At 45.2% G+C, this 72,089-nt stretch overlaps 1 protein-coding gene across 1 annotated transcript; it reads left to right on the forward strand.

Annotated features, from left to right (window-relative positions):
• The first annotated feature begins 22,026 nt into the window (after positions 1-22,026).
• Positions 22,027-34,726, forward strand: LOC309560269 (peptidoglycan recognition protein 1-like). Its single transcript, XM_082263854.1, has 4 exons — positions 22,027-22,141; positions 23,434-23,635; positions 27,807-27,925; positions 34,457-34,726. The coding sequence occupies exons 1-4, from the start codon at positions 22,087-22,089 to the stop codon at positions 34,633-34,635; spliced, it is 555 nt and encodes a 184-aa protein (XP_082119980.1). The 5' UTR covers positions 22,027-22,086; the 3' UTR covers positions 34,636-34,726.
• Positions 34,727-72,089: the final 37,363 nt, after the last annotated feature.

Consider the following 72,089-nt stretch of genomic DNA (forward strand, 5'->3'; position numbering starts at 1 on the left):
CAAAATTTATTGGATATTTCAAACTTTTTTAACAAATAAAAAACTGAAAATATGGGTGTGCAAAATTATTCAGCCCCTTTACTTTCAGTGCCGCAAACTCTCTCCAGAAGTTCAGTGAGGATCTCTGAATGATCCAATGTTGACCTAAATACAGCACTTTGAGATTCTACTGCACATTTCCCTCCAGATAAACCAAGGCTTCCAATATTTCAAATCAGGTAAACCAAGGCCTCCGATATTGTTTGGCAGATAAACCAAGGTTTATAATATTTCACACCAGATATGCCAAGGTTTCCGATATTTAACACCAGCTAAACCAATACCTCCAATATAGTTTAATGTGAATCAGCCCTTATGATCTGAGTGATAAGCTGCTAGCAAAAAGGTGTAAAATATACATACACTGAAATAATAGATAAACAAAAAGGATTGCAGCGCTCAAATGAAATGAAGTGCAAACACAGTGCATTGATTGTATACATTGTCCCAGTGATGGATTGTGCCAAATCTAAAGATTGTTCATTCAAAATTTCAAAAGTTCATAAATTAATCCCAGTGCAAATGATGAATCGTAAAAGTTCACACGTGTTGCTGTGTCCACCACCATATAAGTGAATTTCAAACTCACCAGAGCCAGATGCTGTCTACGTTATAGGACAGCACTAGGGTATTTGACAATAAGCCTCGTGATCTGTGGACGTCTGGGTTCTCAGCGACATCCCGCCACGGGGACACCCTCCAGTCAATTTGTCAGCTCAACACATCACATGAGAGTTCAAATAAAAAAGGAAGAGGCTCAGAGCCCATTCACACTAGCACGACTTGTGAGGCGACTTGTGTAGCCCCAGGTCGCTTGACATAACAAAAGCAATGTTAATCAATCAGTGCCGTCTTAATTGGCACTACTGAAGTCGCTCCGACTTCAGAAAAGGGTCCTGTACTACTTTGAGGCGACCTTGTGATCCGACTTGTCCCATATACTTCAATGGGAGTCGCCTCTTTATCTTAATTGACACGACTTGTTATCAGACTTTCCAGGAAGAAGAAAGAGATTAGCCAGGCATTCCCCACAGACAAAGTCGCCTGTCTCTTCAAAGTAGTGCACAAGTCTCTTCCAAGTCTCTTCCAAGTCTCTAAACAAGTCTCTTCAAGTCACGGGGCGACTTTCTGGTCGTGGTAGTGTGAACCGGCTCTTATGGTGTAGTACGAGGTAAAAGTAGAAATTTAATAAAATATTGTAACACTGACAACCAATACAGTGTACATAGGATAAAAAGCAAGCAATAAAAAGACTCACATCAAGAGCCACCACTTCATAAATGGAGTGGTGGCTGGACCTTAGGCATTGAGGTAATAGCTGCCGATATTTCACATCAGATAAACCAAAGTTTCCTGTATTTTACACCAAATAAACCAAAGCTTCTCAAGGTAATTCAAGGTTACTGATATTTTATACCAGATAAATAAAGGTTTCCAATATATCACATCAGATAAACAAAGGCAACCAATATTTTTTGGCAATAAAGTTCAAAAAATTTCCGCGCTAGTGTGATAAATGAAAAAATGATAAATGTCAGCAGCCAACACAGAATCAACCAACAATGACTCAAAATAATTATAATCCCTTCACGTATCTTGAGAGGTGGTCCATTTGTACTGAATAAGTATCCATGCAACATCAGATCTTCAGTGGTCTTGATTAAGAGCTGGGAGAGGCTGACTCATTAAGTTGAGCAGCCATGGAAATCTGGTAAGCTGCTTTTCTTACCCCATCACAGAGGTGTTCCTTTCCTCCACATACCCTTGGTGTCACGGGAAGAATCCCCCCTTGGATTATTGTGCATGCGGATTTATGAATTGACTTCACATCAGTTTTTCTTTGGAACTTATTGATTTGGACACAATTATTTTTCCTTTCTTCCTATATACACATTATTGTGATTATTAGTTGTTTATTCATTTGGACACTATTCATCATTGTTGTGATTTATACTTCTAGCGCTACACTTTTATGGTTTAATATTATTTGGCAGATAAACCAAGATTTCCAATTGTTCACATCAGATAAACCAAAGCTTCCAATATTTCACACCAGATAAACCAAGCTTCCAGTATTTTACACCAGATAAACTAAGGGTTCTGATATTCAGATAAAGAAAGGTTTCCAATATTACCGCCCAGATAAACCAAGACTTCCAATGTTTCATGCCAGATAAACCAAAGCTTCCAATATTTCACACCAGATAAACCAAGGTTTACAATAAATAATTGTTAACTGTCACCCATCTATGTTCTTGCATTCTCATAAATCACGTATAGCTCAAATTAAACAAAACTCTCCATAACGTAATTATGTTTATTATAAAACTTTCGATCAGTATACTATAAAACACTCACATTCTTAGGGCTCTTTCACACGGTCCGCCTCCGTAGGCGGATCCGTGTTGCTCAGCGGGGATCGATCCGCGATCCCCGCTGAGCCGACGGATGACGCGGATGACAGCTCCGTCTCCGCTTGCAGATCGGAGAGGGAGGTGTCTCAGCCCCCGCTGCCCTCTATGGGGGATCGGATGAGAGCGGACCGCCTGTCCGCTCTCATCAGATCCGATCCGATTACTGAACGGATGGAAAAATAGGGTTTCCATCGTCCAGATTTCACAGACAGGATCGGATACGGATGGCAGCGGGTGTCAGCGGAGGTGTCTCCGCTGACATCTGCTGCCCCATAGAGCTGCATGGAGGATCCGATCAGATCCGCCTAAAAAACTGACAGGCGGATCTGATCGGATCGCCCGTGTGAAAGAGCCTGCTGCAATAAAATCAAGCATATAAACATAACTGGTATACTGCACTCCAATAATTGTAACGGTCCCCTCCATATCTGATCAGCAAAGTGCTAGAGATGTAGCAAAAGCTCTAGAGATGACCTAGATTATCCCCACAATAACATGATAAGATGAATTTCTACCTAGTGGGGACACAGAAAACAATACAATCTTGACGGGGTTCTAGTCTTTCTCTATCCAAAAACTGAAATAAAAAGTGTTGGCTTTATTTACAGTGCAATTAAAAAAAAAAGTTGCAGAGAATGTAATAACTGTCTGTTGTCAAATCATCTCTTGTGGTTTTCTTGTCTTATCCCACGACACTTCTTGTGAAATTACTGGTGTTAATGACTTTTGTTGCGTAAATAACTTCCACTAGTCCCGTGCAAAACTGTAGAAATCAGAGTTCTGTTGTGTAACTGACTAATTTCTTGTGGCTGTCTTAAATGCTGGTGGGAAAGTTCAAAACAATGAGGGAGCCTCTGTATGGAGCATGGAATTTACCATCGTTAAACTCAAATGTTGTGAAAGCTTTTACTCAGCTGTCATGCTCATCTAATGGATAGAACCACTTACCTGAAACAAGCATGCTGATCAAGAGAAAAAAACTGACAGATCGCTGTACTAACACAATCTATGTCAGTGAGGCGACCTATAAAGAAACATATAAAAATGCAGCGGACCTCTCCATTATCAAAAAGTTAGATAAGATGTAATTAAAGAAAAATGCTGTGAGCACTGACTCATTAAAGATTATTGGTATGACCCATGTTACCCATGCAAACATATACAAAAGAAACAGGCTAGAAGAAACCAGGATGGTTACTCAAGGTCCGATCAGGCAGTATAAACAAACACGACTTTATTAAACAATTATTCAAATATAAACGTTGCATGAAAAACACCTCCATCTCAGAATTATAATGGAAACCTTGTCTAATGCAATGATAGCAGCTGTTCACACCGGATTCCCCAACGTACATACCCCCAGGCTAGAAGTAACCTCAATTAGCTTGTACCGCCTCCTAATAGGCTGAGGTCAGTGGGTAGGGATCACAGTGAATTTATCCAGTAAGTAATAGGTAGTAGCACCAGTTAGTAATCCTAGCTCTCTGGCGCTCACAAGTCATACTTAGGGACGAGCTTCGAGTTCTAGTCAAACATTGGTTGTTTGCTCGTTTGTTGGACGACGAACAAATGGGCTTCTTCGTGGGAACTTTGAGTTCCTGCATTATCATGGGCTCTGACCTCTGAATTCCAATAAATAAATCACTGTCTGGATGGGGGAAGTGAACTCACAGCTCTCTCATTGTAAGCCTAGTATTCTACCACCTATGCCACCATTAAGCCTGCTTAAGCTGAACACACTTTCCCTAACTTTTATCTCATCCACTGTGTGTAGGGTAAGATAGGAGTTAGTTAGTTAGTTAGTTAGTTAGGCAACCTAAGTATACTTGATGGTGGCGTAGCTGGTAGAATACCAGGCCTACAATTGCCATGGTTGTGGTTTCGAATCCCTTGGCCAGCGGTTGATTTATAAGTGGAATTTTATAATTAATAATACATTGCTAGCAGAGAGAAAGATTTGTGCTTTTTACAGTTTGTTGAGATCAGAAAGTGCAGTGTATACCACAAGTTATATCAGTTTATGTCAGTATTGCTGAAAAAAATGGTGTGGTTCCCCCCCCCAGTCCATACCAGGCCCATCGGGGACAGGGGTCTCTTCCCCACAACCCTGTTCTGTGGTTGTGGGGGTCTGCGGGGAGGCTTATCGGAATCTGGAAGCCCCCTTTAACAAGGGGACCCCCAGATCCCACCCCTCCATGTGAATGGATGTTGGGTACATCATACCCCTACCCATTCACCAAAAAAGTGTACAAAAAAATAATGGCAAAAGTCAGTTTTGGAAAAGTCTTTTATTAAAAAATAAAAAAATACTGTCCCCCGATGAGCAGTCGCCCGTCTGCCCGAAAAATAGAAGAAAAAAAAAGAAGCTCCTGCTTCTACGGACGCTTTGCACCGAATGAGCTGGCTTGAATTTGACAGCTCTTTTATAGTGACCTGACATCACAAGCCGCCCCACAATGCACTGCTCAGGTGCAGTGAATAAATTACTGATGTTGTGTAATTTATTCACTGCACCTGAGCAGTGCATTGTGGGGTGGCTTGTGATGTCAGGTCACTATAAAAAAGCTGTCAAAATCAAAACAAGTCATTCGGCGCGAAGTGTCCGTAAAAGCAGGAGCTTCTTCTTTTTTTCTTCTATTTTTCGGGCAGACGGGCGACTGATCATCTGGGGACAGTATTTTTTTTTATTTTTTAATAAAAGACTTTTCCAAAACTGTTTTTTGTCATTTTTTTTTGTACACTTTTTTGGTGAATGAGTAGGGGCATGATGTACCCGATTTCAATTCACATAGGGGGGCTGGGATTTGGGGGTCCCCTTGTTAAAGGGGTCTTCCAGATTTCGATAGGCCTCCCCCCGCAGACCCCCACAACCACAGCCCAGGGTTGTGGGGAAGGGACCCCTGTCCCCATCAACATGAGCACCCACCCCCCTATTTTAAAGGGGAATGTGGCCTGGTATGGTTCAGGAGGGGGGGGCGCTCACTCACCCCCACCCCCATCCTAGGGTAGTATAGGGGCAGGCTAGTGTAGTATGGGGCGGACTAGGGAAGTATAGGGGCAGGCTAGGGTAGTATAGGGGCGGACTAGGGTAGTATAGGGGCAGACAAGGGTAGTATAGGGGCGGACTAGGGTAGTATAGGGGCAGGCTAGTGTAGTATAGGGGCAGACTAGGGAAGTATAGGGGCAGGCTAGGCTAGTATAGGGGTGGACTAGGGTACTATATGGGCAGACTAGGGTAGTATAGGGGCGGACTAGGGTAGTATAGGGGCAGGCTAGTGTAGTATAGAACAGACTAGGGTAGTATAGGGGCGGACTAGGGTAGTATAGGGGCAGTCTAGGGTATTATAGGGGCAGGCTAGGTTAGTATAGGAGCAGACTAGGGTAGTATAGGGGCAGGCTAGGGTAGTACAGGGGCAGGCTAAGGTAGTACAGGGGCAGGCTAGGGTAGTATAATGGCAAGTTAGGGCTGTATAGTGATTTATGAGCATGACAGGCTATGCAACATTTGGCCATCCAGCAGATCAGCAGTCACTACTAGAAAAAATGATGTACAACCCTTGTGTCCTGTCACACAGAACTATTACCTCTTGGTAACCTCCCTTGGACAATGTGTCTAATTACAGCTGATCACATGTAAACATATGTCGGTTATCATCATTTCCTTTCCTCAGTGCTCCCACTGTCTGAGGAAAGGGAAGCCAATAAGCTGCTTTTCTGTGACAGGGGGCATTTTCACTGATAATCAGTGCAGCCCCATCAGTGCAGCATATCATTGTCCATCAGCGCAGCATATCTGGGCCCATTAGTGCCAACTATTACTACTGCATATCAGTGCCCATCAATGCCATCTTATCAGTGCAGCCTCATTAGTACCAGCCATCAGTGTGGTTCAATCAGTGCAGCCTCATCAGTGCCCATTAGTGCAGCCTATCAGTGCCCACCAGTGCAGTCTAATCAGTGCAGCCTGATCAGTGCAGTTTAATCAGTGCCCATCATTGCAGTCTAATCAGTGCAGCCTCATCAGTGCCCATAAGTGCAGTCTCATCAGTGGAGCCTCATCAGTGCAGCCTATCTGTGCCCACCAGTGCAGCCTCCTTAGTGCCCATCAGTGCAGCCAATCAGTGTCCATCAATGCCACCTATCAGTGCCTTCTCCCGACTAAACACACTGCATCAGGGTGAGGTCTGAGAGTCAGTGGCGCTCCCGGCCCTGTCCCCTCCCCTGCTTTCTGTGGACTACCGCTGCCTCAATGACAGTGGCATCATGAGGTGCAGGGCAACTCTAAAACAGTGACAGGGACCAAGGCATTTTCCCCGCGTTAAAGACGGCCCTGGTGCCGCCCCTCTCTAGTTGCCGCGTGGGTCCAATGGACCCACTAGGACCTATTGTAGGGTCGGCCCTGGGCTTCAGTATAAACAGTTTAATAAGGGTTTAGCTGTCATTAAAACCCAGCTAGCTTGTATCACATTTAATTCTTAGATCCTAGGCAGTCCTGCCAGTACACCAAATAAATCAGCTCACAAGTCCACATCGGTCTGGGCTGTAGTATAATCCGGTGTACCCAGGATACTCCTCTGGCCAATAGGTGGTGCTAATATTCTGTGCACAGGATCACAACAATCCACTATAATAATGTCATTCCACAAAGACCATCGTTGGAGCCTAGACCTCAATGCGGTAGGCGCACATGCTCGGGGTGGCTAGCGTGCGTGGTGACATCACGCACATGATGACTTCACATGACACATTTCGCCAGCCAATAGGATTAGGGGCTTTGTCTCTGTGCCCTCCAGCTAAATGTTTGATGCATTTCCAGTATCTGGTATAGATTTGGAGGGGAACCCCATGCCAAAATTTAAAAAAGAAACGGCGTGGGGTCCCCATCAATATCTGTACCAGACCCTTATCCAGGCATGCAGAGGAGGATACTCTGCCTAGATTTTCGTACAAACATTTTTGTAGGGGCCGCTGCCAAGGCTAATGAGGACATGGCTTACTTTTGGCGGGGGGGGGGGGGTGGATGTGGCGCCCCCCCCCTAGGCAGGTGCTAGAGTGAGTGTATATAGTTTTTGGTTTCTCTGCTTAACAGGGAGACAGATAGGCAAATGTATGTGCTGTCTGCTTAACAGGGGCTGTGGTTGTTTAGCAAGGTCTGCTCAGTGTGCTCTGGTGCTGCTTATGCTGTCTTGCGAAGTTTCACACTGGTCTAGTAGCTATGGAATGTCCTGGACAGTGGGTGGAAACCTGGCAGATGACAGCATGAATGTCCATACAGCCCTGGCCAATTAGAGGGAGATGTGCCCCAAGGCATGCTGGGTAATTGCATTTATATTTGATGAGCATGTGAATTCTGGGTCCCCCTCTACAGAGAGATGTCCAGGAGGGGAAGGGGCTGCTGCCCCTTCTCAGTGCAGGCTGCCACGCGGCCTTGGGTGGGTGACCTGAGGGCCTGAAACATTGAAACTGCAACCCATGGTTCTTGTGCGTGCTGACAGAAGGAGCATGTCCACGAATCGTGTTTGGTACTACTGAGGAAGCCTGCCGCTGGTGCTTCAAAAGCCTTTTGAGTACAGACAACCCCCGGGGATCCTGGGGACTGGGTATCCCCCTTGGTGCTAGAAGTCAGTTGCTAGATGCAGGCTGAAGTGGACACTGGCTTATGTCTTGAAAGTTCACTGAGTTTCTTCTGCTACAAAGGGACTTGTTTATTCCGTACTGCTGCTGTATGGTCCTACTGATAATCTGCTACACAGTTCTAGTAAGAAGTTGTCCTCACTTGTGAATAAGTAATTTGGAGTATCCTACTAAATCCCCTCTCTTATCCAAGTCCCCCAAACTAAACGCAAAAACAAATCTCCTAAACTGGTTATTGGAGACAACAAACGGAAGAGTGTGTGCACCTGGCTGTGTGAAAATACCCTGTGACTGGCTGTGGATTAATCATTGGGAGACCTGGGTACAAATATTCAAGCGGTTCCTCCAGGGGTAGGTCTACATGTTTTTTTTCGGAAGGGAGATCTACACCCAGTGTCTGAGATGTTTGATGCACACTACAAGATCTTCACCTGATGCAGGGGATGTTCGATCTATATGACCAGATCCTAACCTCATGCAGGAGATGCTCCTTCCATATGACCAGATCCTCACCTGATGCAGGAGATCTTCAATCTATATGACCAGACCCTCACCCAATGCAGGAGATCTGCAATCTATATGACCAAATTCTCATCCGATGCAGGAGATCTTCAATCTATATGACCAGACCCTCACCCAATGCAGGAGATCTTCAATCTATTTGTCACGTCTACTCAAATATTTCTATTTTTGGTAAAAAATAATCACATTTTTATTATTATTATTTAAGTCATTTTCATTGTTTTTATTTTTATTGTTTTTTTTTTTACTAGTAATGGAGGCAATCTGCGATTTTTTGCGGGACTGCGACATTGCAGCAGACAGATCTGACCCCCGACTGACATTTTTGACACTTTTGGGGGGACCAGTGACATTACTACAGTAATCAGTGCTAAAAATATGCACTGTTACTGTAATAATGACCCTGGCAGGGAAGGGGTTACCATTATGGGTGATCAAGGGGTTAAATGTGAGCCTAGGGAAGTTATTCTAACTGTGGGGGGGGGGGGGGGGGGGTTGTGGCTTCTGAAATGATCATAGAGACCTGTGATCCTATATAGAAGGATCACAGGTGCTCTGTGATCATTCCAGAGAGAAGAACGGTCAGCTGTGTTTACAACAGCCGACCGTCCTTCTCTCTCAGCGGGGAACGATCGCGGGTGTCAGGCGGCAATCGGAGCGGCCTGCCCGCTGCATCGGCTTCCCCGCTGACGGGTGGGGGCGGGAGCGCGCCGGTGGCGACGCGCGCTCGCCCCCTAGCCTCCCAAGAGCAAGCAACGTACAGCTACCGCAATTTGCCCAGGAGCGGCTGCCTGCCGCCGTATAAGTGCGGCGGGCGGTCGTTAAGTGGTTAAAAGGGCCCATGACCTTCTCACTTTGAGGTAGCGCATGCATCACCATGCTCATTACCACAATGCATGTACATTGCTGCATTGGGGTGCTAATTATTTTCAATGGCATCCCAAGGCAGTAAGGCAACACATCTGTAGTGCGTGCGTTGTGATGCACTGCTTTTGCGCAAAAAGGGTCGTTTGCACTCTTAGGCATGTTAGGGTGCGTTATGAATCCCATTCATTTTGAATGGACTACCTTAATGCAATGCACATTAACGCAAAACATGACGCTCATTACCAGACAAGTAAATGTGACCTTTCAGAAATGACTCTTTATAACAGATCAGCCAAGAAAAATTCTACGGTTATTCCCACATGTAGAAATGAGTTGCTGTTACATCATTTCTTCCAGTAATCATATAATAGCCAGCCCCTGCCAGCCAACCATAAAAAGGGAAGGAGAAGAGGAAGCAGAGCTGTCTGACAATTCCAGGAGAGGTAAGTGACACCGGCCAAGACTGGCAGATTATCTTTACATTTATAAACCCCTGCAGAGTATCGCAGCCTCCATAGACACCTTTTATATAAAGGGCGGCTTTGTTTTATACATTTATACTTTTTTGTCTAACTTAACCACTTCAGCCCGGAAGGATTTACCCCCTTAATGACCAGGCCATTTTTTGCGATTCGGCACTGCGTTACTTTAACTGACAATTGCACGGTCGTGCGAGGCTGTACCCAAATAAAATGGATAAAATAGAGCTTTCTTTTGGTGGTATTTGATCATCTGTGCGATTTTTATTTTTTACGCTATAAAAAAAAAAGAGCGACAATTTTGAAAAAAAAAAAAAAAAACAATATTTTTCACATTCCGCTATAGGACATCATTTTTTAACATTTTAGGCCAAATTGTTTTCTGCTACATATTTTTAGTAAAAAAAATCGCAATAAGCGTATTTTGATTGGTTTGCGCAAAAGTTATCGCGTCTACTAACTACGGGAAAGATTTATGCCCTTTTTATTGTTTTTTTTTTTTTTTACTAGTAATGGCGGCGATCTTTTGCGGGACTGCGACATTGCGGCGGACAGATCGGACCCCTAACTGACATTTTTGACACTTTTGGGGGGACCAGTGACATTACTACAGTAATCAGTGCTAAAAATATGCACTGTTACTGTACTAATAACACTGGCAGGGAAGGGGTTAACATTGTGGGTGATCAAGGGGTTAAATGTGAGCCTAGGGGAGTGATTCTAACTGTGGGGGGGCGTGGCTTCTGTAATGATCATAGAGACATGTGATCCTATATAGAAGGATCACAGGGGCTCTGTGATCATTGCAGGGAGAAGGACGGTTGGCTGTGTTTACAACAGCCGACCATCCTTCTCTCTCAGCGGGGAGCGACCACGGGTGTCAGGTGGCAATCGGAGCTGCCTCCCCCCTGCATTGGCTTTCCCGCTGACGAGCGGGGGCGGGAGCGCGCCGCTGGCGGTGCGCGCGTGCCCCCTACTAGCCTCCCGAGAGTGAGCGCCGTACATGTATGGCGATTTGCCTGGGAGTGGCTGCCTGCCGCAGTAAATCTGTGGCAGGCAGTCGTAAAGTGGTTAAAGAGGTTGTAAACCTCAGAAAAAAAAAGAAAACCTGTAAGACAAAGGCATAATGTGCTAGTATTCATTGCACACTAGCTCATTATGAAATGCTTACCTTAGAACAAAGCCCCCGCAGTGCGGCCCGCTCACTGGTGACACGGCCGACATATTCAGCCGTCTTTCTTTCCGGGTTTGCATCCTCCGACCATCTGATTGGCCGGAGCCGCAATGACGTCACTCCTGCGCATGCGCACAGGACCACCGATTACGGCACAGGTGGCCATTCCTTCAGAGCGCATGTGCCAGTGATGGCTTCATGCAAAGTAAATATCTCCTGGTGCATGTTTAAGAGATATTTACAGTACCTATGGGTAAGGTTTATCTATAGGTACAAGTTACAGAGGAAGCTTTACTTCCTGTTTAACCACTTAAGCCCCGGAAGATTTTACCCCCTTTCTGACCAGGGCCTATTTTGCGATTCGGCACTGCGTGACTTTAACGGACAATTGTGCAGTCGTGCAACGCTGTACCTAAACGAATTTGGCGTCCTTTTTTTCCCACAAACAGAGCTTTCTTTTGGTGGTATTTGATCACCTGTGCGATTTTTTGATCATGCGCTATAAACAAAAAAAGAGCGACAATTTTGCAAAAATAACAATATTTTTCACATTTTTTTTATATGAAATTCCCCCCAAAAAAATGTAAAAATCAAAATGTTTAAACATTTTAGGCCAATTTGTTTTATGCTACATATGTTTAGTAAAAAAAAAAATCGCAAAAAGCGTATTTTGATTGGTTTGCGCAAAAGTTATTGCGTTTACTAACCAAGGTAAAGATTTTTGTCATTTTTGTTGTTTTTTTTTCAACGAGTAATGGCAGCGATCTGCGTTTTTTTTTTTTTTTTGCGGGACAGCGACATTGCGGCGGACAGATCGGACCCTTGACTGACATTTTTGACACTTTTGGGGTTACCAGTGACATTACTGCAGTAATCAGTGCTATATATATATGCACTGTTACTGTAAAATGACACTGGCAGTGAAGGGGTTAACTTTATTTGAGAGGGAGGGGCTGTGTGTGTCCCTAGGGGCGTGATTCTAACTGTGATTGGCTGTGGCTTGAGCTGTAGGAACAGTGATCAACGGTCCTACATAGTAGAACCGTATGATCACTGTTTCTACACAGGGAAGAATGACAGGCGGCTTGTTTACACTAGCCGCCTGCCTTTCTCCCTCTCCACCGACGATTGCCGAGTGACCGGCGGACATCGGGTCCGCCGGTCCCAAGTGCGGGGGGGTCCGTGGCCGCGTGGGAGCGGGAGCGTGCCTCCGGCGGCGCACGCTCGCTCCCCAGAGCCTCACAGGCTAGTGACGTACCCATACGTCACTTTGCCTGTGAGGGGCTGACCGCCGCAGTATATGTACTTGCGGCGGTCGGCAAGTGGTTAAAAAAAAAAAGAAAAAAGGAAAACAGTTTAAATAATGTTTTTTTATATCTATACAAAATGTTTTGCCTTTCATTTCTATGTTAAAGTGAATGGCTTGTTTTACAAGGTGATCGTTAACAATCACTTTAATATCCATCAAAATCAATTAGTATTATGATGGCATTTTAAGGGTTTTAAACTTTAATAATAATATTTAGTACAAATGTGTCTTGAGGATTTCCAAGTAGCGATGGTAAAGCTCCAATGTAAAATATAGTTTCGTTCTACTGACTGTAGGGTTCAGCTGATGAGATTCAAATTTTTTATTCCTCCATATTCTGACCTCACATGTTACAATCTTAAGCTAGCTATACACTAGTAGATGTTCTAACGAGCAATCGTACGAAAATTCTCATTACAACAGCCTACGTTGCCGATCGAGTGGGGAAAATCTGACAGGGTGGTTATAGAGAAGTCAACCGGTAGATCAACTTCTGTCCAACCACAGTGGTCATTCACGGATCGAAATTCAACTGAACTGGCTGTATATAGCTGGCGTTTCATTTTCAGGTGTTTTTATGGGTGTTTTTCAACCGTTTTTTTTTGCAGGTGTTTGGAGGAAGGCATTGACATCTGACCAAAAACGCTTGTAATCTGCCCAAAAAGAAGCTTGTGTACTTCTATTGAGCTTCAGGCATTTTGCTTCAGGTGACTAAACGCTCAGATGTGGGGCCATTGAAATAAATTTTGCTTGTTGGGTGTTTTGGAACTTCAGAGCTGAGCGTTTTACGAGCTGAAAAATGTGAACAGGGCCTTAGACAGGTTCTCATACAAATTTTTTTTTTATATATATATACAGTGGTGGCTGGTGCTCAAAATTTTTGGGGGGGCGCAAACAGAAAAATGTAATAGGCATTGCTTTGCGGCAAAAAAGCTGTAAAAAATTGTGTGACTTTGAGGTCACAAAAGTGTGAAAGGGGCCTTCAGTAATTAAGGCATAGCGTGCCCCCTTTCAATGCACAGAGACCAGTGTCCCCCCTTTCAATGCACAGGGACCAGCGTGACCCCTTTCAATGCACAGGGAGCAGCGTGCCCCCTTTCAATGCACAGGGACCTGCATGCCCCCTTTCAATGCACAGGGACCAGCGTGCCCCCTTTCAATGCACAGAGACCAGTGTCCCCCCTTTCAATGCACAGGGACCAGCGTGACCCCTTTCAATGCACAGGGAGCAGCGTGCCCCCTTTCAATGCACAGGGACCTGCATGCCCCCTTTCAATGCACAGGGACCAGCGTGCCCCCTTTCAATGCACAGAGACCAGCGTGCCCCATTTCAATGCACAGAGATCAGCGTGCCCCCTTTGAATGCAGTGACCAGTGTGCCCCCTTTCAATGCAGAGATCACCATGCCCCCTTTCAATGCAGAGATGCCAGCGTGCCCCCTTTCAATGCAGAGATGCCAGTGTGCCCCCTTTCAATGCACAGAGACCAGCGTGCCCCCTTTCAATGCAGAGATGCCAGCGGGCCCCCTTTCAATGCAGAGATGCCAGCTTGCCCCCTTTCAATGCAGAGATGCCAGCGTGCCCCCATTCAATGCAGAGATGCCAGCGTGCCCCCTTTCAATGCAGAGATACCAGCATGCCCCCTTTCAATGCAGAGATGCCAGCGTGCCCCCCTTTCAATGCAGAGATGCCAGCGTGCCCCCCTTTCAATGCAGAGATGCCAGCGCGCCCCCTTTCAATGCAGAGATGCCAGCGTGCCCCCTTTCAATGAAGAGTGAACAGCATGCCAAGCCCCTCCCCCCCGAGACCAGTGCACTTACCTGTAGCGGCGGCTTCTCTTCAGTCCCCCGGCGTCTCCTCGAGTCCTCAGTCCTCCCGCCTCCTCCTCGGCCAATGGCATGGGGTTTGCCTTTCGGCCAATCAGGAAGCGCGTATCGGACCCGCTTCTTGATTGGCCAGGAGGAGGATCCATGTGACAATAGCAAATTTTAATTCGCTATTGTCACACACTGGGTGGGCACAATGGGTGGACTTCATTCTGCTTCAAGTGGTTGTAGTGGGATGATATGCAGCTGCAGGCTTCACCCCGGTACCGTTTTTTAGAGTTGACGGTCGGTTTTCTAGTAATAACATCCGATGCGGCTAAGCAGCAGGGGGGAGACCCGGAATCAGCTTTGATCGGGTCTCTGAAGTAGTAGCCCGGAAGCGACGTCAAAACCTAATTTACGGTTTACTTAAAGCGGAGTTCCACCCAAAAGTGGAACTTCCGCTTTAGGGAGTCCTGACCCCCCGACATGCCACATTTGGCATGTCATTTTTTGGGGGGGGGGGAGCGGGTACCTAATTTTGACAGGTACCCGCTCCCACTTCCGCTCGGAGCGCCGCGGCGCCCTGAGCGGAAGTTCTCCTCTCCCCCTCCCTCCCTGCAATCTTCTGGGACACGTCAGAGGTCCCAGAAGATTGCCGGCCAATCACGGCGCGCAGCACAACTCGCGCATGCGCAGTGGGTACCCGGCTGTGAAGCCGCAAACTGTAACAGCTGGGTGCCCACAGCAGTGATGCCGGCGCCGAGGGAGAGGATCGAGGCTTCGGGCGGCCGCATCGCTGGACCGTTGGACAGGTGAGTAAATGGCTGGAACTCCGCTTTAAGTATTAAGGCACCAGTTTTAAAAAGTTGAAACTATTGAAAAACGCCGATCTGGGCCTTTTAAATCCTTTCAAGTGCAGAGGAGGGGTTTGGGGTCTTATAGACCTCAAATCCTTCCATAAAGAGTACTTGTCACTGCCTATTACTGTCCCAAGGGATTATAGTTACATAGTTAGTCAGGTTGAAAAAAGACACAAGTTCATCTGGCTCAACCAATAAAAAAAACAAAAAAAAACAAACAGTATAGAAAACCCAACCATACAATCCCATATACACAATCCTATACCCGCAGTTGATCCAGAGGAAGGCGAAAAACCCCAACCAAGCCTGATCCAAGCAGGGGAAAAAAATGACTTCCTGATTCCCCGAGAGGCAATCGGATATTCCCTGGATCAACTTTACCTATAAATATTAGTACCCCGTTATTTTATGTACACCTAGGAAGAATCCAGGTCTTTTTTAAAGCAATCTAGTGAGCTAGCCAGAACCACCTCTGGAGGGAGTCTATTCCACATTTTCACAGCTCATACTGTGAAGAAACCTTTCCGTATTTGGAGACAAAATCTATTTTCCTCTAGACATAAAGAGTGCCCCCTTGTCCTCTGTGTTGACCTTAAAGTGAATAACTCAACGCCAAGTTCACTATATGGACCCCTTATGTATTTATACATGTTCATCATATCCCCCTTAATCTCCTCTTAAGAGAGAATAAATTCAGTTCCTCTAATCTTTCCTCATAGCTGAGCTCCTCCAAGCCTCTTATCAGTTTGGTTGCCCTTCTCTGCACTTTCTCCACTTCTCTGATATCCTTTTTAAAAACTGGAACCCAAAACTGAACCGCATATTCCAGATGAAGTCTTACTAATGATTTGTACAGGGGCAAAATTACATCTCTCTCTCTGGAGTCCATACCCCTCCTAATACAAGAAAGGTCTTTGCTTGCTTTGGAAACCGAAGCTTGGCATTGCACGCTATTATTAAGCTTATGATCTACCAGAACACCCAGATCCTTCTCCGCTATGGATTCCCCCAGTTCTACTCCCCCCTAGTATGTATGATGCATGCATATTCTTAGCCCCCAAGTGCAAAACTTTACATTTATCAACATTAAACCTCATTTGCCACATAGTTGCCCAATGAAACAGTGCATTGAGGTTAGCTTGTAAGTTGCTGACATTCCATGTGATCAAAAAAAAAAAAAAAAAAAAAACATTTATGGGAAAGTGTAAAAATAAAAAGTAAAATAAAATAAATAATTAAAAAAAATGTAAAGCGCCCCATCCCTCCGTGCTCGTGCGCAGAAGCGAACACATACGTAAGTCTCGCCCGCAAACGTAAACAGTGTTCTTCTAACCACACATGTGAGGTATCGCTACATTAGTTAGAGTGAGAGCAATAATTCTAGCACAATATCTCCTCTGTAGCTCTAAACTAAAAAATTTTAAAGCGTCCCCTATGGAGATTTTAAAATACATTCATTTATTGCCATTCCGCGAGCCTGCACAATTTTAAAGCATGACATGTTAGGAATCTATTTAATTGGTGTAACATCATCTTTCACATTATACAAAAAAAAAAAAATGGGCTAACTTCACTGTTTTGTTTCTTTCTTAATTCATGAAAGAGTATTTTTTCCCAAAAAAAATAAATAAATTGCGCAACTAAAGTGTGACATAAAATATAGCAGAAACCGCCATTTTATTCTCTAGGGTCTCTGCTAAATATATATATATAATGTTTGGGGGTTATAAGTAAATTTCTAGCAAAAAATACTGATTTTAACTTGTGAGCAACAAATGTCAGAAAAAGGCCTGGTCTTCAAGTGGTTAAGCAGGCTCCCTCCAGGGTTAATACTGGTCCCCCTCAGCCTCCTCTCTAAGCTTTGACTGCTCCACCATATTCAATGCAGGGTCATTAGCCATGCATTGTATGTGATGATGCAGAGGGACCACCCACAGACCAAAACTTCGGGGAGAAGAGGGCAGCACCAGAGCTGCCGACTGTGGGAGATTGGGTAAGAATTATTCCCTGTTCCTGCACACCTAGACATAATGAGCATTTAACCCTTGGGTTGGGCAGGGGTATGAGGGTAGATTTTTTTCTAATTCTTGGAATTGCTGAAATGCTCATTAAGTCTAGGGGTAGAAAAAAAAGCTGCAATACTTACCTTATTCTTCACTCGGGCTCCTCCTTGCTGTGCGCATTACGACAGACACACTGGTCTGAGCCATAGCGGCTCGTAGTTCATGCTGACAGGACACCGGGCAGCCACCTGGATCGTGATCCTATCTCCATCTGGATCTTACGGAGGCAAGACAGGAGAGTGGCCAAAAGACCTTTCATGTGCGATTTCCATTTTGCACCAAATGTGAGCGTACTGGATGGAGTGTGTGACGGTACTCACCGTCACTGGGAGTGATAATGATTTGAATTGCTTCAAGTAGGACAGTAATATTTGTCAACCATGTATCTCGAGAAATATGTGAGGAATTTTCCTGTTTGATTCTGAACATGTTCATTGAAAGAGCTAATGGCTTCTGTTCCATGTCCTTTAATGTCAGAGACAGGCTTTCCCTATTGTTTCTGTATTGAGATAATGTGTATTGTGTTAAGTCTGCCTGTCCCATTGTTAAATGTTAATGACCTCACATTGTTCTGTCCAGATGGCCAGATAATTAGTTCAGGTTAAATATGTTTCTGTATACAATTTACTCTGCATATGATAATGTAATCAGGCAGAGGGGAGGGATTGTGTACACTGTATGGGAGTGACTGAGTGTAAAACTCTGTTTTTATTGGATTGTGAATTTCATGTCCTGTTCCCCACAAGGTCCACCTGAGCGGTAACCTTGTGGGGGAAAACTGTATAAAAGAGCAGCTGTACCATTAAACCTAGAGTTATACTTCACCCTCAATCTAGAGTCCTGTCTCTTATTGGGGGAATCTGGTACAAGGGATTGCTATGCTCTTCATACTCCCTTGAATAATCAGTAAGCTCCTGTAAGAACTTGTTCCTGTTCCACTCTCTGGGGAAAGAGAGGTTCACCCACTGGAACTTGGAGCCTTGTCGTAGGTCCAGGGTGGGTAGGAGACAGCAAGACCCCAACCAAGCTGCGGCGGTTCCTGGGGTCTGCGGTGGCTATGGTCTCTGGTGGAGTGCTTGGAGCCCTCGGGAAGCACTAGGAGCATCCGCCAACAGAGGTACCCAGTCGGGATGCCAGTTGATCCGTTACAGAGTGTTTTATTTTTCTAATAAAGCTGTATCACACTAGGGCGGATGTGCCCTTTCTCTTTTGTCTTTGACTGATCCCCTCAAGCCTATTTGGTAGGAGGCTCCGGCTGGTGGTCACACTCTAACATCATCACATGCAATGTAGGTGAGAACGCCAATGGCCCACTCAGCCACATTGGAGAGAAGAGGAGAGCACTGGAACCTGAATCACATCCTGTTCTTCTACACCTAAACTTAAACATTTAACCTTTACAATGTACAGTGAACCTACTACAAAGGTTTTTTTTTTTTTTTTCTCGATTACAGTGTTTGGCTTTACCCACCCCAATACCATGTAAAAAATCTACTTTTTTTTTGCTAGAAAATTACTTAGAACCCCTAAACATGATATATTTTTTTTAAGCAAAAACCCTAGAGAATAAAATGGTGGGTGTTGCAATGTTTATGTCACATGGTATTTGTGCAGCATTTTATTAACGCAATTTATTTGGAAAAAATACACATGGATCAATTTTAGTGCACACAAACACAATATGATACCACTTTGTTTAGTAAAATATAAAAGATGATGTTACACTGAGTACAGGATATAAACAAGTCACGCTTTAAAATTGCGAACGCTCATGGAATGGTAACAAACTATAGTACTCTAAATTGTCCATAGGTGACGCTTTAAAAGCCTTTTCAGGTTACCAATTTACATTTACACGTGAGGTCTGGTGCTAGAATTATTGCTCTGACGTTCGCAGTGATACCTCACATGTGTGGTGTGATCACTGTTTACATATGCATGCGGGACCGACGTGTGCGTTCCCCACTGTGTGTGAGCAAGTGTGATGGGGTTCTTTTTTAAACTATTTTATTATTATTTTTATTTTTACAGTGTTTCTTTAAAAAAAAAAAAAAAAAAACTTTTTTTGATCACTTTTACTGCTTTCAAATGGAATGTAAACATCCCTTTTAACAGCATTGAGAGATACTCTTTATGGAGAGATCTGGGGTCCGTTAGACCCCCCCCTCCTATCTCTCATTTGGGCTCCAATTCCAGTCTGTTTGGCTGCTTCACTTTCCGCTTGGTGGCCAGTAAACAAAGAGCCGGCACTGGAACCGACAAAATAGTCATGAGGTTCTGAGGTCACACAGTGGAAGGAAGAGCTTGAGTTCCACTCACTGTGGGGTCAGAGCTGGATGCCGCAGGCCGCATCGTTACTGGGATTTCCAATCACTTGGGAGAACTCGGTAAAGGTGGCGTAACCTGTAAAAGCATTCCATTGGCTGCCCAGCCGCTTGGAGTACTTTTACCTAAGAGAGAACCGGCGGCACTAAAAATTGATCTCGGGATCATGGTTGTAGCCTCAACCATGATCCCGGTATAACCGCTTCCCTACCGTGACGTATATATATTAAGGCTGGTAGGTTAATGGGTAATGTAAAGAGCTTGAATAATCTCAGCTACACACAATACTCAGTGTCACGATCAGGGGTCGGGTCAGGCTCGAAGACCAGTAGCTATAGCAGCTCACACAGGAACCAGCAGGATAGGAACACAGGCAGGTCACTAGGGCTGCTGAATATAATCGCCGAATCGATGCATCGCGATGCGACCCTTCGCGATTCTGCATCGATTCGGGGTGGTTGAATAATCGATTCCCTAATGACATCACTTCCGGGGGCGGGGACAGAAGTGACATGGCGGCGCTGGCCGGGCTTGTGGGATACGGAGCTCCTCCTCCTGGCGTGGGAGAGGAGAGGAGGAGAGCGAAGTTATCAGTGCTCTCTCTGGCCCCGGGATACACACGGCACGCCCACTTAGCACGCTGCTGCCCGACCGCCCGCTCTGACAGCCCGGCCGCCCGAAGGCGCGGCCTTCCCAGCTCGGTACACTTCTGGTAGCGGTGCGGTTCTCGGCAGACAGCCTGAGTTGACCTCAGGGGAGCGAGGAGGCCCTGCTTTCCTCCTGTACTGTGCACTGCGCTAGTCCGAGCTCCAAATTCCCGACATGAGGCTCATCACCCAGGACCTGTCCGAGCCCTACTCCATACACCTACCACTACGTCATCCACAACTGGCTGCAGCTCTGCTTCCTGGTAAGTCGTGGCACTACAGGGACCAGCATTCCTCCTTACCAGGGCCTGCTATAATACAACTAGGGGCACTACAGAGCCCAGCATTCCTGCTTACCAGGGCCTGTTATACTACAACTAGGGGGACTACTACAGACTCTGTAGTCCCCCTAGTTGTTGTATAACAGGCCCTGGTAAGGAGGAATTCTGGGCTCTGTAGTGCCCCTAGTTGTAGTACAGTAGGCCCTGGTAAGGAGGAATGCTGGGCTCTGTAGTCCCCCTAGTTGTAGTACAGTAGGCCCTGGTAAGGAGGAATGCTGGGCTCTGTACAGAGCCCAGCATTCCTCCTTACCAGAGCCTGTTATACTACAACTAGGGGGACTACAGAGCCCAGCATTCCTCCTTACCAGAGCCTGCTATACTACAACTAGGGGGACTACAGAGCCCAGAATTCCTCCTTACCAGGGCCTACGGTACTACAACTAGCATCAGGTAACTCTTCTAACCTGATGTGGCCTGCTCTAAAGGGGGATCTATGAGGGGACCTGCTCTACTAAAGGGGGATCTATGGGGGGACCTGCTCTACTAAAGGGGGATCTCTGGGGATGCTGGCCTGCTTTAAAGGGGATCTATGGTGACCCTGCACTAAAGGGGATCTATTCCATTGATCCCCTTTAGAGCAGGGTCCCCATAGATCCCCCCTTAGAGCTCAGTTCCCCTGGATCCCCTTTAGGACAGGCCCAGGCTCCCCATAGATCTCCTTTAGAGCAGGGTCCCCATAGATCCCCCTTTAGAGAAGGGTCCCCATAGATCCGCCTTTAGAGCAGGGTCACCATAGATCCCCCTTTAGAAAAGGGTCCCCATAGTAATCGTGATGCATCGTGATGCATCGCGGAATCGAATCCTAATAACCGTAATCGCATCGAATCGTGAGGTAAGTGAAGATGCGCAGCCCTACAGGTCACCCTGGCAGATGAGGCAGGCTCACCCGAGGTGCGGAATCTAAGTACTAATCGGTGTTCACCAGAGCTCCTGATGATGGAGATTGATTTTGCTGCGTGTTAGTACTAGGTCGCGGTCCTCAGGATTGCCCCACCAGGAGGTGAGCAAGACAGGGTCCAATAGCAAATATAGCAGATAGGGGTCAAGCAGAAGAGTAGTCTAGGAGTAGCCAAAGGTCAGTAACGAGTAGTTGCAGGTTGGGATTAAGCAGAAGCGTAGTCGAGGAACAAGCCAAATGTCGATAACGAATGGTAGCGAAGATATGGACGCAGCAGGAGAGACAAGCGAGAATTGGCTGGTGAAGGCACAATATTCTGGCAAACAGGAAGTGCAGAGACATGGCTTAAATCAGGAAGTTCATGGGAGCAAAGGGTTCAAGGTTCAAGGCAATTAAGATTCAAGGCAGGATCATTCAAGGATTTGTCCAGGGATCTGTCTAGCATTCCAGGTGGCTCAGTAAGTAGAGTCATTGCCAGTCATGGTGGTGGTCCCAGGTTTAAATCTGGGTCCTGATGCTCAGACTGCTTTTCAGATGGGAAATAGAGCCTGCTGCCCAAGTGAATAAGCCCTTAGAGACCAGAACCATTGTTTCACTGTAAATACTAAAGTTTTGTATTTGTTCGTCTTGTTGTGTAGGGGTTTGAATGTATTGTTAATGGCCCTTTCCTCTTACAGGGTATTGCATCTCTGTGTCTTGGTGTCACCATGACCCGTTGGCTCATCCTTCTGACGGTGCTCTTCACAACTATACATGCTCAACGTAAGTGATCAGTAGTTTCCCTTATTTTAGACCCTGCACAAATGGCCAACTTGTCTCCTGGCTCTCATTCTCACCTTCTTCAACAATAACATTTGAGGTATCAGAGAGAGAGATGCAATACCAGACCTGAGTTCCATTGAGAAAGACGTAGTGCAAGACTTTGTACCGTGAAAGTAAGATACCGGTTGCTGTGATATTTGGATAGTATCACTGCAACCAGTATATTTTGTAGATAGCTTTGGCAAACAAAATAAAATGTGACGGATAAACCTTTTCTGTCATGGAGAGCGAACAGAATAAAAATCTAAATCAAATCAATATGTGGTGTGACAACCCTTTGGCTTCCAACCAGCATTAATTCTTCTAGGTAGACTTGCACACTGTTTTTGAAGGAATTCGGCAGGTAGGTTGTTCCAAACATCTTGGAGTATTAACCACAGATCTTGGATGTAGGCTGCCTCAAACCCTTCTATCCCTTCATATAATCCCAGACTTGGCTATGTTTGATAAGGGCACTGTGGGGGGCCAAACCATCACTTCCAGGACTCTTTGTTCTTCTTCAGTGCTCTATTGGAAAACCACATTCGACCTCATGTGACGTTTTTGACCTAGCATGCCCCGGTCGGTGGCAGCTGATGTCATTAGGTGACTCCGCACCTTAGCTATTTGACAAATGTCAGACGGAGGAGCAGGCAGTTGGTGGGAGCTTTCTACGAAGTGGGAGGTTTTTTTTTTTTTTTTCCAGGTCCTGGGGGACATTTTTTTTTTAAATAAAGGAATTGTCAAAAACTTGTGTTGTGTCTTTATTCACTTTTTACACTTTTTTTTGGGGCTCAGGGGGGATTTCAATAAGCCCCCTGCCCGGAGACCCCCACAACCACCACCCGGGGCTGTGGGGAAGAGGCCCTTGTCCCCATCAACAGTTACTTGTGGTAACTAGTTGTGTTTTGCTTCAACTTTCCAAAATGACCTAAACCAGTGTTTCTCAACTCCGGTCTTCAGGGCACACTAACAGGCCAGATTTTAAGTATTACCTTGGGGAGATGCAGACTAGAATACTGCAATCACTGAGCAGCAAATTATATCACCTGTGATGTATTTCAATTTTGTTGCAAACCTGGCCTGTTAGTGTGCCCTGAGGACCGGAGTTGAGAAACACTGACCTAAACTACTGCCAGCTGTAAGGTAATTGGTTGACTGGGATGATGAAGATCTTTTTCTGTGTGCATGTTGTGTAATCTAGGACCTGATTTTGATTATTTAATTTTTAATATCCATTCTATTATTTGCAGGCTGCCCAACTATTATAAGCCGATCACAATGGGGAGGCAGGAACCCCACGTGCAGGTCCAGACTATCCACTCCAGTACCGAACGTCATCATCCACCATACTGAAGGCGCTTTCTGTAACTCACAAGCTACATGCAGCGCTCAAGCCCGGAACATACAGAATTATCACATGAACACCCAAAAATGGTGTGACATTGGTTACAAGTAAGAAACATTGAAAATCTAGATTAATTAAATGACTTAGTTAGTGATAGCAAGGCATTGTACTGAGGTAATTTGACATAGGCAGTGAAATGTATAGTCGGTATTATGTTTTTATGTACAGTATCTCACAAAACACCCCTCACATTTTTGCAAATATTTTATTATATTTTTTATTTTATTATATTTTTTATGTGACAACACTGAAGAAATGACACTTTGCTACAATGTAAAGTAGTGAGTGTACAGCTTGTATAACAGTGTAAATTTGCTGTCCCCTCAAAATAACTCAACACACAGCCATTAATGTCTAAACCGCTGGCCACAAAAGTGAGTACCCAAAACGTCCAAATTGGGCCCAAAGTGACAATGTTTTGTGTGGCCACCAATTATTTTCCAGCATTGCCTTAACCCTCTTGGGCATGAAGTTCACCACAGCTTAACAGGTTTCCACTGGATTCCTCTTCCCCTCATCTATGAAGACATCACGGAGCTGGTGAATGTTAGAGACCTTGCGCTCCTCCACATTCCATTTCAATTTCAGGATGCCACACAGATGCTTAATAGGGTTTAAGTCTGGAGACATGCTTGGCCAGTCCATCACCTTTACCCTCAGCTTCTTTTGTAAGGCAGTGGTCGTCTTGGAGGTATGTTTGGGGTTGTTATCATGTTGGAATACTGCCCTGCGGCCCTGTCTCCGAAGGGAGGGGGCATGATGTTTCAGTATGTCATAGTACATGTTTCCACTTATGGTTCCCTCAATGAACTGTAGCTCCCCAGTGCCAGCAGCACTGATGCAGCGCCAGACCATGACACTCCCACCACCATTCTTGACTGTAGGCAAGACACACTTGTCTTTGTACTCCTCACCTGGTTGCTGCTAAACACGCTTGACACCATCTGTACCAAATAAGTTTATATTGGTCTCATCTGACCACAGGACATGGTTTCAGTAACCAATGTCCCTAGTCTACTTGTCTTCAGCAAACTGAGAGCTTTCTAGTGCATCATCTTTAGAAGAGGCTTCTTCTGGGATGACAGCCATGCAGACCAATTTGATGCAGTGTGCGACGTATGGTCTGAGCACTGACAGACTGACCCCCCACCCCTTCAATCTCTGAAAGATGCTGGCAGCACTCATACATTTATTTCCCAAAGACAACCTCTGGATATGACGCTGAGCATGTGCACTCATTTTCTTTGGTCGACCATGGCGAGGCCTGTTCTGAGTGGAACCTGTCCTGTTAAACCACTGTATGGTCTTGGCCACCGTGCTGCAGCTCAGTTTCAGGGTCTTGGCAATGTTCTTATAGCCTAGGCCATCTTTATGTAGAGCAACAATTCTTTTTTTCAGATTCTTAGAGAGTTCTTTACCATGAGGTGCCATGTTGAACTTTCAGTGAACAGTATGAGAGAGTGAAGGCGATAACACCCAAATTTAACACACCCGCTCCCCATTCACACCTGAGACCTTGTAACACTAACGAATCACATGACCCCGGGGAGGGAAAATGGCTAATTGGGCCCAATTTGGACATTTTTACTTTGGGATGTACTCACTTTTGATGCCAGCAGTTTAGACATTAATGGCTGTGTGTTGAGTTATTTTGAGGGGACAGCAAATTTACACTGTTATACAAGCTGTACACTCACTACTTTACATTGTAGCAAAGTGTCATTTCTTCAGTATTGTCATATGAAAACATATGATAAATTATTTACAAAAATGTGAGGGGTGTACTCACTTTTGTGAGATACTGTAATGTGTGGACTAAAAACTCCCTAAAGCAATTTAAAGGAAAAATTTAATTTAGACTTGAGTAAAGTGGGGAAGTGTGAGAACTACTGTTGGGGTTCTTTTGCTGTTGTGTCCTCAACAGTGTTGCCAACTGTCAGTATTTTTACTGGCAGCCAGTAAAAAATGGGCGCTTTTCTTCTGACAGTAAATGCCAGTCACAGGAAAAGGTCGCCAGTAAAAAATATGACTGCGACAGCTGGCCAGGACCATCCGAGTGCTTGCTACAGTCTGTTTGGACGGTGCCAGTGGGGGGCAGGTCTGGCGCAGACTGGTGCGCAGTCATGTTGGAACAGGAAGGGGCTGTCCCCAAACTGTTCCCACAAAGTAGGAAGCATGAAATTGTCCAAAATGTCTTGGTATGCTGACACCTTAAGAGTTCCCTTCACTGGAACCAAGGGCGCCAAGCCCAACCCCTGAAAAACAACCCCACACCATAATCCCCCCTCCACCAAATGATTTGGACCAGTGCACAAAGCAAGGTCCATAAAGACATGGATGAGCGAGTTTGGGGTGGAGGAACTTGACTGGCCTGCACAGAGTTCTGACCTCACCCCGACAGAACACCTTTGGGATGAATTAGAGCGGAGACTGTGAGCCAGACCTTCTCGTCCAAATGCGCTTCTGGAAGAATGGTCAAACATTCCCATAGACACTCCTAAACCTTGTGGAAAGCCTTCCCAGAAGAGTTGAAGCTGTTATAGCTGCAAAGGCCCTACGGACTAAGACTGGGATGCCATTACAGTTCATGTGTGTGTAACGGCAAGCGTCCCAATACTTTTGGTAACATAGTGTATGTTTTTTGCCTTTAAAATCGACCTTAAATCACATTGCTAATTGCATATTGTATTGCTTGTAGCCTAAATACTAAAAATTGCTCTTAAAACTGTAATTTTGTAACTTTTGGAAATGCCAGTAAAAACATGGCTGTGCCAGTAAATTTTGGTTGTCATGTCAGTAAATTTCAATCTGGTAGGATGGCAACACTACCCCATAAGGACATCTTGTTTCTATGTCACTAACTAATGTCACTAGGACAGGATACACGAGGAAATCAAAAATGTTACAGTTGTCAAAGAACAGGGGGCTAAGGCTTTGTTCACATATTGGCATCCTGGATCACGGGCAGAATCCCCACAGTTCTGACTGTGAATTCAAATCACGGCAAATCGCGGGATGCCCGGGCGATTCCCGTCACTTCCAATGGCACCCCAAACACGGTCCAATTTTGCCGCGACTATCACCCAACGAATCGTGGTAAAATCATGCAAACAGAATCGCGGGGTGCCTGTACAAGAACTTCTTTTGGACAACAGGCATCCCGCGATTGCATGATTTTACAGTGATTCGTCGGGCGACAATCGCGACAAAATCGCGCCGCATTTGGGGTGCCACTGGAAGTGACAGGAAACACGAAGGCGTCCCGCGATTTGCTGTGATTTGGAATTGCGGGCAAAATTGTGGTGATTCTACCTGCAATCCGGGACGCCAATATGTGAACGGAGCCTAAACGAAATCTTCTGATGGGGAACCATATACCTGTGTCAAGCATAAAAGACACAGGCATATGGGAGACACAAGGATATGGGAGATTTCCTCCCGCATTCTAATGTGTCTCTGGAACAGGAAGTGGGAGATCTTCCCACTGTGGACCCAGACAGCAAAAAAAAAAAAAAAACCTTAAACACGAAGAACAAACGGGGTGCTGAATTCAGATTTTGGTAAAGTGGTAATAAAGGTTCAGGTTTTTTTAAAGAAAAAATACCAAACATGTCATACTTACCTGCTCCAGTCAGTGGTTTTGCACAGACAAGCCCCAATCCTCCTCTTCTCGGGTCCCCGGCTGGTGCTCCTGGCTCCTCCCCCTTGACCAGTGCCCCTAATAGCAAGCCGCTTGCTATGGGGGCACTGGTGCATGCTTGCTCTCCAGCTCTGCTCTATGCATCTAAGAGACACATTGAGCCAGTGCTCTGCCCCTCCCCCTTGCTCTCTCCTCATTGTTGCACTGGCTGTGATTGGCAGCAGTGGGAACCAATGGCTCCCAAGGCTGTCTCAGCCAATGAGTAGAGGAAGTCCCGGACAGGCTCTTGTGCACATCACTGAATCAAGAGGGGGGCTCAGGTAAGTATTAGAGGGGGGGGGGGGCTGTGGGGAAGGGCAACAAGGAATTAAAAACATATTATTTCTGATAGAAAGATTGGAGTGTTTCAGATTAATACTGTAAAGGGGCTGAGAAGCTCTGCCATTACCTATTACATGGGTTCATTTTAAGCAGTTGGTTTTTTCACAGTGGTAGATGGGTGAGAAAAAGCTGCTGGAGACGATTATTTGTGGAGTAATCATTTGATAACAGGAAATCTTTCAATATTTCTTACACAGCTTCCTTGTTGGGGAAGATGGAAGAATTTACGAAGGTCGTGGTTGGACAACTCTTGGAGCTCATGCCAGATCCTATAACCACTTATCCATTGGTATCAGTTTCATTGGATCCTTCACCAGTAAGTTATTGTGGGGGTATTGTAAGAAGACCAAAGTAAGAAGGGGAAAGATATAATAGCTCAAATGATTTGTATAGGCATGACCCATATTTATTCCCCAAACCACCCTCTCCCCCACTAGATCAGCGGTCGCCAACCACTGATGGTTCATGAGAAAAATTTGGGGGTCCCCAGGGGTCCTGCCACAAATCAACAATGTGGTGTATGTATACTAGGGATCGACCGATTATCGGCAAAGCAAATATATCAGAGGCCGATATGCACTTTCCCCGATATGTCGGAATCAGCCCCTGAGGTTACCAATATTGCCGATATTTCGGGAAAGTGCTTGTACTGGAGTGATGCCTGCAGCTAGAGGCATCACCCCGGTACCGACGTCCATAGCCGACGGTCGGCTGTCTTGTAATGACAACCGATGCAGCTGAGAAGCCGCTCGGCTGTTATTACAAAGAGTGGGAGGGGACATCCCCCCCCCCCGGCGCCTTCCGCGACTCGCCCGGTGGGACGGGAGACCCGGGCAACCAGCCTGCACGGCCGCTGAAGACCCAATCAAAGCCACATTCAGCTCTGATCGGGTCTCCATGTAAAACCCGGAAGTGATGTCATGACATCACTTCTGGGTACTCGGCGCCAGATTAAAGAAAATTACAGCATTCAAAACAGCCAAACTTGGCGTTTTGAATGCTTTTAAGTACCTGTCAAGTGCTAAAAATAAAAACATTTTTTTTTTAAAATGTATGAAAATATCGGCCGATACCGATATGCATTGGCCAAAATATCGGTATCGGCAACGAAAAACCGATATCGGTCAATCACTAATGTATACGACCAAATGTTGTTTCCAGTGTTGTTCTCAATGCGCGCTGACAGTCAATACTGTCAATGCGCATTGATACCCAATGCCTCCTCTGTAGTTCTGGCTCAGAGGGAGGCGTCAGGAGTAGTGCAGAGAGTGGGAGGTGAAGAAGGAGGGGGCTTTTAATGGCAGTGCTGATCACAGAATGTGGGAGGGAGAACAGAGCCTAAGAAAATGGCTGGATAAGGAGGCGAGATCCAATGATGAGTCTGTGCAAGGCAGCAGTGTGATGCAGAGTGCAGGGGGGGGGGGGGGGTTAGTGAGCCAGGGCATTGTGTGTAAAGGGAAGCAGTGTGATCCTGAGGAAGGGTGGCAGAGAGCCAGAGCATTGTGTGTATAAGGCATGAAAAATTCCTGTTAGTGGTCCACGAGATTTAAAATTGTTAGTTTAGTGGTCCGTGAGGTCCGATGAAAGGTTGGCGACCACTGCTCTAGATCAAGTCTCAGCAGTAATGTTTTCTTTTACCTTGTTTCTGAAGCAAGAAACAGCTCCCTGTGACATCTTCTACTGGCTTGCCCATGCAATCGGGTACCATAGAGCTGACTGAGGACCAGATGGTCCCCGGTCATCTCTATGACACTCGGAGGAGGGGCGCAACCTTATGACGTCATGCCCAGCCCTGGCAGTTGTAAACACTGCTGTGTGTTCAGCTGGGAAGCCGAGATTGTTTTTTTTTTTTTTCTTATCACAGGCTTTTTAGCCTAGAGAGATGTGGGGTCCTATAGACCCCAGATCTCTCCATAAAGAGGACATGTCATGCCCTATTCCTATTACAAGTATGTGAAAAGTGTAGCGTGTATTTGTATTCAGCCCCCCTGAGTCAATACTTTGTAGAACTGCCTTTTCCCGCAATTACAGCTGCAAGTCTTTTTGGGGATGTCTCTACCAGCTGTGCACATCTCTGTCAGATTGGATAGAGGGTGTCTGTGAACAGCAATTTTTAAGTCTTGCCACAGATTCTCAATTGGATTTAGGTCTGAACTTTGAATGGGCCATTCTAACACATGAATATGCTTTGATCTAAACCATTCCATTGTAGCTCTGGCTGTATGTTTAGGGTCGTTGTCCTGCTGGAAGGTGAACTTCCACCCCAGTCTCAAGTCTTTTGCAGGCTCTAACAGGTTTTCTTCTAAGATTGTCCTGTATTTGGCTCCATCCATCTTCCCATCAACTTTGACCAGTTTCCCTGTCACTGCTGAAGAAAAGCATCCCCACAACATGATGCTGCCACCACCATGTTTCATGAAGGAGATGGTGTGTTTCAGCATTTTGCTTTTAGGCCAAAATGTTCAATTTTGCTCTCATCTGACCAGAGCACCTTCTTCCACATGTTTGCTATTTCCCCCCACATGGCTTCTTGCAAACTGCAAATGGGACTTCTTATGGCTTTCTTCTTACCACTCTTCCATAAAGGGCAGATTTGTAGAGTGCACAACTAATAGTCATCCTGTGGACAGATTCTCCCACCTGAGTTGTGGATCTCTGCAGCTCCTCCAGAGTTACCATGGGCCTCTTGGCTGCTTCTCTGATGAATGCTCTCCTTGCCCGGCCGGTCAGTTTAGGTGGACGGCCATGTGTTGGTAGGTTTGCAGTTGTGCCATATTCTTTCCATGTTCGGATGATGGATTGAACAGCGCTCCGTGAGATGTTCAAAGCTTGGGATATTTTTTTATAATCTAACCCTGCTTTAAACTTCTCCACAACTTGATCCCTGACCTGTATGCTGTGTTCATTGGCCTTCATGATGCTGTTTGCTCACTAAGGTTCTTTAACAAACCTCTGAGGGCTTCAAAGAACAGCTGTATTTATACTGAGATTAAATTACACACAGGTGGGCTCTATTTACTAATTAGGTGACTTCTGAAGGCAATCGGTTCAATTAGATTTTAGTTTGGAGTATTAGAATAAAGGGGGCTGAATACAAATGCACATCACACTTTTCAGATGTTTATTTATAAAAAAACTTTGAAAACCATTTATCATTTTCCTTCCAATTCACAATTATGTGCCACTTTGTGTTGGTCTATCACATAAAATCCCAATAAAATACTTTAGCACCCTCCTAGGTGCTAGATAGAGTATAGTTTTAAACCCTGTCTGCTTACCAGAGGGATTTCCAGGTAAATCTATATTGTTCTCTGCTTACCAGAGAGCAGGATCCATTAGTGAGGTCTGCTCATTGTGCTCAAGTTCAACTCGTTCTGTCTGCAGAGTGTTTCACACTGGTCCAATAGGGAGGCATATTGGACAGTGGGAGGAAACCTGACAAATGAGTGCTCTGGTGTTTGATACAGCCCTGGTGATTTGGCAGAGGAAAGTGCCTTGGTGCATGCTGGGATACTGTATAAATGCCAGGAGAACATGTACTCGGGGGCTTTCGGCTGGAGAGCGGAGTCCTGGAGGGAGGGGACGGCTGCCTTCTCCTCTGTAGAGGTGCCATGCGGCCTCAGGTAGTCAACCTGAGGGCCTAGAGAGTGCCAGTGAGGAGCTGAACCCAGAGGTCCTGTGAAGCTGACTGAGAGGGGAGACACTGGAGGATCTGATTTGAATACAGAGAGTACAGATCTGCGTCAAGGGGCCTGACCTGAGGGGGGCCACCCCTGCAGTTAGAAGAGTCAGTGGACAGGTGTCAGTAAAGGGGATTCTAGTGAGTGTCCTGAAGATAATGTAGATTTAACAAGTCTATTGCTTTGAAAGAAAAGAGCAAGGAGACTTAACTGTTTCCATACATGTGGCTGTATGGATTAAACAGTGCAGCTGCTCCCACAAGCAACCTGGTGAAGCCAAGTGAGAGTTGTCCTTATCCATTGTGAATAATTACAGTTGGAGTATCCCATTATTCTCTATTCCCATCCAAGTTCCAAAATAAGCACTAAAAACCAAAACCCCTGGACTGTTTATTGAGTGACGAGCCATTGGGAGTAAGAATGAATGTGTGAACTGTTCCCTAAGTGACTGTGTGCTGGTAATCAGAGGAGGCCCAACAAGTCATCACACAGCAAGCCCTACGGGGACAGTGCTACCATACATTTACGTTTTTGGTTGTGAGGTGACAAAATGTGGAAAATTTCAAGGGGTAAGAATACTTTTTCAAGGCACTGTAAGTGGTTTGTCTCCTCCATGTAAACTGATACATTGTGCTGGAGAGACTGAACTTGTGAAATATAACAGACTTCCTGGCTGAATCACGAGCTAAAAATAGAAGAAATCCATCACATCTAAGATTTGGTAAGGTGCAATATAAAAAATGTTTACTTTTGGGTTTAACACAGTTTTAAAGATGCAGAAGATGCTGCCTAATAAAGTCTACACAGATATGAGTACTTGTAGGAGACAGCATTAATTTCACAAACTAAAATATTTTCATCATAGTTTTCTTCAGCTGCATGTTTTCAGTGGCGAAAAGGAAAGGAAAATAAAATCTGAATTAAGCCAAGTGACGAAAAATTTAATTTTTTGTCAACGAAAGGAAACCGAGTGAAAATGTGAGGGAGGGAAGTTTACCCACCTAAACTTCTACTTTCCTCATAGCTCCGCCTGTCTGGTAAAGCCCCAGCCCCCTGGCTCTATCGGCAAGCTGTACTGGCTGAGAGACATGGGCTCCAATCAATCCTTTCCCTTTCCTATGCAGTTCCACACATTACACTTATTCACAATATCTCTTTGGCGCCCTCTGCTGGCCTGTTCTAAATTGGCAGCACAATATTATACCCAGCCTATAATAATAGCACATTAAAATTTAAACATGTATTGCGCTACTGCACTACCACATAAGAATACGTATGGGGCATCTACTAAGCTGCTGAAAGAAAGAAAAAATAGGTTTTTCTTTTTTTTTTTCTTAATATTTAATGTTGGTAATATATTCAGGTAATATGTGCAATGGCGTTACAGCCAATAGAGTTCACAGTTTTTTTTTTGTTTTTTTTTAGTTTCACTTCTGTTTGTCAAAAAGCAATATTTTTGTATGAAACTTGGTTTTATTTATAAAGATGTAATGTGTCTGTAATGCATGTTCAAACCTTAATGCCATAAATAACATTTTATTCGATTTTTCACACCAGGAGTATATCCACTTCTGGACCGGAAGATTTTCCCCCTAATGACCAGGCCATATTTTGTGATTCAGCACTGTGTTATTTTAACGGACAATTGCGTGGTTGTACCCCAATAAAATTGATGTCCTTTTTTTCCCACAAATAGAGCTTTTTTTAGTGGTATTTGATCACTTCTGCGATTTTATTTTTTATAAACAAAAAAATAAAGGCCAATTCTGAAAAAAAAAAAATAATATTTTTCACATTCTGCTTTAAAACATTCCCCCAAAAAAAATTAAAAATCAAAATTTTTTAACATGTTAGGCCAATTCGTTTTCTGCTACATATTTTTGGTTAAAAAAAATCGCAATAAGAGTATTTTAATTGGTTTGCGCAAAAGTTATCGCGTCTACTAACTACCGGAAATATTTATGTCATTTTTATTGTTTTTTTTTATACTAGTAATGAGGGCGATCTGCAATTTTTAGCGGGGCTGCCACATTGCGCTGGACAGATCGGACCCCTAACTGACATTTTTGACACTTTTGGGGGGACCAGTGACATTACTACAGTAATCAATGCTAAAAGATATGCACTGTTACTGTAGTAATGACACTGGCAGGGAAGGGGTTAACACTGTGGGTAATCAAGGGGTTAAATGTGTACCTAGGGGCGTGGTTCTAACTGTATGGGGGTTGGGCTTGTGAAATGATCATAGAGACATGTGATCCTATATAGAAGGATCACAGGAGCTCTGTGATCATTCCAGAGAGAAGAACGGTCGGCTGTGTTTACAACAGCTGCCGGTCCTTCTCTCTCAGCGGGGAGGAATCGCGGTTGTCAGGCGACAATCGGAGCCACCTGCCCCATGCATTGGAGTGCCCGCTGCTGAGTGGGGGCGGGAGCGTGCTACCGGCGGCAGCGTGCTCGCCCCCTAGCTGCAGGTGATCGGGTACCATAGAGCTGACTGAGGACCAGATGATCCCCAGTCATCTCTATGACACTCGGAGGAGGGGTGCAACGTTATGATGTTACGCCCAGCCCTGGCAGTTGTAAACACTGCTGTGTGTTCAGCTGGGAAGCCGACGTAGACCGACGTAGTTTCACGCGGGAGGGCCGCCCTGCCGCAGTAAATCGACAGCGGGCGGTCCGGAAGCTGATATAATGACTTTGGAAATGTATTTATTTATTTGTTTCAGGTACTTATATAGAGCTGTCAATTTATGCAGTGCTTTACATATACATTACACATTCACATCAGTCCCTGCCCTCAAGGAGCTTACAGTCTAAGGTCCCTACTCACATTCATACATACATAGTAGGGGCAATTTTATACAGGATCCAATTAACCTACCAGAAATGCTTAAATAATGCATTACAATTTCCCTAAACCCATTCGATTTTAGTAGACTAAAATAGAACTAAAACTAAAACAATTAAAATGACTAAAACTAAACTGGCATTTGAGTCAAAAGGCTATAACTAAAGCTAAATCGAAATTTGATGTAAAATTTAACACTGGTAGGAGATGACCTACATAGCAAAAGAGTTCTCTAAAGTTGTTTATTTTCTATTTCCTCCACCAATTCATCATTTATTTGTAACTACTCCTCACTATCTTTGTCTCCAAACTGCAGATCGCGCCCCCAACAGTGCAGCCCTGAATGCCGCTAGACAACTTATCGCTTGTGGAGTGCCAAGAAATTTTATCCAAAGCAACTATGTCCTTAAAGGGCACCGAAACGTAAATCCAACGAGCTGCCCAGGAAACGGCCTCTACAGAGTCATTCAAGGATGGCCTCACTTTAGGGCTTGAGACAAATCAAATCAATGCGTCCAATTTACCCAAATTGATTTGCAAGGTTTTGGTAGAGAAGACGTGGCTAAGAAGATAAATCTGCATATGTTTGTGTAAGCTTATTGATTTTCAGCTTTTCTCGCTTGGTTTCTCCTCTTCTGCTCTCCTCTGAAGAAGGTGTAGAGCGGACATCTGGTCTCCTCTTGCCAATTTCACCTCTGTGTTTATGGCAATGGGGCTTTGACCATGTGTGCTCAATTAGAAAAACATTAAAGGAAAGTATCTAGAACTATATTTGATAAAGAACTGCAGAAGGTGGGTGCAATGTGGTAATTACCAGAGATGTATAGTAACTAAGTAGAACTACTTCACTACTGTACTTAAGTACTGAAAGGCGGTATCTGTACTTTCCTAGAGTAGAATTTTTTTCTCCTACTTCCACTTTTACTTCACTACATTTTTTCGATGATTTCAATACTTCTACTCCGATATTTTTTTTTTTGTGCTGCAAAGTTACTCGTTACAATTATAAAAATGACCACTGCCAGTAGATGGCAGGTTTCATGAAGCTCAAAACTTGTGTATTATCAGCGCATAGGAAAACAAATGCTACTGTATGTATAAATAAAAGCTGCATTTGAAATAATAAAAAACAATAGGATGTTCAAACTTTTGACTTCTTTCTTTAATAACTACATAACACAGTACTTGTACTTTTACTTTCAGTACTTGAGTAGCAATTTTTTTTAAAAAAACTACTTGCAATACTTAAGCACAAAAAATGTTGAATACTTTAGTACTTCTACTCAAGTCACTTTTTGATGGAGCACTTCCACTTCTACTCAAGTCACTTTTTGATCGAGCACTTGTACTTTTAGGGCTCTTTCACACGGGCGTTCCTTTTTTTTTGCCCGATCAGGTCCTTTTTTTTTTTTTTTTTGTAACGGACACGGATGACACTTGTGTCATCCGGTCCGTATGTCCGTTTTTCATCCCATCCGTTTGCGGATGAAAAACTGACATAATGCATGTCTATGTAAATACGGATGTCTGCGGATGACACCACTGACATCCGTTTTTGCTTCCGTTCCGTTTTTTGAAAGGAAGAAAAAATAGGGTTCTCCTCCGTTCAAAAAAACTGAACTGACAAAAAACGGATGTCAGAGGATGATCATCCGATGACATCCGTATTTACATAGAGATACATTATGTCCGTTTTTCATCCGCAAACGGATGGGATGAAAAACGGACATACGGAACGCCCGTGTGAAAGAGCCCTAACTCAAGTATGGGTTTCGAGTACTTTATACAACTCTGGTGTTTATGGCAATGGGGCTTTGACCATGCGTGCTCAATTAGGAAAGCATTAAAGGAAATTATCTAGAACTATATTTGAGAGGGAACTGCAGAAGGTGGGTGAAATGTGGTAATTACACTTACCTCTGGTCTGGTTTTGAGATACCGCTCTCTGAAAACTCTAATGGTAGCGCAGCTCTGTCGTGAGCTCATTGTCCAATGAAATTATTTCTATGAAAATGGTCACCTCTATAGATTTCTACTGCAGTGATTCATAACAAGGAACATCAGGAGTGAGCTAATGATATCACTAGAAAACGAAAAGCCTGAACCAACCCAAAAACGTAACCAAGCTGACAATAAAAATACAGTTAGGTTTACAACTGGTTACAACGATCAATATAGGGTCATTTCACATATTGTCAAGAGACATTTCAATATCCTTCATCTTGACAATAGATTGGGTCCTATTTTACCTTCAGTGCCACAGGTTACTTTACAAAAAAAGGCACGCCTGTACTTCCATTAACCACTTGCCGACTGCCTAACGCCGATCTACGTCGGCAGTCAGCCCCTCACAGGCAAAGTGACGTAGGGCTACGTCACTAGCTTGTGAGGGTCTAGGGAGCGAGCACGCGCCCCCGGAGGTGCGCTCCCACTCCCGCGTGGTCACGGACCCCCCCGCGCGTGTGACCGGCGGACCCGATGTCCGCCGGCCACTCTGCGATCGGCGGGGGAGAGGGAGAAAGTCAGGCAGCTTGTGTAAACAAGCTGCCTGTCATTCTCCCCTGTGTATGAAGGATGATCATACGGTTCTACTATGTAGAACCGTTGATCACTCTTCATACATCTGAAGCCACAGCCAATCACAGTAGAAAGCACGCCCCTAGGGACACACATAGCCCCTCCCTTTCAAAAAAAGTTAACCCCTTCACTGCCAGTGTATTTTTACAGTAACAGTGCATATGTATAGCACTGATTACTGTAGAAATGTCACTGGTAACCCCAAAAGTGTCAAAAATGTCAGTCAAGGGTCCGATCTGTCCGCCGCAATGTCGCAGTACCGCAAAAAAAAATCGCAGATCGCCGCCATTACGCGTTAAAAAAAAAACAACAAAAATGACAAAAATCTTTCCCTTTGTTAGTAAACGCGATAACTTTTGCGCAAACCAATCAAAATACGCTTTTTGTGATTTTTTTTACCAAACATAGGTAGCATAAAACAAATTGGCCGAAAATGTTAAAAAAGTTTGATTTTTACATTTTTTTTGGGGGGAATTTCATTTCATAAAAAAAATGTGAAAAATATTGCTATTTTTGCAAAATTTACGCTGTTTTTTTGTTTATAGCGCGTGATCAAAAAATCGCACAGGTGATCAAATACCACCAAAAGAAAGCTCTGTTTGTGGGAAAAAAAGGACGCCAAATTAGTTTAGATACAGCGTCGCACGACCGCGCAATTGTCCGTTAACCACTTGCCGACCGCCGCACGACTATCTACGTCGGCGGTCAGCCCCTCACAGGCAAAGTGACGTAGGGCTACGTCACTAGCTTGTGAGGGTCTAGGGAGCGAGCGCGCGCCCCCGGAGGCGCGCTCCCGCTCCCGAGTGGTCACGGACCCCCCGCGCGTGTGACCGGCGGACCCGATGTCCGCCGGCCACTCTGCGATCGGCGGGGGAGAGGGAGAAAGTCAGGCAGCTTGTGTAAACAAGCCACCTGTCATTCTCCTCGCTGTATGAGAGCTGATCATCTGGATCTACTTTGTAGATCCGTTGATCACTCTGCATACAGCTGAAGCCCCAGCCAATCACAGTTAGAATCACGCCCCTAGGGACACACACAGCCCCTCCCTCTCAAATAAAGTTAACCCCTTCACTACCAGTGTATTTTTACAGTAACAGTGCATATGTATAGCACTGATTACTGTAGAAATGTCACTGGTAACCCCAAAAGTGTCAAAAATGTCAGTCAAGGGTCCGATCTGTCCGCCGCAATGTCGCAGTACCGCAAAAAAAATCGCAGATCGCCGCCATTACGCGTTAAAAAAAAAACAACAAAAATGACAAAAATCTTTCCCTTAGTTAGTAAACGCAATAACTTTTGCGCAAACCAATCAAAATACGCTTTTTGCGATTTTTTTTACCAAACATATGTAGCATAAAACAAATTGGCCGAAAATTTTAAAAAATTTTGATTTTTACATTTTTTTGGGGGGAATTTCATATAAAAAAAAGGGAAAAATATTGCTATTTTTGCAAAATGGACGCTCTTTTTTTGTTTATAGCGCGTGATCAAAAAATCGCACAGGTGATCAAATACCACCAAAAGAAAGCTCTGTTTGTGGGAAAAAAAGGACGCCAAATTCGTTTAGGTACAGCGTCGCACGACCGCGCAATTCTCCGTTAAAGTCACGCAGTGCCGAATCGCAAAATACCCCCTGGTCGGAATGGGGGTAAAATCTTCCGGGGCTTAAGTGGTTAAAGTCACGCAGTGCCGAATCGCAAAATACCCCCTGGTCAGGAAAGGGGTAAAATCTTCCGGGGCTTAAGTGGTTAATAATAGGGAGGATACTTTTCTCATTAAACAATTTATTACATGCTCTACCAAATATGTAATATATGTGTTAAGATGTCCAAGTAAATTGGTTTATGTGGGTCGTACTATGCGGACATTACGGAAAAGAATTAGGAGAACATCGCCGACTCATCCATAAAGGATGTGATAAGCATAGCGTCCCACGTCACTTTTTAAAGCACCATAACAAGGACTTCAGAAAACTTGAAATTATGGCAATAGAAAGTATTCCTAAAGGTACCCTGACAGAAAAGGAACGTTTCTCTCTTTTATGCAAAAGAGAAACTTATTGGATCTATAAATTTAATTGCTTGGCGCCCCAAGGCCTCAACGAAGAGCTAGAGGTGAATTGTCTTGTCTGATGCAGTTTTCAACGTTTGATTCTACATTTACATTTAAATTTTAAATTTGTCATTCTAGATTTGAGCCTGTAAGCGTATAGAGAGATTCAGGTGTTTATGGAGAATATTTTTATATAAAGTACACCAGTAATTTTTATGAATATAGGGTGCATTACCTACGTATTTATTTATTATTTTATTTCACAAATATATGCTATATTGATAGCTATTATTTTATGATGTTCCTTTATGGTTTATTATATGACTACGCCGCAAACTGCAGTAGTTATGTTTATATACCATTATGATTTGTGTATATTTTGATACACATATGGACAACTCATATATGATAGATTTTAATGATTTTTATTACAATGCCTTTACCTCCATGAAGCATTCTGGGTCTCCAATATGCCAGAAATAGACTTTCCCATTTTGTTTTCCAATCCTGATTGATCGCCATTCAGTTTTTATTACCATTTATTTTTTATATAATTTTTTATTTTTGTTTTTTCTTCACCATAATTAATCTACCATATTTTACCATTTTTAATTCAATATTTAAATATTTTCTTGAATCAATATATTTATGGATTTTTATTCTTTTTTTATTTCCACCATTTAATTTTTTATTTAATTTTTCAAATTTTTTCATATTTTTGCTATTTAGTTTTTTTTTTCTGATTCAGCCTATGGGGGATTTTCCATTGGCTAGTTAGCCTAACCCCGCCCACTATTTGGCTTCTTAGAGCCCCAGATTGCTTCCAGCCACAACTTGACAAAGCTACAATCGTAGCGAAACATGTTGTTGTGGCAATCGGGAGGCTCTGTAGAAGCGAGCGCATCTAGTCCTCCGCTCCCCTCGGCTTCCAGGTGACTCCTCTGCCGGCTACACACGGACTTCCGGTCTATCGCGGTGAAGTCGTCTACGTTCGCCTCCCAGTGCTCACGGCGGGCACTGGGTGAGCACAGCGCAGAGGCTCCGGTCTAGGAATGCGGCCGCACACCGGACCGTGCGAGCCCCCCCGCTTTTGACCGGTTCCGTTTCTCTATCTGCCAGCCCCACTCCTTTCTATCAGCTGCCAGGCCCCCAGGACCAACACCAGGAATTCCTGTCACAAGCATCCAGGAGACACAGAGGCTTCAAGGATCGGTAGGACGATTTATTTCACCATATTGTTTTAACCATTGTGGATCAACTCATTAAATCTTTATTAGACTGTCCATCCGAGACTCCATTGGGGTAATTTGTTAGCAACATGCATATCTGAGCGCCATCCTTTATTTTTTCTATTCACCTAAAAGCTATCCAGTGTCTAGGATTGGGCGAACAGTATTGCTATAGACATTCTTTTTTATATGCAACTGTGCATTCTCTGTGTAAGAATATTTCAGGAGATTACAACCTTGGAGTAGCGCCAGAACTTATTCTTTGAGCTAATGATATCACTAGACTCCTATCACAGTATTTGGAGAACCATATCTTGGAAAGTGCATACACACTTATGGCTCGTTTCCACTGAGCGGCACGGTTCGGTACGGTACTAGAGATGTATAGAACTGTTCGCCGGCGGACAGTTCCCGGCGAACTAAGCATGTTCGCGTTCGCCGCTGTGGGCGAACATATGCGATGTTCGGTCCGCCCCCCATAATACATCATTGAGGCAAACTTTGACCCTGAACTTTACAGTCAGCAGGCACATTTCCAGCCAATCAGCGTACCTCCCTCCCACACCCTCCCACCTCCTATAAATAAGCAAGGGCAGCATCCATCTTAGATCATTCTGAAGCAGTGTGTGTAGTGAGAGTAGGGAGAGCTGCTGCTGCTGCTGCTGCTGCTGCTGTTAAGCTAGGGACAGTTAGTCAGTGTTCCTGGTCTTGCAGTGTTCTTGGTCCACTACTGCTGTAAGGACAGCACCCCAAAAAGCCCTTCTAAGGGCTGGTATTTGTGTAATTTTTTTTATATATATATCTAGCGTCCCCAAAAGCCCTTTTAAGGGCTGGTAATTGAGGATTTTTTTTTTATTTATATATATACATATATATATATCTAGTGTCCCCAAAAGCCCTTTTAAGGGCTGGTAAGGTAATAGAGTTTTTTCTTTATATATATATATATATATCTATTGTACACTGCAGTTGCCTGCCCGCTGTGTGTGAGAGGCCACAGACCTACCACAGACTGTACTGTGTGCACACCACACTCATTTCGGGTGGCACAGGCACAGTACCTTGCATTTTAAAAAATATTTTTTTTTTCCTCTGTCATAATTGCAGTGAGTGCTGTGTCAGGTCCACAGAGTGTACTGTACCCACTGCAGTGCACTGCCCACCACTGATATATATATACGGTGGCACAGCATCTTGTTGCAAATTGAAAAAAAAAAAATATTTTTTATTATTGCAGTTGCCTGGGCTGCCAGTGACTGTCAGGCCCACAGAGTGTACTGTGCCCACTGCAGTGCCACTGTGTGCCCACCCACCACTGATATATAAGGTGGCACAGCAGCTTGCAAAGTAAAAAAATATATATATATTTTTAAATTGCAGTTGCCTGGGTGCCAGTGACTGCTGTCAGGTCCACAGAGAGTGTACTGTGCCACTGCCCACCCACCACTGATATATAAGGTGGCACAGCAGCTTGCAAAGTAAAAAAAAATATATATATTTTTTAATTGCAGTTGCCTGGGTGCCAGTGACTGCTGTCAGGTCCACAGAGAGTGTACTGTGCCACTGCCCACCCACCACTGATATATAAGGTGGCACAGCAGCTTGCAAAGTAAAAAAAATATATATATTTTTTAATTGCAGTTGCCTGGGTGCCAGTGACTGCTGTCAGTGTCAGGTCCACAGAGAGTGTACTGTGCCACTGCCCACCCACCACTGATATATAAGGTGGCACAGCAGCTTGCAAAGTAAAAAAAAATATATATTTTTTTTAATTGCAGTTGCCTGGGTGCCAGTGACTGTCAGGTCCACAGAGTGTACTGTACCCACTGCCCAACACTCCTATAGGGTGGCACAGCACCTTGCACTCATAGTACACAACACATAAAAAAAAAAAATGACAGGCAGAGGCAGGCCACCCCGCAAGGGCCGTCGTGGTCGTGGTGCTGTGATTTCCTTAGGCCCTAGAATAATGCCCAGTGTTCAGAGGCCACCACAGACCCTGAACTCAAAAAATTCTGAGGCCATAGTTGACTGGCTTACACAGGACACCCAATCGTCTACAGCTTCCGCTCGGAACCTTAATGCACCATCCTCCTCCAGCTCAGCTTCGGGCACCTCTCAATTTACCACTCGCCAGCCCGCCGGCACCACCACCAACACTAGCACCACAGCCGCTTCACTTGATCCGTCAGAGGAGTTATTTTCACATCAGTTGCAAGAAATAAGTGATGCGTAACTATTAGTGCCAGAGAATGTAGATAACGGGGATATGTCTCAGTCAGGCAGCATTATACACATGGACGTACATTGTGATGATGATGATGATGATGATGTTGTACCTGCTGCTGCTGCCTTTGCTGAGTTGTCAAGTGAAGCGGCTGATGATGACGATATGTCTGTGGATGTCACCTGGGTGCCTGCTCGAAGAGCAGAAGAAGAGGGGGAAAGTTCAGATGGGGAGACAGAGAGGAGGAGGAGACGAGTTGGAAGCAGGGGGAGGAGGTCATCGCAAGGAGCTAGTCGCGCAGTCAGACAGCATGTAGTTCGGCACCCGGGGTCAGCCAGACAGCACGCCAATCAACGCAAGCTGTTGCCACCACCAGAATGCCGTCCTTGCAAAGCTCAGCAGTGTGGCATTTTTTTTGTGTGTCTGCCTCTGATATCAGCGATGCCATTTGTAACCTGTGCCAAAAGAAACTGAGTTGTGGGAAGTCCAACACCCACCTAGGTACAACTGCTTTGCGAAGGCACATGATCTCACATCACAAACGCCTATGGGATCAACACATGAGTAAAAGCAGCACACAAACTGAAAGCCACCATCCTCCTCCTGGTCCAGCATCTTCAGCCACGTCAACCACTGCTGTCCTCCATGCCCCCTATCAACAACCCGCCCCTCCGCCTCTCACCTTCAGCAGTTCCTGCTCGTCACCTGCCCACAGTCAGGTGTCTGTCAAGGAAATGTTTGAGCGTAAAAAGCCAATCTCACAGAGTCACCCCCTTGCCCGGCGTCTGACAGCTGGCTTGTCGGAACTCTTAGCCCGCCAGCTTTTACCATACAAGCTGGTGGAGTCTGAGGCCTTCAAAAAATTTGTCGCTATTGGGACACCGCAGTGGAAGGTACCCGGCCGAAATTATTTTTCACAAAAGGCAATCCCCAACCTGTACTCTATTGTGGAAAAGGAAATCATGTCACGTCTGGCACACAGTGTTGGGGCAAGGGTCCATCTGACCACTGATAGCTGGTCTGCAAAGCACGGTCAGGGCAGGTATATAACTTACACTGCGCATTGGGTAAACCTGCTGGTGGCTGCCAAGCATGGAATGCGTGGCTCTGCTGCAGAGGAGTTGGTGACACCGCCACGACTTGCAGGCAGGCCTGCTGCCACCTCCTCTACTCCTCCTACTCCATCCTCTTTGCTAACCTCCTCGGCTGAGTCCTCTTCTGCTGTTGCGTCTTGCTCCACACCAACTGCACCCCCCCAGCTCCCCAGGGGCTATTTCACATGCCGGATACGACAGTGTCACGCTGTCTTGGGGTTGACTTGCCTGAAAGCAGAGAGTCACACCGAACCAGCACTACTGTCCGCCCTGAACGCACAGGTGGATCAGTGGCTGACCCCGCACCAACAGGAGATCGGCAAAGTGGTGTGTGACAACGGCAGCAATTTGTTGGCGGCATTGAATTTGGGCAAGTTGACACATGTGCCGTGCATGGCACATGTGTTGAATCTGATTGTGCAACGTTTTGTGCAGAAGTACCCAGGCTTACAGGACGTCCTCAAGCAGGCCAGGAAGGTGTGTGGCCATTTCAGGCGTTCCTACACGGCCATGGCGCACTTTGCAGATATTCAGCGGCGAAACAACATGCCAGTGAGGCGCTTGATTTGCGACAGCCCGACATGTTGGAATTCAACACTGCTAATGTTCGACCGCCTGCTCCAACAAGAAAAAGCGGTCAACGAGTATTTGTATGACCGGGGTGCTAGGACAGCCTCTGCGGAGCTGGGTATTTTTTTTCCACGTTACTGGACGCTCATGCGCAATGCCTGTAGGCTCATGCGTCCTTTTGAGGAGGTGACAAACCTAGTGAGTCGCACCGAAGGCACCATCAGCGACATCATCCCATATGTTTTTTTCCTGGAGCGTGCCCTGCGAAGAGTGCTGGATCAGGCCGTAGATGAGCGTGAAGAGGAAGAGTTGTAGTCACCATCACCACCACCAGAAACAGCCTTACCATCGCTTGCTGGACCTGCGGCAACACTGGAAGAGGAGTGTGAGGAAGAGGAGTCAGAGGAGGAATGTGGCTTTGAGGAGGAGGAACACCAACCACAGCAGGCATCCCAGGGTGCTCGTTGTCACCTATCTGGTACCCGTGGTGTTGTACGTGGCTGGGGGGAAGAACACAACTTCAATGACATCAGTGAGGATGAGGAATTGGACATGAGTAGCTCGGCATCCAACCTTGTGCAAATGGGGTCTTTCATGCTGTCATGCCTGTTGAGGGACCCTCGTATAAAAAGGCTGAAGGAGAACGACCTGTACTGGGTGGCCACGCTACTAGACCCCCGGTATAAGCAGAAAGTCTCTGATATGTTACCCAATTACCGGCAGTCGCAAAGGATGCAGCAGCTACAAAATAAGTTGAAAAGTATGCTTTACACAGCATATAAGGGTGATGTCACAGCACAACGGGAATCCAACAGGGGAAGAGGTGAAAGTAATCCTCCTCCTACCACCACAACCACGCCGGCAAGGACAGGACGCTTTACAGACGTCTTGTTCATGGAGGACATGCAGAGCTTTTTTAGTCCTATGCATCGCCACAGCCCTTCGGGGTCCACCCTCAGAGAACGACTCGACCGACAGGTAGCAGACTACCTTGCCTTAACTGCAGATATCGACACTCTGAGGAGCGATGAACCCCTTGACTACTGGGTGTGCAGGCTTGACCTGTGGCCTGAGCTATCCCAATTTGCCATTGAACTTCTGGCCTGCCCCGCTTCAAGTGTGCTGTCAGAAAGGACCTTCAGCGCAGCAGGAGGTATTGTCACTGAGAAGAGAAGTCGCCTAGGTCAAAAAAGTCTTGATTACCTCACGTTTATTAAGATGAATGAGGCATGGATCCCGAAGGGACTGACAGTGGGGGATGCATTTGACTAAAAAAGGCCTGGTGATGACTGAGATGCCTTGGCCTAAAAATGGTCCACACGCTGCTGTCTTTAATCATTCTCTGCATGCCGGATGACTTACGTGACGTCTCCGCCACCAACTACGGTTCAAGCCGCAATGTTTTAGTGCACTTTCTGCCTTGAAAACCTCAATTTTTCAGGCCGCTGCTACAGCAGCGGCTGCAACAATACCTGCTTTTTCATGCATGTGTACATGCCTAATTTTTCTGGCCTCTGTGGCTGCAAAAAAACAAAAAAAAAGGCACATACATGTGTCAATTCCCCTTCGTGATCGTTACCTTGTCGTGGTGAAGGGGCTTGCGTATCACAATGAAGCGATCACCTCTAGGAGTGTGTTGGCACACCCCAGATGATAAGGTCGTTGCTTCATTGTGTACAGACCAAAAGCGATCCGCAGGATAATTTTTCATAGAAAAAACATTCATTTTCTTTCATTCTTTCTGCGGAGCTGGGTATTTTTTGGCCGCGTTAATGAATGCTCATGAACAATGGCTGTAGGCTCATGCGTCCTTTTGCGGAGGTGACAACCCTGGTGGTCAGTCGAACCCAAGGCAACATCATCGACCTCATCCCATATGCGTTTTTTCTGGAGCGTGCCTTGCGAAGAGTACTGGATCAGGCTGTAGATGAGCATGAAGAGGAAGAGTTGTGGTCCACTCCCCATCACCACCAGAAGCAGCCTTGTCGTTGTCAATTGTTGGACCTGTGGCAACGCAGAGAGAGGAGTCTGAAGAAGAGAAGTCAGAGGAGGAAGGTGGCTTTGAGGAGGTGGAATACCAGCCACAGCAGGCGTCCCAGGGGGCTTGTTCTCACCTTTCGGGGACCCTTGGTGTTGTACGTGGCTGGGTGGAGGAAGAGACCTTCAATGATGTCAGTGAGGACAAGGAACGGGACATGGCTAGCTTGGTATCCAACCTTGTGCAAATGGGGAGTTTGCGGTTGTGCAAATGGACTGACTGACTGTTGTTAAATGGGGAGTTTGGTCTGTCAGAGTTTGGTCTGTCACTGTGAAGCGGGCGTAACCCTTACACTACTTGACCGATAAAACATCATACCTGATCGTATTCACGCACTGGATGTTTTAAAGCACGTTATTCCAAACAATTTAGGAATATTAGGTGATTTATGCCCTTTATGGATCAAAACCCGACTCTGCGTCAACTACGTAATTTTCCATGGGAGTTTTGCCATGGATCCCCCTCCGGCATGCCACAGTCCAGGTGTTAGTCCCCTTGAAACAACTTTTCCATCACTATTGTGGCCAGAAAGAGTCCCTGTGTGTTTTAAAATTCGCCTGCCTATTGAACTCTATGGCAGTTCGCCCGGTTCGCGAACATTTGCCGATGTTCGCGTTCGCGAACGGCGAATTTTAGGTTCGCGACATCACTATACGGTACTTTATTTTTGCAGTTTCCATTGTGAATGGTATCCTAATTCCGAACCCGTACCGTACCACTTTTGTGGGACCCTTTCATTGGGGTACCAAGCACATTAGTACCATACCAACAGGGTGGAGCTACACTCTGCAGAACTTTGATTGGTTGATAGAGAATCGTCTATCACAGCTTTCCTGCTACACCACGCCTATCATGAAAGGGTACTATTGGCAGTGGAAACGCAAGGTGTACCGTTCCGAACCGCACCGGACTGAACCGAACCGTACCGTACCACTCAGTGGAAACGAGGCATTAGTGGTCTATTTATAAAGCATTTGATGGACAAATGTCACACACATTTTGACTGTATATTCAGCAATGGGTTAATTCCTATGATCATTAGCTCCATCTAGTGGCCAACATGCAGTTTAGTTTCCTGAAACACCTCAAGGAGAAAATACGCTGCATATTTTATAAATAAACTCTAGACTTACACTTACTTCTCACAGTTCTTTCCATAGAAGACTCCTGGAGCTTACCTTTAACCACTTAGGCCCCGGAGGATTTGGCTGCTCAAAGACCAGGCCCTATTTTGCGATTCGGCACTGCGTGACTTTAACTGACAATTGCGCGGTTGTGCGACGCTGTACCAAAATGAAATTGACGTCCTTTTTTTTCCACAAACAGAGCTTTCTTTTGATGGTATTTGATCACCTGTGCAATTTTTATTTTTTGCGCTATAAACAAAAAAAGAGCGACAATTTTGAAAAAATAACAATGTTTTTCACATTTTTTTTATATGAAATTCTGGAGAAAAAAATTTTTAAAAATCAAAATTTTTTAACATTTTAGGGCAATTTGTTTTCTGCTACATATTTTTGGTAAAAAAAAATCGCAATAAGCGTATTTTGATTGGTTTGCGCAAAAGTTATTGCATTTACTAACTACTATGTCATTTGTATCGTTTTTTTTTTTTTTAACTAGTAATGTCGTCGATCTGCGATTTTTTTTGCGGAACTGTGACAAAAAATCTCAATAAGCGGATTTTGATTGGTTTGCATTTACTAACGACGGGAAAGATTTATTTTTATTGTTTGTTTTTTTTTACTAGTAATGGCGACAAGCTGCGATTTTTTTTGTTTTTTTTTGCGGGGGTGCGACATTGTGGTGGACAGATCGGACCCCTGAAAAAAAAATGCAAGTGTATTTTGATTGGTTTGCGCAAAAGTTATCGCGTCTACTAATTACGGGAAAGATTTATGTCATTTTTATTGGTTTTTTTTTACTAGTAATGGCGGTGATCTGTGATTTTTAGCGGGACTGCGACATTGCGGCGGACAGATCGGACCCCTGACTGACATTTTTGACACTTTTGGGAGTACCAGTGACATTACTACAGTAATTAGTGCTATAAATATGCACTGTTACTGTCAAAATGACACTGGCAGGGAAGGGGTTAACTTTATTGGTGATCAAGGGGTTAAGTGTGTCCCTAGGGGCGTGATTCTGTCAGGGGGCGTGGCTTGTTAGATCATCACAGAGACATACAATCTTACATAGCAGGATCGCATAGCCTCTGTGATGATCTAAGGGAGAATGACAGACGGCTGTGTTTACATCAGGTGTCAGTCTTTCTTCCTCTCCTGAGGGAGATTGCAAGTGGCCGGCGGACATCGGAGCCGCTGGTCACACGCGGGGGCTAGGCAGGGAACTAGCAGGGCGCCATCCTTTACCAGTGGCGCGCGCTCGCCTCCTACAGGCTCCTGGGCGAGCGATACATCACTTTGCCTGTAGGGGGCTTTGCCGGTACGTCACTTTGCCTGTAGGGGGCTGACTGCTGCATTATATAGTCGTGTGTGTGTGGCAGTCGGCAAGTGGTTAAGTGCCCTTTCTCTTTAATCTCCATTTTAAAGGCAGTTTATCTAGTGATACAGAATGCGAGTTAGTTCACATTAAACATATAAAGGGTTTTTAACTACAAATACAGATGGGGAAATGCTTCCTGCAGCGCTATTGTATGCTGCCGGTGGGAGAACGCCGGAGCCTTCCCGGCTTGCAGAATACAATAATTACTGCTAATGGCTATAGCCGCCGGCAGTGATTGTATGTATAGAAATCTGACAGGCTGGTTGTACCCCAGTCAATTGATGGATCAACATGGGAATGATCAGGCTGCCCATACATAGGTTTAAATTTGGCCAGTTGCTGCTGAACCGGCCAAATTTCAAACCAAGTATGGCCGGCTTAAGGAAAATAACATGAAGTATTTAGTCAGGGCTTAGATGGTGTCAAGTGGGGCGGCACTCTCAATGGTTTCTTCTCAAGTGCTAAATAAAGATTACACATTATTTTTTGTTAATCTACACAAGGACAGCTGGGCAGTGTAAGAAACAAATAAACTTTTATTACTTAGATTATCAATTTACTAAATTATATTATCGTTGCTAGTTACCAAATGATAGACTGTTCTTCACAACTTATTATTGTCAGTTTCTACATCCTTGTTCATGTTTTTCTGAAGACAGATAATACAGTATATCCCTTTATAAACAAGGAAATCAGGAAGAGGGCAACTAAACTAATTAGGGGGTTGGAGGACCTTGACTATGAAGAGCGTCTACAATCGCTCGATTTATTCTCCCTGGAGAAGAGACATCTGAGGGGGGACATGATAGCAATTTATAAATATCTTAATGGGGATCCCAGCTTAGAAAAAAAGCTGTTCATTCGAAGGGATTGCATGAGGACTCGAGGGCATACAATGCGATTAGAGGAGAAGCGTTTTAACCTAAGGCAACGTGGAGGGTTCTTTACTCTTAACTCTGGTCTGAGCACATCTGGAGTATTCTGTCCAATTCTGGTCGCCAGTCCTCAGGAGGGATGTGTTGGAGCTGGAGAGAGTCCAGAGAAGGGCAACTAAACTAATTAGGGGATTGGAGGACCTTAATTATGAAGAGCTTCTGCAAGCGCTTGATTTATTCTCCCTGGAGAAGAGACGCCTGAGAGGGGACATGATAGCAATTTATAAATATCTCAATGGTGATCTCGGCATAGAAAAACAGCTATTCAATCGAAGGGATTGCATGAGGACTCGAGGGCATACAATGCGATTAGAGGAGAAGCGTTTTAACCTAAGGCAACGTGGAGGGTTCTTTACTGTTAGGGCTACAAGATTGTGGAATTCTCTACCACAAGAGGTGGTTTCTGCGGGTAGTATGGTGGCTTTCAAAAGACTCTTAGACTTACATCTCAAGGATCAGAACATTCAGGGGTATGTGAGATGATTACAGCCACACACACCTACACAGGTTGAACTGGATGGACTGTTGTCTTTATTCAACCTCACCTACTATGTAACTATGTAACTATGTACATGAGTCTCTAAGGAATATTCATGTGACCTGGTAGCTATCAAAACTTGTAATCCTTCAATTTGAAGTACATTAAAGCGGAGTTCCACCCAAAAGTGGAACTTCCGCTTTAGGGAGTCCTGACCCCCTGACATGCCACATTTGGCATGTCATTTTTTTGGGGGGGAGCGGGTACCTAGTTTTGACAGGTACCCGCTCCCACTTCCGCTCGGAGCGCCGCGGCACCCTGAACGGAAGTTCTCCTCTCCCCCTCCCTCCCTGCAATCTTCTGGGACACGTCAGAGGTCCCAGAAGATTGCCGGCCAATCAAGACGCGCAGCGCGACTCGCGCATGCGCAGTGGGTACCCGGCTGTGAAGCCTCAAACTGTCACAGCCGGGTGCCCACAGCAGTGATGCCAGCGCCGAGGGAGAGGATCGAGGCTTCGGGCGGCCGCATCGCTGGACCGTTGGACAGGTGTGTGAATGGCTGGAACTCCGCTTTAATCACTTTTTCCCCCTTAATGACCAGGCCACATTTTGCCATTCGGCACTGCGTTACTTTAACGGACAATTGCGTGGTGGTGCGATGCTGTACCCTAATAAAATTGATGTCCTTTTTTCCCCACAAATAGAGCTTTCTTTTGGTGGTATTTGATCACCTGTGCGAGCTTTATTTTTTTCTCTATAAGCAAGAAAAGAGCGTCAATTCTGAAAAAAAAAAAAAAAAACAATATTTTTCACTTTCTGCTATATAACATTCTCAAAAAAAATTTAAAAATCAAAATTTTTTAACATTTCAGGCCAATGTGTTTTCTGCTACATTATTTTGTTAAAAAATCACAATAAGCGTATTTTGATTGGTTTGCGCAAAAGTTATTGCGTCTACTAACTACGGGAAAGATTTATGTAATTTTTATTGTTTTTTTTTATTAGTAATGGCGGCGATCTGCGATTTTTTGTGGGACTGCGACATTGTGGAGGACAGATCGGACCCCTAACTGACATTTTTGACACTTTTGGGGGGGACCAGTAACATTACTACAGTAATCAGTGCTAAAAATATGCACTGTTACTGTAATAATGACACTGGTAGGGAAGGGGTTAACACTGTGGGTGATCAAGGGGTTGAATGTGAGCCTAGGGGAGTGATTCTAACTGTGGGGGGGGGGGCTTGTGAAATGATCACAGAGACCTGTGTTTTTATATAGAAGGATCACAGGGGCTCTGTGATCATTCCAGAGAGAAGAACGGTGTTTACAACAGCTGACCATTCTTCTCTGTCTGCGGGGAACGATCGCGGGTGGCCAGCAGCAATCGGAGCCGCCTGCCCCGTGTATTAGAGTCCCCGCTGCCGAGTGGGGGCGGGAGCTCGACCCCTAGCTGCAGGCGCATGACGGACGTAGGTCTACGTAGGTTCGTGTAGGAGAGCCGCGCTGCCGCAGGAAATCGGCGGCGGGCGGTCAGGAACAGGTTAATGTTAATTAATATTTCTTCGCACTGGACTTTTTTTTTCACTATTTTTTAAGAAAGACATTTTTTATTATTATTATTTTTTCCAACAGATGTGTTTACTTATTCATTGAATGTTTATACTTTTATATTTGAATTGTTTGATTCTAGCTTATTCTCTATTTTAGTCCGATTTAGCGCTGCTCTATCTTTATTAATTACTTTTTTGTGATGGTGTGATGACACTATAGGAGTTAACAGCTTTTTCAGTTTTCTGTTTGATTACACGGGGTTTGTTTTGATCTCTATGGAGCTGGAAAAGTATGTGTTTGCCTTCTTCGCAGAGAGGGAGAAGGAAAGACCTAGGAGCTGCTATCCGCTTTTGTACAAAGAAACCCTACAACTATGGATAAAATACCTTCCCTCTATAACGCCCTGCAGGCCTAGATGGGACCCCCAAAGGTATCCATAAACTATCCACTTGGAGCATGAACCAATCCTGGTTGCTCCACTCGGTCAGTCCACTTACAGCATACCACTGACGCGCCCTTAAAGGTTCTCGTTGCTAAGTGAAGGGCAAACAAACTATACATGGAACAGAAAATAAAAAATAAATGGTGACAGTAATCTGTAAACCTTGACAAAGGCTTGTAAAAAGCCGAAACGCGTAGGTTACGCACCAGAAATTATCTCTGATCAAAAACTTCCAAGCCCACCAGCATGGAGGAACAGAGACATATATTCCTATAATATGTCACCATATGACACATGTCACGATACTTCCAACTTCTTTCACTCATCCACTCTGGGTCTATAACCCAGCACAATGAATGTATATATTTATTCCTTATGATTTATGTAAACAATTTCCTTTTCAAATAAATACGAACATTTTTTACCTTATATACTTTGTATATAACTTACTTGCCATAAAAGTCCCACCCCACTTGGCCTGAGGTACCAACCAAATATACTATTTGATCTACACAGCTTTGCATCTACAGTCTACCTTTAATTCACACATTGAGTAGCGCACAAGTCTTTTTGTTTAATCCAAAGAAATTATGTGCATCTGAAAGTTGAAGCACATACATGTAGTCAGGAAGTGGCTAAATTGGTTGGATCAGAAGTGTTGAGATATTGAAAAAAGGTGCAAAAAAGCATTTTATGGAAAAAAAAAAGAACAACGTGGCAATTGTTTATGATGTATAGTGCTTTACTAATATTTTACGACCCATGTCATCCATTTATGGTTTTGATCTACTACATTGTATATCTTCTGGTCTATGGAATCATCAAAGGAACCTGTAAGAAGCATATTCAGCTCTGCCATAGGTGGGGAAGATGGCGATTCTAGTAAATGGTGCTGACTGACTCGGCAGACAGATTAAAGGGCTCTCAATATCCTTACAGAACACCCTGGGGATTGCAGTGAGAGAGACCTTATCACTGGGGTGGGGAACATTTTTTCTGCCAAGGGCCATTTGGGTATTTATAAAACCATTCGGGGGCCGTACAAAATGATTACCTTAAAAATTAGCCTGTTATATTTGGTCAAACATTTAATTAACCAACCCCTAATGTGATGGCTGCAACTGCTTCTTTTTGGTGAGGGGTGTGATGTTAGCTGGTATTGATGATGTTGCTACTCGCAACAGGTTTTCCTGGTTTGCGTTGGTCAGTCTGGAGCGCAGTCGACTTTTTTGTGGTGGTAAGTTTTGAAAAGAACTGCTGGTGGGTATAGCTGGCTGTACTGTTGGTGGGTACAGCTGGCTGGTACTGCTGTGGGTACTGCTGGCTCAGGCTGGCACTGCTGGCTTGTACTGTGCTGTAAGTACTGCTGGATGGTACTGCTGGCTCAGGCTGATACTGCTGTGGGTACTGCTGGCTGGTACTGCTGACTCAGGCTGGTACTGTGCTGTAGGTACTGCTGGCTGGTACTGCTGGCTCAGGCTGGTACTGATGGCTGGTACTGTGCTGTGGGTACTGCTGGCTGGTACTGCTGGCTCAGGCTGGTACTACTGGCATGTACTGCTGGCTGGTATTGCTGTGGGTACTGCAGGTACTGCTGGCTGGTACTGTTGTAGGTACTGCTGACTCTGGCTGGTACTGGTGGCTCTGGCTGGTACTGCTGGCTCTGGCTAGTACTGCTGGTTCTGCTGTGGGTACTGCTGGTTCTGGCTGGTACTGCTGTGTGTACTGCTGGTACTGCTTTGAGTACTGCTGGCTCTGGCTGGTACTGCTGGTTCTGGCTGGTACTGCTGGCTCTGGCTGGTACTGCTGTGTGTGCTGCTGGCGGGAAATGCTGGCTAGGAGAAGTGTAGCAGCGCCACGCTGGAGGAAGAGGTGATGTTTCCTGTATTGGTCACAGGCGGAGTGCATTTGATATCACTCCACCTGTGACTCACTCAGACTGTCATAACGGAGCAGGAACTATACAGGAAGCATCGGCTCCATTCTGACAGATCAGCTGAGAGACACAGACTCAGCTGCATGGGGGGCCGGACCAGACGACTTTGGGGGCCGCATACGGGCCCCGAACTATAGGTTCCCCACCCCTGCCTTATCACTTGCACATGGATGAAATAATTCAAATACCTAAATTGTCACTAAATCCAGAACCCGCATTCACTATATCTGGCCTCCCACAGTACACAGAACATGGAAATGTAATTATTTTAGTAAATACAGTATCTCACAAAAGTGAGTACACCCCTCACATTTTTGTAAATATTTTTTTACATCTTTTCATGTGACAACACTGAAGAAATGACACTTTGCTACAATGTAAAGTAGTGAGTGTACAGCTTGTATAACAGTGTAAATTTGCTGTCCCCTCAAAATAACTCAACACACAGCCATTAATGTCTAATTGGCAACAAAAGTGAGCACACCCCTAAGTGAAAATGTACAAATTGGGCCCAAAGTGTCAATGTTTTGTGTGGCCACCGTTTTTTTCCAGCACTGCCTTAACCCTCTTGTGCATGGAGATCATCAGAGCTTCACAGGTTGCCACTGGAGTCCTCTTCCACTCCTCCATGACGACATCACAGAGCTGGTGGATGTTAGAGACCTTGCGCTCCTCCACCTTTCGTTTGAGGATGCCCCACAGATGCTCAATAGGGTTTAGGTATGGAGACATGCTTGGCCAGTCCATCACCTTTACCCTTCTTTAGCAAGGCAGTGGTCATATTGGAGGTGTGTTTGGGGTGGTTATCATGTTGGAATACTGCCCTGCAGCCCAGTCTCTGAAGGGAGGGGATCATGCTCTGCTTCAGTATGTCACAGTACATGTTGGTATTCATGGTTCCCTCAATGAACTGCAGCTCCCCAGTGCTGGCAGCATCCATGCAGTCCCAGACCATGACATTCCTGACACCATGCTTGACTGTAGGCAAGACACACTTGTCTTTGTACTCCTCACCTGGTTGCCGCCACACACGCTTGACACCATCTAAACCAGATACGTTTATCTTGGTCTCATCAGACCACAGGACATGGTTCCAGTAATCCATGTCCTTAGTCTGCTTGTCTTCAGCAACCTGTTTGTGGGCTTACTTCATCTTTAGAAGAGGTTTCCTTCTGGGACGACAGCCATACAGACCAATTGATGCAGTGTGCGGCGTATGGTCTGAGCACTGACAGGCTGACCCCCCCCCCCCCCCCACCCCTTCAACCTCTGCAGCAATGCTGGCAGCACTCATATGTCTATTTCCCAAAGACAACCTCTGGATATGACACTGAACACGTGCACTCAACTTCTTTGGTCGATCATGGCGAGGCCTGTTGTCGAATTTTCCTCAGGTACAAAATACCTGTTACCTGTTAGTCAGTGATACCAAATCAGACAATATAAATAGCTATGTATATAATGAGATCAGACAGACTCAATATGGCTGAATCATAGTGACCTGGTTTTATTACAGCAGGCAAGAGTTTAAATACACTAAATGAAGTACAGAAAATGGGTTGTTATTAAAATCTTTTGTCCAATCCAGGTTAACAATTAATTATAGTAAGCATTGGGTTATTCTATATTGTGATTTTTTGTCATAAGGGAATTTCTTTCGGTGATGCTCATCCAGAAGTTTCCAAAGGGACTTTTATGAAGAGATTATTGGCTCTGCGGTCAAGCTGTCCAGACAGAGTTCCCCTTATGACAGATCGTTGCGGGTAGAAACATCTCAGCTTACGGTATATATATTTTTAGATTTTGCAAGCTCAGTGACATATGTAAAGAAATCAAAGACAAAATGAGATTAATTAACTCGAAAGACATTTTGATTAAGTCAACCATTTTAAATGCCAATCAAGGTATCCTGCATATCCAGAAAGGTATCCTGTATAGGCCAGTAAGGTATCCAGGACATGCCAGCAAGGTATCCTGTATATGCCACGTCAAGGCCTGTTCTGAGTGGAGCCTGTCCTGTTAAAACCGCTGTATGGTCTTGGCCACCGTGCTGCTGCAACTCAGTTTCAGGGTCTTGGCAATCTTCCTATAGCCTAGGCCATCTTTATGTAGAGCAAAAATTCTTTTTTCAGATCCTCAGAGTTCCTTGCCATGAGGTGCCATGCTGAACTTCCAGTGACCAGTGTGAGAGAGTGAGAGCGATAATACCAAATTTAACACACCTGCTCCCCATTCACACCTGATACCTTGTAACACTAATGAGTCACATGAAACCAGGGAGGGAAAATGGCTAATTGGGCCCAATTTGGACATTTTGAATTAGGGGTGTTCTCACTTTTGTTACCAGCGGTTTAGATATTAATGGCTGTGTGTTGAGTTATTTTGAGGGGACAGCAAATTTACACTGTTATACAAGCTGTACACTCACTACTTTACATTGTAGCAAAGTGTCATTTCTTCAGTATTGTCACATGAAAAGATATAATAGAATATTTACAAAAATGTGAGGGGTGTACTCACTTTCGTGAGATACTATATACAGTGTATATATATATATATATATATATATATATATATATCTCAACAGAAAATTGTTACTGATGCTCACAAGCACCGATATAGGCAACCCACCTGGCTTACAAAGATGTAGATTATCCCTTAGTCTGTACCTCCACCATTGGTTTGTGCAGCCTATTGCCTTAGGGTGTGCACCAAAAAGCTCAAACACCAATGCCTTTCCCTGTGCTCTGTGCTGAGATACAGTTTACTATGCTTCAGTTATTATTTTAAATCAGAAAACATCTTTATTGAGAGAAAATCACATCACCACAGTAAAACAACAATACACGGTACAGACATAGTAACATGAAATCACCATCACCTCATAAAATAGTGTGCATAACAAATACACCCCAACCCCCCTTGAAGCAGACAACCACCAACAACAGTGCCTGAAACAGTACCATTATTACGGCCCTCCAATCCACCCCCAAAGTATCAAGCAATCATCCCCCAGCAGCCCCAACCCATATTTACACACATAAGATAGTAAACGGTCCAGGATGAGGTCAGTAGGGGCCATTCCCGGACAATTCAACCAAGCACCCCATATTTTAGAGAATTTTTGTGAAGATCCCCTATGTTGGTAAATAACCTTTTCCATTCTGAGAGTGCCCCCTATCTGCTCTAGCCAAATCCGAAAGGTCGGAGGTTCAGGTGCAGTCCATAGTCGCAATATAAGTAAGCGAGCCTGGAACAGGGCGCGGGAGGCCGCCTCCCTCAGATATCTGTCTTCCACATGTTGGTCTAGAATGCCCAGAAGGCAGTGTTTAGGGTCCCCAGGTACATCTATCCCCAGGGTACTATTAATAGCAGAGCCCACCTCAGTCCAGTACCTGTGCAGCTTTGGACAACGCCACAACAGGTGAATCAAGTCACCCACCTCCCTTTGGCAACGGCCGCATATATCGTCATCACAGACACCCATAGAGTACAGTTTCAGAGGAGTGTGGAGGATCCTAAGTAATATGTATAATTGAGACACCTGATGCGAAACATTCAAAGAACACGAGCGGACTGATTCTAAGGCCTCCTCCCACTGCTCACCCGGGATCTCCCCCACATCAGTGCTCCAGTGATCACAGGCCTTGCTAGGGTATTTTTCTAAGTATGCGCTCAGCAGGGCGGAATAGCAGCTAGATATGAACCCTTTGGTGTCAGTAAACTGTTGCATAAGATAGAATATAGGAGTAGGGGACAGGTGGAGCTGTCCCGTGGCAGCCTGAGCCCGCAGCGCATGTTGTAACTGTAGGTAGTAGAATTTCATGTGGTCGGGTAAGGAGAATCGCTCCTGTAATTGCGCAAATGGTAGCAGGACCCCCCCGCGGAGGATGTGCCGCAAATGAGTCACCCCCAAAGCCCGCCATCTGTCCGAATGATCTAATTTGCACAGCTCCGGATAGGTGCGATTACCCCAGATCGGACTAAATATGCTTCCGTTATTAATTAACATAGTCAGTGAGTGTGTTCATTTAGAAAAGGAAGGGGCTGGTAAATTACATATTTACTAGCCCCTTCTCTCATTCTCTATTCTGAAACATCCCCCGCAGCCGCCAGGGGAAGAGGAGAAGAGGGAAGCCAGCAGCACCGTGGGGGGAGGCGCAACACGGGGGGAAGCCCTGCCAGGAGGGGGAATCCACACCTAGTGATTGGGGTGTGCCCGGGCACACCTGGCACACCCCCTGCGCACGCCTATGACCTCCATCAAAATGTTTCCAGCATACGGAGGAGGGGAGAGAGAAAAAAACAAGCGGGGCAAGCTATAGAAGGAAAATGATAAAATATACCATTATGCAGCATCAGCACAAATCCATGTACCAGAAACTAGACATTATATGTGCCCTAAATAGCAAAAACATCTCACTCCTCAAAGCTGGAGTAGGGAAAGAGTCTGATATAACATGCTAGAGATCATGGGATACGATGGTATAGCCTTCTGTTAAACAGCATCAATAATCAAGGGTGTACTTTGAATGTCCGCCCCCTCCCCCAGACTGTTCTATTAGGGACTAGGAGAATGCCGCTGAAATGTAAGCCATACATATCTACTCTATGTTATTATTATATAGATAAAAGCATGTCAAATGATCTATGTAGTCCCTAATACAAAATGTTTTTATTTAAGGATAACTATGCTTGTACCCCCACAATCAAACAGTCCTGAAGAAGCTACTTACGAAACGCATTGACCATCCATCGGACAAGAGTTTTTGTATCTATGTATCCACTATTTGTATAATTATCATTTCTCTTGTCTGTGTTTGAAGTGTAGGGTAGACACATATACTGTTGTTGTAGGGAGGGCACCACCCCCCCTTCCGGTCGTCTTTGGCATCAAGGCCTACCTATTAACAGTAATTGTTTTATTAATTGTTTAAATAATTAAAATTTTTACTGACGCCACTTCTGTGTATGTGTCTCATGTTGTGCCTTCAAAGTCCACTTATACTCATAGGGGTCTCTACATGAGATTAGGTTATCCTTTTTCTTGGTCTATTAGGATGTTGGCATGTCTAGAAAGCGATTTTGTTCTATGCTCCATAACTTTTCTGCAAAATGAGATATAGTTACATAGTTAGTCAGGTTGAAAAAAGACACAAGTCCATCTGGTTCAACCATATAGCAATGAGAATGGTGCCACACCAATTATTATAAATGTATCTTTTTATTGATAGCAATAACATAAATTTACATTCATTTACTGTTTTTTCCATGTAACATTTTCATGCTCCCTCCACACCATTGGGACTGCGAAAGGTATGGACTTTTTCCTTTTGTTTAGCCAATGATGCAGATGAGCTGCAAATGTAATGCAACAAAAAATGAGGGGCCCAACTCTTGTCCTAATCCCCTATTTTGCATCCAAAATATAGGTGGTATGCCTTTTTTTTACCACTGCTGTCATGCTGCACTTTTGAGATGCAAATGTAACCTCGCCACAGATGTAGCAGAAGTTATCTGCGTTATTTGCACAGTTTCGGGGGAATCAAGGCTTCTGATGGAAAATATCACGCAACTGTTCCTTGGAAATGTTAGGCAATGACATCTTCACAAGCCACCAGATGTAACTGTTTGATGCATAGATCTGACCAAGACAAATCTACCTTGCAATAAAAGAATTTGGATTGGATGCGCAATCAGATAGCAGTGATCTGAGCGCATATAAAAAGTAAATGGGTGCCATATCCCTAATAAGCTGGAAATGGATTGGTTGGAGAGGCAAGGACTTTAAAGGCACCAAGTTAAAAATAACAATTTTATTAGTAAATTATTAAAATTACATCAAAATGTGAATAATAGGCCCCAACAGGGGCATTAGTTAGTCAGTATATCAATAAGATTGATTGGTAACAGATAATATACAGAATAAATAATTATACAGTATTCTTAATGGCATAAGTTGGAGGATACATCACATCAGAAGGATCTCATGAGGGGTGACAGAAGATGAGGCTGCCGTCCATCGAGATCGATTGATGTTGTATTCAGACAATCAGAAGATTTATACAGTCATTTTGCTCGACATGTTTTGCTAAAATAGCTTTGTCTGGAGCTAATAATGAGATATCTTGCAATAAAAGATCAATAAATTACAGCTAGGTAATAATCTTTAGTCTCAAAGTGAAGATAAATTTATATACTTCCATGTGGTACCATTTTCATTGTTCTAACGTACTTTGTCGAGAAGTTACGAGGCATCATGATCATCAGACACCTCCCTCCCTTGTAGGCAAATATACTCGCCTGTGTATAAATCTATTGTGAAATATCTTGAAATGTTTAGACAACCAGCACCTTCGTCACCTGTTTTCTAATTCATTTAATCAAATTATGTAGGAATTATAACATTTTGTCTCGCAGGTCGATAATTTCCCAAAATTTGTAGACCAATTTTATGAGGTGGTTCGCCATTATGAAAGCTTACTGCTCAAGTGTTACAAAAAGATACCAAATTGTTTTATTGTTAATATTTAACAGTGACAGCTGCCCAGCGAGAGATACATGGATACTTTTATTATTGAGATTATCTACTTGCTGAATTATATGGCAGTTGCTTGCCACCAAATAAAAGACTCTTTCCTCCAAACTTGGTAATATCAGTTTGCTGATCTTTGTTTCGGTCTGTTAAAACAAGTGATTGTTTTTTCTGAAGACAATAAAAATAAAGGAATGAGGAGATCCAGAAAGGAGTTAGATTAAACTCTGAATGGTTATTCTTTATATGTGGTAGCTATTAAAACATCCTGTTATGTCAGAATAACACACGTTTTTCTTCTTTTAAAATTTAGGCACACCTAAGCTGACCATACATTATGCAATTTCCCTTCCTTCAACCACGGGAATGAAGGAAAGAAAATCGCTTAATTCTCCCATTAGGCAAGGCCCTGTTCACACCTAAGCGTTTTTTAAGCTCGTAAAACGCTCATCTCTGAAATTCCAAACACCCAACAAGCAAAATCCCATTCATTTTCATGGCCCCTGTTCACATATGAGCGTTTTGTCACCTAAAGCAAAACGCCTAAAGCTCAAAAAAGAACATGAACTTCTTTTTTGGCAGATTAAAAGCATTTTTGGTCAGATGTCAACGCCTGCCTCCAAAGGCCTGCAAAATACGCCTAAAAAAACACCAAAAAAAATGCCTGACAATGATATGCTCAGGTGTGAATGGAGCCTTAAGCCCCGTACACACGCAACGATTATCGGCCAACCGATCGTCCGACTTTTGTCCAGAGTGGTTTTTTGTTGGTTGGAATGTGCCTAGACTGCACACTAATTTTCTCGCCCAACAAAATCTACTTCAGAAGTGATGTCATGTGTTGGTTTGCTTTCTTTGTGTTTTTTCTTCTCTGAGCATGCCCAGACTTGCTCATCAGAGTTTTCCCTGTCGAAATCTGTACTGACTGTACGAAAATCGGCTGTGTTTTGACGGCCAACAAAAATTTTATAGTCTGCACACCAGATTTTTTTCGGCCGAAAAGTCGGAGTCGGTTGTCGGAAGCATCATACTAACAAGGCGAAAATTGGCAGATCGGACGTTGGACGAAAATTCCCTGCCAATTTTCGATGCGTGTGAACGGGGCTTTAGAGAGCTCCCATTATGTATTTCATCTGTATATTTAGCTGTTTTTTGTTTTGTTTTTTCCTAGAGTTCAGCTTTAAAATAGAACTAAATGCAAAACTCTTTTTTCCTAATTTGGATAGAGTAAAGGAGGGTTATAGCTAGTTCATATGTGACCTATTAGGGAGATTTCCCTTCACTTCCTGTCCCATAGCCAAAACAAAAGGGGGAATCCTTAGTTGTCACCAGGGTCTCCAGAACTAGTGTCTCCATTGGAAGAGTTCCCCTCTATTACTGTTCTGGTGACAGCCCAACATTTGAGATTGTCTTTCACTTTTGATATTAATGATAAACAGGGCAAATAGAAAAGATGAATCTCTCTAACGGAGGCATAGAAATCTTTAGAACCCTGACACGGGTTCTAATCCCACTCCACTCTGTCCAAACCAAGAACAGTTTTTTCATTTAGTTTTTCTTAAATGTAACATACAAAAAAGTGGAATCTGTTACACATGCAGGATTTTCCAATAAGACAAATAATAAAGTGCACTGGCCTTTGACCTTAAAAGAAGCTTGTCATGATGATACAAATAATGTATAACATTGCTGTGTGCAATAGTTGAGGAACAACCCCGTGCAGAGTCCTACAACTCAGTGGTATTGGTACACACCAGCCTTTCACAACCTTTTTACCCTAGAGGAACCCTTGAAGATATTTTAAGGTTTCAGGGAATCCTTGGTAAAACCAATTAATTGGAGGCAAGTGAGAGAAATGTATTTTACATTGGGGGGGCAGTAGAAATAATGGCCCCCTTATAGTGATGACCAGAATGCCACCCTTACAGACAGCTAAAGAGTTAATTGGTATTCTCAAGCTTGCTATGTCAAGTGTTGTTGACCCTGGAACTTTCCAAGTACCATCAAATGAGAAGCCAATTAGCCACGATTCAAGGAATTACCTAACAACTACTGGAGGAATCCTACAGTTCCATTGAACCCCAGTTGAGAATGGCTGATTGTCGTAAACAATCAGCCGACTGATGGTGCCCTGCGACTGACTGTGCCCTGCGACTGACGGTGCCCTGCAACCGACCGTGACTGACGGTGCCCTGCGACTGACGGTGTCCTGCAACTGACGGAGCCCTGCGACTGAGCGTGCTCTGTGACTGAGTACCTGGGAAGACTGGTAAGTATCTTAGCAACTGGTGAGTATCTTAGCGACTGGTAAGTATCTTAGCGACTGGTGAGTACCCCAGGTTTAGTACCAGGGGAGATAGAGGTAGTGTAGGTAAGGAATAGCAGGTCGTTACCATTATCCCCATAGAGTAGTGGGTAATAATGTCCGACAGGTTTGGGGATGCCACTCAGTGCACTTCTTACTCCATGTATGCATTCCTTGATGAACCCATTCGAGGGCGAATACTGCTGTGCAGGATGTGTGCGACTTGTTTCTCTGGAAGCCCAGATCCTGGATCTAGAAAACATAGTGGCAACACTGCATAGAATCAACAACCTGGAAAGGAGCTTAGACATTACCCATCAGGCGCTGGCAGGGGCCAGCATAGAGGAGGGAAGAGTAGAGGAGACGCAGGCATCAGAGGTAGGCAGTTGGGTGACTGTTAGGAAGGGTAGAGGGATGAGTGTCAGGGAGGCCAGTCCTGAGTTGGTACACCCTAACAAATTTGCCAAGTTGCAGGTTGAGGGGGATATCAGCTCAGGGGTGGCAGTGCTGGAGCAGACGCCCTCCCCCAGCTGCCAGGGGAGTGGCGGCTGCAGGAAGAAAGGGGGCCGAGATTCAGGAAAGGTTAGACAGGTTGTGGTAGTTGGGGACTCAATCATCAAGAGGACAGAGAGGGCAATCTGTTGAAAAGATCGCGGTAGCCGGACAGTATGTTGTTTACCGGGCGCTCGAGTTCGGCACATCGCGGATCGGGTAGACAGATTATTGGGCAGGGCTGGGGATGACCCAGCGGTCATGGTGCATGTGGGCACTAATGACCAAGTAAAAGGAAGGTGGAGGATCCTAAAGAATGATTTCAGGGACTTAGGGAACAGATTGAGGAATAGGACCTCCAAGGTGGTTTTCTCTGAAATACTGCCGGTACCTCGAGTCACACAGGAAAGGCAGAAGGAGCTTAGGGAACTTAACAAGTGGCTGAGGAATTGGTGTAGGAAGGAGGGGTTTGGGTTCCTAGAGAACTGGGCTGACTTCTCTGTCGGCTACCGGCTCTTTAGTAAGGATGGGCTGCACCTTAATGGGGATGGTACAGCTCTTTTGGGGAGAAAGAAGGCCACCGAGTTGGAGGGGCTTTTAAACTAGGAGATGGGAGGAGGGCTCAGAAGTAGAGTCAGTCAGGAGGGAGCAAAGGACAGAAGGCAGTAGTAGAGTCAGCAGCGACAGTAGTTCCATAACGTCAATTGGGGGGTCTGTGCGGGAAAACCTCAGACCAAACAGAAATAAACATAATCACCATTGACGATCAACTTCCACAAAACTAAGAGGGGTATATGCTAATGCCAGGAGCCTAGATAATAAAATGGATGAGTTGGAAATGTTAGTACATGAGGAAGACATAGACCTTGTGGGAATAATGGAAACTTGGTTCGACCCCTCACATGACTGGCTGGCCAATATCCAAGTGTATTCGGTGTACCGGAAGGACAGGGTAGGAAAAAGAGGGGGAGGGGTATGTCTCTATGTCAAGAACAATGTAAGGGTGATAGAGAGGAGTGATATTACGGAAGGGATGAGTATGGAGTTAGAATCCATGTGGGTAGAACTCCATAGGGAAGAAGAAAAGGGAAAAGTAATTGTGGGGGTTTGCTATAGGCCACCCAACCAAAGGGAGGAGGTAGAGCTGGAATTTATATCACTGTTGGGTAAAGTGGCAAAACTGGGATCAGTCATCATATTGGGGGACTTCAATTATCCCGACATTGACTGGGAAGAGGGAACTACACACTCACAGAAGGCCCGTCTATTCACGGAAACCTTACAGGACAACTACATGTCACAGTTGGTGGATTCTCCTACTAGAGAAAATTCAGTTCTGGAACTATTGATCACTAATGACCCAGACCTAATCACGGAGGTAGGAGTCCAGGACAACCTGGGCTCTAGCGATCACAGGATGATCACATTTAGTGTAAATAACAATATAACAAGCAGGGCCGCTGATAGAAATCATGGGGCCCCCTACAGCCTACCTGATGGGGCCCCCTTTAGCCCAACCCTCAACCCCGCCCCTGGCCCCTCCCCAGACCCCGCCCTGAAACAATAATTGCATGTAAAAATAAGACAGGCTGGTTGTACCCGAGTCGATCTATCACTTGAGTACAATCAGCCATTTTCCAGGCTGACCTGATCTGACCCCCCATTCACTACAAAAGAGCGATGGATCTAAACTGACTTTTTACACCCGCCTACCTCCAATCCGATCTGCTAAGCAAAACAGAAAGGGATCTGTTCCCCTCTGTTTAGTGCAGGGGTGGGAAACCTTTTTTCTGCCAAGGCCCATTTGGATTTTTGTAACATCAATCGGGGGCCTTACAAAATAATCAACTTAAAAATTAGCCTGTTATATTTGACCACTGCGTGCCTCCTTACAATGCAGACTGACCAAAGCGTGCCCCCTTACAATGCAGAGAGACCACAGCATGCCCCCTTACAATGCAGACTGACCACAGCGTGCCCCCTTACAATGCAGAGTGACCACTGCGTGCCTCCTTACAATGCAGACTGACCAAAGCGTGCCCCCTTACAATGCAGAGAGACCACAGCATGCCCCCTTACAATGCAGCGTGCCCCCTTACAATGCAGACTGCCCACAGCGTGCCTCCTTACAATGCAGACTGCCCACAGCGTGCCCCCTTACAATGCAGACTGACCACAGCGTGCCCCCTTACAATGCAGAGTGACCACTGCGTGCCTCCTTACAATGCAGACTGACCAAAGCGTGCCCCCTTACAATGCAGAGAGACCAAAGCGTGCCCCCTTACAATGCAGAGAGACCACTGCGTGCCCCCTTACAATGCAGAATGACCACAGCGTGCCCCCTTACAATGCAGAATGACCACAGCGTGCCCCCTTACAATGCAGACTGCCCACAGCGTGCCCCCTTACAATGCAGACTGCCCACAGCGTGCCTCCTTACAATGCAGACTGCCCACAGCGTGCCCCCTTACAATGCAGACTGACCACAGCGTGCCCCCTTACAAACGCAGACTGACCACAGTGTGCCCCCTTACAAACACAGACTGACCACAGCGTGCCCCCTTTCAATGCAGACTGACCAAAGCGTGCCCCCTTACAATGCAGACTGACCACAATGCAGAGTGAACAGCGTGCCCCCATAAAATGCAGAGTGAGCAGCGTGCCCCCTTAAAATGCAGAGTGAGCAGCGTGCCCCCTTACAATGCAGAGTGAACAGCGTGCCCCCTTACAATGAAGAGTGAACAGCGTGCCCCCTTAAAATGCAGAGTGAACAGCGTGCCCCCTTAAAATGCAGAGTGAACAGCGTGCCCCCTTAAAATGCAGAGTGAGCAGCGTGCCCCCTTACAATGCAGAGTGAACAGCGTGCCCCCTTACAATGAAGAGTGAACAGCGTGCCCCCTTACAATGCAGAGAGACCACAGCATGCCCCCTTACAATGCAGACTGACCACAGCGTGCCCCCTTACAATGCAGAGTGACCACTGCGTGCCTCCTTACAATGCAGACTGACCAAAGCGTGCCCCCTTACAATGCAGAGAGACCAAAGCGTGCCCCCTTACAATGCAGAGAGACCACTGCGTGCCCCCTTACAATGCAGAATGACCACAGCGTGCCCCCTTACAATGCAGAATGACCACAGCGTGCCCCCTTACAATGCAGACTGCCCACAGCGTGCCCCCTTACAATGCAGACTGCCCACAGCGTGCCTCCTTACAATGCAGACTGCCCACAGCGTGCCCCCTTACAATGCAGACTGACCACAGCGTGCCCCCTTACAAACGCAGACTGACCACAGCGTGCCCCCTTACAAACACAGACTGACCACAGCGTGCCCCCTTTCAATGCAGACTGACCAAAGCGTGCCCCCTTACAATGCAGACTGACCACAATGCAGAGTGAACAGCGTGCCCCCTTAAAATGCAGAGTGAGCAGCGTGCCCCCTTAAAATGCAGAGTGAGCAGCGTGCCCCCTTACAATGCAGAGTGAACAGCGTGCCCCCTTACAATGAAGAGTGAACAGCGTGCCCCCTTAAAATGCAGAGTGAACAGCGTGCCCCCTTAAAATGCAGAGTGAACAGCGTGCCCCCTTAAAATGCAGAGTGAGCAGCGTGCCCCCTTACAATGCAGAGTGAACAGCGTGCCCCCTTACAATGAAGAGTGAACAGCGTGCCCCCTTAAAATGCAGAGTGAACAGCGTGCCCCCTTAAAATGCAGAGTGAACAGCGTGCCCCCTTAAAATGCAGAGTGAGCAGCGTGCCCCCTTACAATGCAGAGTGAACAGCGTGCCCCCTTACAATGCAGAGTGAACAGCGTGCCAAGCCCCGCAGACCAGTGCACTTGACTTACCTGTTGTAGCGGTGGCTTCCTCTCTTCAGCCCCCGTGTCTCTTAGAGTCTTCCCGCGTCCCGCCTCCTCCTCGGCAATGGCATTGGCCGAGGAGGAGGAGGATCCGTGAGACAATAGCGAATTTTAATTCGCTATTGTCACACAAATGGGCGGGCTCGAGGCGCACTGCTCTGCGCCTCGGGTCCATCCTTTTCGGAGACTCAGTGTCAGGACAGAGCCATCGGCTCCTTCTGACACAGCGGCACGGGGAGGGGGGCCAGACGTCACGATCGTGCAGGCCGCAGGTTCCCCACCCCTGGTTTAGTGGATCCGATTGGAGGGAAGTCAGATGTAAACAGACAGTTGGTTTGTTTACACCAGATGCCCTTCGAGCAGAGTGGGCTTTGTCCTGGACTGATGACCTGTCATCTGCCCACTCAGCTCAGCAGGGGGATCAGTGGACAGATCCCCCACTGAACAAGCAGATTCTGCCCTAAGAAGCCTTAATAACAGCAACACAGGCATTTTAAAATCATCAGGATTATGATAACACACAGGCAGGTGCAGGTGCTCTATCATGGCTGGCTCTGTCACAGTGTTTTACATGACATGGCTGTTGGTGGCTGACCTTGTTAACTTATGACCAATAAGTTAACAAAATCAGCACCCAACAGCCATGTCATGTAAAACACTGTGACAGAGCCAGCCATGATAGAGCACCTGCACCTGCCTGTGTGTTATAGATAGTGATATAGTAATGTACATTACAATCACTGCTGTATATATAAAGATATAAATATATTACCCACCCCCAGGCACCCCTGTGCTGAAGCAGCCACTATGAATTCTAGCTTCCCTCTCCTCCTGGACAGTGTCAGATGACTGATGCCGCCACCCACCTCACAGCCTCTCACTCCCTTATCTCTCTCAAGCCGACTACTGAGCGGGGAGATGAGCGGAGGGATATCACTCTGACAGTGAAGGAAACAGACAGCAGCAGGCACCCGAACTTTAAGCAGCCGGTCTATGCAGAGCAGGAACTGAATACACTGGGCATGCGCCTGAAAATGAAAAAAAAGTTCCTCCACTCCCACCAACATACAGAAACAAAGAGAGGCTCAGAAGATAGTAATAATACACCCCCATAAGCTAGAAGGAGCAGCTGAGCGGGGGTGTAATTTAGAAAGACCTTTTTTTATTTTTTGCACTAATCATCTGCAAAGCTGCCCGGGCCCCCCCCCCTGCTGAGCCGAGGACGCCGGGCCCGGTACAACAGGGCTGGTTGTACTGGCCTATCAGCGGCCCTGATAACAAGGCAAGTGGGGAACATAAGAACCCTAAACTTCAGAAGGGCAAACTTTCCAAAATTGTGCTCATTGATGGAAAGGGTAAACTGGGACCAAACACTGGGATCACTGACCACGGAGGAAAATGGGAATGCTTTAGGAACATATTAAACAAATGCATCTTGCAGTGCATTCCTATGGGAAATAAATTTAGAAGAGACAAAGCCAAACCTGGCTGGCTAAACCGTAACGTTAAAAAACGTATTAGGGGAAAAAAATGGCCTTCAAGAAATATAAATCAGAGGGCACAGTATCGGCTTTCGAGCAATACAAGGAGGCAAATAAGAAAAGTAAATACGAAATCAAAATGGCTAAAATCAACTTGGAGAGACGAATAGCGGAGGATAGTAAAGAGAACCCAAAGAAATTCTTTAAATATATCAACAGCAAAAAAGCTAGGGAAGAGCATATTGCACACATAATTAACGATGATGGGAGGAAGGTTACAGAGGACACTGAAAAAGCAACCGTGCTGAACTCTTTTTTCTCGTCAGTCTTTACACAGGAAAAGGAGGGGTACACGGACCACGACTACATGTTTAGTAGTAACACACAGGTCTTGCCGCTATGGCTAACAGAGGGTGAAATCAGGGAAAGGCTGGATAAAATTAACACAAACAAATCACCAGGCCCGGATGGCTTACATCTGAGAGTACTCAAAGAACTCAGTAAGATTATATCTAGACCACTGTTCCTGATCTTTGCTGACAGTATTATGACAGGAAATGTACCAGGGGATTGGAGGAAAGCTAACGTGATACCATTATTCAAAAAGGGGCAGAGGCATATCCTGGGAAATTATAGGCCTGTCAGTCTGACATCGATAGTATGTAAACTTCTGGAGGGGATGATAAGGGACTATATTGTAGAGTTTGCTAAAGACAACAACATCATCAGCAGTAATCAGCACGGGTTTACAAATGGGCGTTCTTGTCAAACCAATCTCTTAACATTCTACGAGGTGAGCTGTGAGCTAGACAGGGGCAGACCAGTGGATGTGGTGTACCTGGATTTCGCTAAGGCGTTTGATACAGTTCCCCACAATCGCTTAATTTATAAAATAAGGTCTGCAGGTGTCGACAGCAGGGTTTGCTCTTGGATACGGAACTGGCTAAAAGGGCGTGACCAAAGGGTGGTAATAAACAGCGCATACTCAGACTGGTCTGAGGTGGTAAGCGGGGTCCCCCAAGGCTCAGTCCTGGGACCAACCTTGTTCAATTTATTCATAAACAGCATTGAGGACGGGATCAGTAGTTCAATATCAGTTTTTGCAGACGACACAAAATTGGGCAGGGCAATAACTGCACAGCATGAAGCAGATATCCTACAGAATGACCTGGACAAAATAACAGAGTGGGCAACAACATGGCAAATGAGGTTTAATGTGGAGAAGTGTAAGGTTTTGCACTTGGGGACTAAAAACATAAAAGCACAATACACATTAGGGATTAGGGGGGGAACCCTTGGGGGAATCAAAAATGGAGTAAGATCTGGGAGTCTTGGTAGATGATAGACTAGGCAATAGCATGCAATGTCAAGCGGCAGCTGCCAAAGCCAGCAGAATATTAGCATGCATAAAGAAAGGGATGTATTCCAGAGATAAGACTATAAGCCTTCCACTTTATAAAACTCTGGTCTGACCACATCTGGAGTATTCTGTCCAATTCTGGTCGCCAGTCCTCAGGAGGGATGTGTTGGAGCTGGAGAGAGTCCAGAGAAGGGCAACTAAACTAATTAGGGGATTGGAGGACCTTAATTATGAAGAGCTTCTGCAAGCGCTTGATTTATTCTCCCTGGAGAAGAGACGCCTGAGAGGGGACATGATAGCAATTTATAAATATCTCAATGGTGATCTCGGCATAGAAAAACAGCTATTCAATCGAAGGGATTGCATGAGGACTCGAGGGCATACAATGAGATTAGAGGAGAAGCATTTTAACCTCAGGCAACGTGGGGGGTTCTTTACTGTTAGGGCTACAAGATTGTGGAATTCTCTACCACAAGAGGTGGTTTCTGCGGGAAGTATGGTGGCTTTCAAAAGACTCTTAGACGTACATCTCAAGGATCAGAACATTCAGGGCTATGTGAGATGATTACAGCTACACACACCTACACAGGCTGAACTGGATGGACTATTGTCTTTATTCAACCTCATCTACTATGTAACTATAGCATACAAGAGGGATGGGAGAGGGAGGGAATAGGGACAGGGTAATTAAATGTATTAGGTAATATGAAAATATATGAACTAGTTTTACGGATGTTTGTAAATTATGCATTGAAAATAATTAAAAATTATTGAAAAAAAAATCTGTCTCCTCTTAATCTTCAGGTGCCATAGGTCTAGCATGGAGAACCAACAATTTCAATGTAAAGCCTCCAGAGTCTCTTCAATTCTGGGCAGTGTATACTGATCAGCTAATGTCCTCAGATTCAGATTTCTGTAATGTACACACAGGCAGATCAATCCGCATTTTTTCCACATCACCATATTAGAGGAGGCATTTGGGACTTTTACTATCCACAATGATGCCCTGGTCATTCATCTAGTGTCTGTCTTAGCTTATCCACATCTTTTGGTTTCTAATCTCTGGGGTCTTTGTCTGAAGGGAGTAGCATCAGTTTGTTTAAAAGATCGTTGGGCACCCTTTGCACAAAACAGCCCTGATCCTCTTCTTCTGGGGTCCCCCCGCCGGTGCTCCAGGCCGCTCCTCCTCGGCGAGTGCCCCCATGGAGACCCGATTTCCATGGGGGCACCCTGGCATGCTCGCTCGCCCTGTCTGTGTATTAACACAGAGCGGACGGCTGAGTCCCGCAACCCCACTCCCTCATCACAGCATTTGATTGACAGCAACGGGAGCCAACGGCTATCAATCTGCCCAATGAGGAGGGAGATGGTGGCGAGAGCCGCTGCTCTTGTGCAAGTCACTGGACTTGATCGAGATCAGGTAAGAAAAAGGGGGGGGGGTGAAGGGGAGCTGCAGCAAAGAAGATTTTTACCTTAATGCACAGAAAAACCTTAAAGGAATTGTAAAGTCAGAAGGTTTTTTTATTTCAATGCATTCTATGCATTAAGATAAAAAACCTTCTATGTGTAGCAGCCCCCTTCAGGCCCCCTAATACTTACCTGAGCCCCATCTATATCCAGTGATGTCCACGAGTCCCTTGGCTGTCTGGGACTCTCCTTCCTGTTTGGGAGCCAATGTTCCCATTTGGCTCCCGCTGCTGTGATTCAAAGTCAGTGAACCAATCAGGATAGAGAGTGGGTGGGGCCAAATGGCAGCTCGGTGAGCCAATCCCACAAGCAGGAAATTATGTTTCTGGGGGGCGTTCTGTATACATTCAGTGTTCATCTAACTACAGTGCTGCTGCGGAAGAGCGCCACCTGCAGTGGAGAAAGTAGCACCTGCTTAATAGTACATAAATCCAAAGTACAAACAGGTGTTATCAGCAAAGGGGCCGATAGGAGACCTGGTGGAATTGTACACAAATACCAGGGTATTTATAGCTATTAATAGAGATACCTCCAGATGAATGTTGCAGTAATGTCCATTGGCAGTGGCCTCTGACGTTGATGTGGCAACTGTCTTTGTGTCAGAGACCTAAAGACGAGATCTGTGGTCATGGGGAGATCCTCCAGCTGTCTTCCAACCAGTCTGGGATGAAGATTCTCAGGGACTGTGGCGTGGCCCTGGAAACTCCCTCCCTAATAGTTTCTAATCTGACATGCAACTGGATCTGTAAGCCTATGATTCCGATGTGGCTGCCGAAAACATAACCTGGATCTAGCCTAAGCTGGTTATCGAGCCATA

The sequence above is a fragment of the Pelophylax lessonae genome, assembly GCF_965119305.1.
Source record: "Pelophylax lessonae genome assembly, chromosome: 7".
Classification (NCBI taxonomy): domain Eukaryota; kingdom Metazoa; phylum Chordata; class Amphibia; order Anura; family Ranidae; genus Pelophylax; species Pelophylax lessonae.

Excerpts from the sequence above, each read along its gene's own strand:
- LOC309560269 (XM_082263854.1), top strand. The coding sequence starts at position 22,087 with ATGACCCGTTGGCTCATCCTTCTGACGGTGCTCTTCACAACTATACAT. Across the intron at positions 23,636-27,806 it reads TGGTGTGACATTGGTTACAA|CTTCCTTGTTGGGGAAGATG; the intron begins GTAAGAAACATT and ends TTTCTTACACAG. Across the intron at positions 27,926-34,456 it reads TTTCATTGGATCCTTCACCA|ATCGCGCCCCCAACAGTGCA; the intron begins GTAAGTTATTGT and ends TCCAAACTGCAG.